The following is a 72,089-nucleotide window of genomic DNA, read 5'->3' as shown; positions in this document are numbered from 1 at the left end:
TTGGAGATTCGTTCTTCAAGACTGTACATCCATTTCTACCACAGAGGCAGAGTATGTTTCATTAAGTGAGGCATGCAAAAAAGCTATTTGGCTTGCTTGCCTAGTGAAAGTTCTTGGATTGGAGCAGTGCACACCAGCTCTTCATTGTGACAGTCAAAGTGCTATTGCCTTGGCTATAACAATCTAGTGTTGCATTCCAGAGCAAAACACATTGATGTGTGTTATCACTTTAGTCATGAATGCCTGGCAAACAAGAGCCTTTATTTAGTGAAGATTCCTACATCAGAGAACACAGCGGATGCACTCACTAAAAGTCTCTCCAGCCATCACTTTCAGCATTGTCATGAGTTGATGGGCATTGGTGAAGTGTGGTTCTCTTCCATTCTTATGGTCTCCCACATTGGCTATCAAGTGGAAGAATGTTAGGTTTAATGGTCATGTGGCCGACCGTCCATCACTAGCTACTAACCCTAAGTGTACAGTTATACACTTGTGTGAGCCACTAACACAAAGTAGAGTGTATTGTGCCTAAGTGCATAAGATAAGAAGAAAGAAAGGGGGCACACAGTGTGTGTCGGCTCTCCTCCACCAACCTGTGTGTGTGGCTATGGTGGTGTGTGTGTGAGTGTGTATGCGTATTCCTCTTCCCCTTCCGCTGTGCTCCTGGCTCCTCTCCTTAATTTTCTTTGCCTTGAGCGTCCATTTAGGAATTTTTTTCTAAGTACCTTTGGGAGGGTTTTTGCAAGCTAGCATATTTCCAAGAATTTTGAACACATGTTCTTGTATCTTGTGTGTATTCCCTAAATTTATGGCCACAAGATTTTTCACTTCAACCTCGATGAGGTCTTTTTTGCTATCAATTCATCTACGTAGCTTCACTCATATTCTTTCATTGTATTGTAGAGGCATAAATGAACATCAACAAAACTATCTATCAACATGATAGCTCAAATCACTTTAAATCTTTATTCTATCTAAAAGTCAAATCATTACCATTGCTACCTTATTCAAACATTAACAACCATTCATGATATCCACAAACATAATCATTAATAATTTTATCATTTTTTCTACATATTAGGATTTTGTTGTTGAGTTTCTTTTCATAATATTTTGTTATTTAAATCCTAAAAATTCATCTCCAGTGTGAGATTTCACTCTATAATGACCAGGAATGATCTAATTTACATCAATATAGCCTTCAAGTGTGAGTAAACTCTACACATAAAAAGCAATTTTAAATCTCTTAAACCTACTTGAATGACTTCCAAGCGTGAGTCAAACTCTACATGTGACATATAATTTCTATTTACTCTACCTAAATCACTTCTAAATATGAGTGTAACTCTACACAAGGCAAGAGATTACTATTTTACCTACCTAAATCACCTACAATGTGAGCATTGGTCTACACTTAACAGGCAACCGTGAAATAAATTCACCTAAGTTACTTTTAAGTGTGAGCATGGCTCTACACAAGAAGTAACTAGTAATTTAAGTTAGTTTAAATAAATTTCAAGTGTGAATTTTTTCTACACATAGTAAGCAATCACTGAACTTACTTTGACTAACTTACTTCCAAGTGTGAGTGAAACTCTACATAAGATCTGTTAATCATATTTTCTATTTGCTACAATGTTTCTATCTATCACAATTCAACTTGAACTTTAAACTTTTTATTTTTTACTAAAATAAAAATCTAGCTTCTAATTTAAAGTTCAATGGCTACAAAAGTTAACAATTTTTTTGTTTTTTTGTTCTAGAGTTCACCTTTGTAGTGAACTCAAGGCAAACCTTTCAAAAAAAATGCTCACAATGGTAAACGGCTCGTCAATGCCTCAAATATATAGAAGTACGTATTTTGATTAAAATATATTTCAATAAAAAAATAGTTTGATCGAACTAAATTTTGCTATAATTGTTAAAATTATACAAGACGATGTCTTTGTTGATGTGGCACCATATTTAAATTGTTGTATAATATATACGATCAAAGTATATTATATGTACATCGTATAACGTGCAATGCAACTTAGCTAAATATGTGAATCCTTTGCATTAAAAAATGATGTAAAGAATATAAATAACTATAGAACTATAATGATTGGGTCTCTTATGGGGGGGGGAAAGGTGGGTGCATGATGGAGATAAAATTGAGTGATTGGGCTAAAAAGAATGGCAAGTATGCAAAAGGACAAGCGGGTTTCCGTCAACATCATAGCACCGTTGACCATCTTGTCACTCTTTGTGTTCTCATGGGGGAAAGTTGGTTGAACGATGACAAGTGATTGTATTGTTGCTTTGTAGACTTTAAGAAAGACTTTAATATGATTCCACATAATAACTTATGGAAAAGGATGGAGGAACTCCAAGTACCAAGTAAGTTTATGCTTGCAGTTTTTCAAATCTATGAGAAGGTGATATGTCAATTGTGCATGGGAAGAAGATTTTTGGAATTTTTATAAGCACTTTTGGGGTTAAACAAGGATGTCTATTGTCACCAACTCTCTTTGAAGTTGATCAATTGGAACAAATAATACTTGACTTTATGCAACAAGAAGGCATTGAAGAGTTACTATTTGCAATTCGGTAATCATGATTTTGTTGTATGTGGATGATATAGTGCTTCTATCACACACTTTAGAGGATGCACAAAAGCTTATGGTTGTCCATAAGAACTTTTGCTTGCATAGTGGGCTGATTGTGGATAAATCCAAAACAAAGGTTATGCTTGTCAAAACCAACTATAAGGAGAAGCACTACATTATGTACAATAAAGAATGCGTCATTTGGAAGTTGGTGAGAACATGTGTCATGTGGGGGATGTCAAATGTTGGGTTCTCAAGGAGTACCTTTTCGATACATTGATTACAACGGTTCTTTGTTATGGAATTGAAGTGTGGAGCAGAGGATCTCAAATTTTACTTGGAAAGAGTTTAAGAATGTTCAAAAGCGTTTTCTTACAGATTTTCTCCAAGTTAAGACACAAAACACCATATATGCTCCTAGTTCTTGAGTCGAGATCTCTTCCAATTGAGGTTATGGTCAAAAGCTTAAGGAGTACATGAATAAAGATGCATCAAAATCCATCACATTGACTTCGTACAATTGCATGGGAAGCAAACATAAAAGTTCAAATGAAACATAAAAACAAGATCTTGAGCATGCGATGGTTTAGACATAAAGAAGTGGTTTGGCATATGGGATGCATTACAATTGCTACATGATTCCTCAATAGACTCCCAAGTCAATTGCCCCCAACTACAAAACCATGTTCTTTGCCAAAAGAGGAAACCATAGCCACCCTAAGATGCTTAAGCCTATCCCCTTGTCGATGATATGCACTACAACTATTTGGCTTAGCTTCCACTCCCTTCAATGTGACATAGTGCGTTGAGCAATGGAGAAGAGTCAAATCAATCATGAACATTATCCTCACTCTAAGTTCAAGAGTCTCAGTACTACCCACCACTAGAGTGCTCAGCTTTTGCTCACATCCGCCAACTTGCTTACCTCATTTTTTAAGTTATGACTTAGACCTACACACTTCCCCTCCTAGCCACATTGTGGGCTCTACATTGTGACTCTCATCATCACAATCTTAGAGCATCGTGAATTACTTATCAGCACCACACATACTACATTCCATGTATCTTTGGTCCCATTGGTCATATTTGACCTTCAAGGGTGATAATAGAATCCATCTCTCTCTCTCTCTCTCTCTCTCTCTCTCTCTCTCTCTCTCTCTCTCTCTCTCTCTCTCTCTCTCTCTCTCTCTCTCTCTCTCTCTCTCTCTCTCTCTCTCTCTCTCTCTCTCTCTCTCTCTCTCTCTAGCGAACCCTAAGCCTCCTAAGCCCTCCTCTGTGTCTCCCCCTGGGTGAGGGCGGCCCTGTGGGGAGGCGTTAGTGTATGAGCTTCGCCCTCAGCCGAGCCCAACTCTCTGCCGCTTTCGGCCTACTGTCGAACTCGCTCCACAGTTGGCCATTGAACTCATCAAACGCATCCCATTGGCCTAGTGTCGAACCCGTTCCACAGCTTATTGTCGAACCCGTTCCACAGGCCTAGTGTCGACTTCAACCCCGTGTCGATCTGCTACTGACTACACAGAAACTTCTTTTGCTACCGACTACACAAAGCCCTCAGGTTGTTTAATTAAACCAATAAACCCCTGTTCCCATAGAGCCCTAAGGTCTCAATACACAGAGCATCTTAAGGCCTAAATCATTGTCCGAGTGCCTACGATGGCGACTACTCGGGCTTCATCTCGAGAAAAACCCACATTCGCCGGGGTCGTAGCAACACCCCCAAAGGTGGACAGCATGGTGCATCTTCGAAGTGAAGTTGAAAGACTTCGCAAGGAAAATGAAGATTTGAAGGAAAGACTCGTAGCCATCGAGTCTCGACTTAGCGCAGTGGAGAGCTCCAAGAAGGAAGAGATGGAACAGATAGAAATCAAGCTCAACAAAACAAAAACGGAGGTAGAAACCAAGGTCAAGACTCAAGTGCAAGATGCCATCTTTCGCAAAGTCGAAGATCGTGTGGCGTCTACGCTACGGGAACGACAACGACAAGATGACATCGCTCTCAATGTTCGCATTGGCGGACTTCGAAGCGACTGGCAAGGAGAGGGGGACCCCAAGTTCCACGAATCTTTCGCTCGCATCCAAAGAACAACCCACATGGTACAATGGGATCTAGCAACAATCACCACTCTTGCTCACGAGCATCGTACCAACCATGCAATTCTCACCTTCAAAACCAAAGCGGATCGAGTCAAGATCCTTGAGCAATCGAGGCTTCTCAAGGACACAAAAATTTGGTTTGCTAAAGATCTCACACCCACCTAACTCAAACAGAAGAAGACCGAACTCCAAAAGATGCGAGAAGCGCGCATAGCAGGGAAATGGGCAGTTTATCGAGGAGGTAAAGCCATCATCCAAGAGTTTCGAACTCCCAAATCGGCTCCCTCCTCATCACCTACCCCAACTTAGGTCACTCCACCTTATCTTCAATTTTCCACCCTCGATGGACCCTCAGTCCATAACTCATATGTATCAGAAGGAATCTTTTGTAATGTTTTTTTTCTGGTCCCATAGGTCATATCTGACCTCCGTAGACGATAATTCAATCTATCTATCTCTCTCTCTCTCTCTCTCTCTCTCTCTCTCTCTCTCTCTCTCTCTCTCTCTCTCTCTCTTCCTTTGAGTACTCATTGGGTTAAGCCTTTGCATAAATGAGGGGATGTAAAGAATGTAAACAACTACCGGACTATAATGATTGGGTCTCTTATGGAAAAGTTGTTTAGGTGCATAATGGAGATGAAATTGAGTGATTGGGCTGAAGAGAATGACAAGCGTGCAAAAGGAAAAGCGGGATATTGTCGATGCCATAGCACCATTGATCATCTTGTCACTCTTTGTGTTCTCATGGAGGAAATTCGGTTGAAAGGCATGCGATTGTATTGTTGTTTTATGGACTTTTAGAAAGCCTTTGATATGATTCCACATAACAATTTGCGGAGAATGATGGAAGTACTCCAAGTGCCAAGTGAGTTTATGCTTGTGGTCTATGAGAAGGTGATATGTCAATTGCACATGGGAAGAGGAATTTCAAAAAAAAATATAAGCACTATTAGGGTTAAACAAGGATGTCCGTTGTCACCAACTCTCTTTGGTCTATGCATAGATCAATTGGAAAAAATGGTACTTGACTTTATGCAAGATGAAGGCATTGAAGAGGTCACTATTTGCAATGCGATAATCATGCTTTTGTTGTATGTGGATGATGTAGTGCTTTTAGCACACACTTTAGAAGATGCACAATTTAAGAACTTGTCCTTTAGAACTTTTGCTTGCATATTGGGCTGATTGTGAATGAATCCAAAACAAAGGTTATGTTTGTGAAAACTAACCATAAGGAGAAGCCATGCATTGTGTACAACAATGAGACACTTGAAGTTGTTGAGAGCTTTAAGTACCTTGGCCTTGAGGTTCCGTCCAATCACAAGTGGAATGAATGTGCTATCCGTCATTTGGAAGCGGAAAAGGGAGAATATTATGCATTTGAGAACATGTGTAATGCGGATTGAAACATCAAGTTTTGGGTTCTCAAGAAGTACCTTTTTGATGCATTGGTGAAACTGGTTTGTTAACCCTCACGGCTCACAGACACCCCATCACCTACGACGGACGTGTATTATGTATTTGGTAGAGTCAGGTACCGGGCTTGTCGGACCAATAGGAAAAGGGTAAGAGTGATCGCCGATGAGAGGCGCACTCTAACTGGGACATTGAAGGGATTAGTTGGCTAAGCATGGGCGCCCAAGTGTGAATGGGGTGAGCTCTTATAAAAGCCAACTAAATCTAAAATTCACTCATTCTCTCATTTGTGCAATAGAAGAGTGCTCTTGCTCCATCTCCATCTCCATCTTCTTCTTCTTCACCTCCTTGTGTGTGTGTGTGTGAGAGAGAGAGAGAGAGGGAGAGTGTGTGTGCGATCGAGCATTACGAAGACACGACGGCGGCGAAGCGATTGAGCGCGGCACGACTGCAGCTTCTTCTTCATCGCGGCGAGGAATCCACCACGAAGGCGAGCGTAGAGCGGTGAGTGACACACCCTTTGCTCTCTTGAGCTTGCTAGTTTAGGCTTGTTGTGTGCTTGGAGCCATTTGTGGTTCGCACACGGTGTATCGGCAAGTCCTTTGCTTCGACAGTACGGCAAGGAGCGCACATTTTTGGCACCGCTGCCGGGGAAATGCCCTACACTAAGCTCGGTTAAGCACTTTACGCTTTCTTGTGATGCAATTTCAATTGAAGGATTTGTGAAGAAGGAAGGTGTGTGGTTGTGTGGAAAAGATTTTTGTTACACTGTACTGTTTTTTTTGTTTTCTGTAAAGAAGCAGTTACAATTTCTTTGCAATGTATTGTTAGAATCAAGGTGTTAGCTATGGAATGTTAGTTCTGTAAAGTTCAATGTTAGTTCTATAAGGTTAGTTTTGTAGATCTGTTAGCTACTGTAGTACTGTGTAAACAGTGTTAGAGTGTGTGTGGCAGTATCTCTCTTAGCTGTAAGTAGATAAGTTAGGTGTAGGTTAAGTGTGTGTGCGCGCGCGCGCGGCGCGGTCGGGGCGACTTTTTTTTTTTCATCTTTTCAAAAAAATTATTTTAAAAGAAGGATCGGGCTGGGGATCATTCCCCAAGCTCAAGCCCAAACCCAGACCTCAGTCCTCAGTTTTAAAATATAGTTTATACACCTTTTTATATTTAAAAACTATTTTTAGGATTTCGAGGACTATAAAGACTATTTTTAGGATTTCGAGGGCTTCACGTAGCCGAATAGAGAGCTGTAAAGCACGGCACGTTCCTTTAGCCAAAACGCTCGTCTTGAGCTATTACACGCCATATTTTGTGGCTCGATTACCAAAAATAACGAAAAACTTGGGTTATAAACAACTATTAAAAAAAAAAAAAAAAAAACTAAGTGAGCGGCCTTCACGGGCACTCACCAACGCGCTTAGAGTGTGGAAGTCATATGAACCTAGAACTTGAACCCAAACGTATCCAGATGTCGGACACAGTGTTTCCCACACAAGTTCAACCTCACAAGAACTACAGGCCGTTAGCTATACCCAGTATCATTCGGGAAGAGAGTGAGGATAGGACATCCGAGAGTGGACACACACCTTTCCTACTAGAGAGAATGTTTGGTGAGGGAATGCCCGACCCCCTTGAGGAAGTGGAGATTCCATCTTCACCATTCTCTTGTCAGGGTCCTACGTCCCACAAGATGCCATTAAATGTTGCCAAATTGATGGATTTCATGTCTTCAGAAGTTAGAACCACCATCATGTCCAAACTATATAAAGACCCCGAGCTAGTCTCAACTTTTCGAGCCTTCCTCAATGGAGAATTACAGGCCGGATTACCACAGTTTGCACATATGAACAAACCTGACTCGGTAATGAATGATGAGGAACATTTAGCACCACCATCTGACCTAGCGAGACATGAATCTGTAATTGAAGTACCCGTTAACAAGTTGGGGCAATACTTTGAAGGTGATGAATCTAATGCTACTCTGCCAATCACTACTAAAGGATTAACTGTAAAGGGAGTCCTTGACGGTGGTGTGGGAGTCAGCATGGTGACAAAGAGTTGTTGGGAGTCTATGGGGCGAACTCACCTTGAAGCCACAAGCGTAGTGGTAAAAATGGCTAATGGATCTATTGTTACGCCTATTGGAATGCTAAAGGATCTCAGAATCAAGGTCTTGGGACACAAGGTAAGGCAGACTTTCATTGTTATGGATTTTTCCAAGCATCCTATGTCATTTGAGATGATCTTAGGGCGTCCATTCATGAGGGAAGCAAAAATGGTACATGACTAGTCAAAAAACCACGTCTACTTACAGTTCCAAGACTCTGTCATTCGAGTTGATCTTTTAAGTAGTCGAACGCATCCTCTAGGAAATAAATTCATCATTGATAATCGATCACACACAACAATTCACTCAGCTCCATTACAGTATTGTTACACGTGTAACAAAGGCACGGATATTGGGGAGAACTCTCCTTATATGGATATCCTACCCGGAATGGCTGAGTCGGACAATGTGGATTGGGTCCACCTAGCAGCAACCATAAACACTTGGGGAAATAGGGGGACGACCTGGGTAACACCTGAGGGGGATGAAATGCCTGTACCCTTAAATATGCTACAAGCAATGCATATCGCTTCTGAGAAGACTCATCCTAATGTAACGAAGAAAACATACAAGTGGGTCCCTAAAGCTTCTTTAGTGACCATGGCTAGTGCTAAAAAACAGAAGCCTTGTAAGAAACGTACCACTCGCTCCAAGAAAAGTAAAAAAATGTTGCGATGGATCCCTAAACGACTATTGGAAGCCCAAGGCTACTATCAAGGAAATGATCAAATCTGGGTGCCAAAACGTAGATTGTGCTCTTACCTATCACCTGACCCATGTGAGCCCAATCCCGTAGCTCCAAAACAAATCAATGATCGTGGAAAGAAAAAAATCACAGAATGCTACACACCCGCTCCCGAGCTACTTTGGGTACCAAAGAAAGAAGGATTTGTTCCACCTAGCTCAGGAAGGGGGGAGTCCCATGAAGCTTCTAGCTCCTCATGTAATGCATCCGTAGAGGTAAAAGCTTCTCCACAACCTCCACCTACAATAGTGGACCTCCATAAAGCTACAAAGGAATCCACACCTCCCAGTGTTCAAGAATCACCTGATGAACTACTTCAAGTTCGATCTTGGGAGAGTACCTTACCACCCTTGCAACTCGACGAGGCGCCTAAGGTAATAGAAAACTACTGGCAAAAATCTCCACCTATTACCAATTGGAACAATTGGTTTCAACGGGTGACAAGCTCATTTCAAACGGTATGATCTACCCAAGGAAGGGGGGAGTGTTTGCTAACAGTCATCATTCATTTGTTTCCCTCTCAACCTTCCTCCCTGACCTCTATATCTCCCAATCTTAGGGAATGTACATATAAAGCTTTATACTCACAAAAAACAAAATAATAATAAAGAGCAAGAGCAATTAGCAAACGAGTATGCACATTAAAAGTCAAAACATTGACTCGGACCTACACATTTACATCCGGTACACTGAAACAGAAACCTATGTCATGAATGATGGAGGGTAGGTAAGATTAGTACGATAGGAGTGTTTCTATTTTAGAGTTGAGTGATTAGCAAAGTTCTCTTTTCCCACTAATGTGCCTCCTGGAGGTATTCCTTTTGTTTCCTAGTGTGTACAGGAGCGTGTTGCTATTGGTAGGATTTGGACCTTCATGGAATCTTTATCTCAACTCACTCTTCAAATCAAGCGCAACCATCGACACAAAAAGGTGTTTCTTGTCCATTAGCATTGCCCCTTATCTTTTTTGCATCTATGATTGTCAGCTTTAATTGTGATTGGTAGCCTAATATTCACCGCATTTGCTTAGTATCAAACATTTAATTCAATGTAATTTTTTGTCATAATCACTTGTCTAGGTTTAAAAATCAAGCAGTCCGACAAACTTATTTGACCAAGTTAGGTGTTAGAAATCTTCTCTTAATACCATGGGGAATGCCTTCCTAATAATTAATGGTTACTTAGGTTCTTAATCTGATTTAGGCAGCATTGTGTGAAATGTACTAGGGCTTTCTAGTGGGCTTGACCCTATTGACCTTTAGCTTAAGTATTATAAAGGGAGTTTACTAGTGTGATGAGCCTGGGGAGGTGTATCAGTGTTATATGACCCCCCAAAGTTACAAAATTAAAATGTTGAAAATGAACAAACAAAAAATCAAAGTGCCACACTGTAAAATCTTAAGCTGGAAGAGAAATCTCAGCTTGATTTGGTACTTCACTCACATGTATTGCCTATGGTACTAGAGCCCTAGAGGTTCCCAGTATGGGCGCTTTTACTTGAAAAGCAAAAAACCCAAGGCATACAAAATAAGCACACACATCAAAATTGAATCACTGTGAAAAGACTTTGGGGGGTCAAAGAAAAAGTAATCAGTCAGGCGATGATTTCATGAGAAATTCCTTTTATGGTAGCTTAACTACAAGGTCTTCTAGATATAGCCTCTAGTCAGCCCTCGAACATGAATACTTGGCTCTCGCGATTAAACAACTTAATTGACCATAGAAAATTAAGAAGCTTACCCATGGTATTAATATTCGATCTCTAGTGCCTTTCCACCGTCAAATTAGCGACCCCAGACTTGTTTAATTTTTTACCTTTACATCTGTTTATGCATTTGATTACACTGCAATTTAATGTTCATTGCTGACAAATTGTTTGAAATTCTTTTACCAATCAATTTGTCTACCTAAAACTGCATATTCTTTTTAATCACTTATGAGAATGCAATTACTGTGCCAATGTTGTTTGATTTTGCAGTGACTGAAGAAGGCTAAGGACATTCATCTCAAATTCTCTTCCACCTCGACGAACGAGCTTCAACTCAATAGCTTCCGAGGACGGAATCTACATCAGGAAGGGGGGCATGTTAACCCTCACGGCTCACGGACACCCCATCACCTACGACGGACGTGTATTATGTATTTGGTAGAGTCAGTTACCGGGCTTGTCGGACCAATAGGAAAAGGGTAAGAGTGATTGCCGATGAGAGGCGCACTCTAACTGGGACATTGAAGGGATTAGTTGGCTAAGCATGGGTGCCCAAGTGTGAATGGGGTGAGCTCATATAAAAGCCAACTAAACCTAAAATTCACTCATTCTCTCATTTGTGCAATAGAAGAGTGCTCTTGCTCCATCTCCATCTCCATCTCCATCTTCTTCTTCTTCACCTCCTTGTGTGTGTGTGTATGTGAGAGAGAGAGAGAGAGAGAGAGGGAGAGTTTGTGTGCGATCGAGCATTACGAAGGCACGACGGCGGCGAAGCGGTTGAGCGCGGCACGTCTGCAGCTTCTTCTTCATCGCGGCGAGGAATCCACCACGAAGGCGAGCGTAGAGCGGTGAGTGACACACCCTTTGCTCTCTTGAGCTTGCTAGTTTAGGCTTGTTGTGTGCTTGGAGCCATTTGTGGCTCGCACACGGTGTATCGGCAAGTCCTTTGCTTCGACAGTGCGGCAAGGAGCGCACATGGTTCTTCTTTATGGAGTTGAAGTGTGGAGTGGAAGCATCTCAAAGTCTACATGGAAAGAGTTTGAGAATGCCTGAAAGTCTTTTCTTACAATCTTTCTCCAATTTAAGACACAAACACCATATATGCTCCTACTTCTTGAGTTGGGATCTCTTCCAATTGAGATTATGGGCATGGAAAGGGTTGTGGAGAGTACATGATAAAGATGTGTCAAAACCCCTCACATTGACTTCCTACAATTGCATGGGAAAAAGGCATCACATGTGACTTTGGTCCCATCGGCCATCTTTGACCTCACTGGACGATAATAAAATCTCTCTCTCTCTCTCTCTCTCTCTCTCTCTCTCTCTCTCTCTCTCTCTCTCAAATTACCCCCTCCTCTCTCTCTAAAAAGGTCCACAATCATTGTAATTTGTTTTTCAAAATCTCCTACCTATGGAGACAGCAACACAGCCACTTCACCACTAACATCGAAAACCATGATTATGCCATATTTGGTATCATTGGCAAGAGAGTGTAAACAGGCAAGGTGAAGATTTATGTGCAGTTGCAATTAAGAACGGCACATAAGGATTATTGTTGTTGAGAATGAGTATCTCAAGAGAACGGTTGAGATGCCAAAAACATGATTGATGCAATTTGAAGAGGAAGTCAAAGAATGTAAACGCTCTCTTGTGGACTTGAATGAGCATCTCAAGAGAATACTTGAGATGCAAACAACACATTTGATATGCAACTTAAAGAGAAGTCAAAAGAATGTACACTCTCTTGAGGATTTGAATGTTTTGAAGGAGAGCATGAGCAAAGTGGAGTATGACCATGTATTGAAAGAGGAGAAATTTGATGCCATGAGCCATGATGTATGTGACATGTATGCTAGACTGCCCTGTTCTTGTATAGTAGCAAACCAAACTGGAGGCTTAAATTGAAAATATGAACCAAAACATCTTACCAATGGTGAAGCAGTCACCTCTTAAATGCTCGACACCTTATCTGGCTTCATGGAACGATGCATCCCCTTTCTTGAGTCATAACTGTAATCCACAGGCTTTAGCAATCCCATTTCCAGCTTCCTCTTTTCCTTCCTACTCTTTATCTTTGCAGGTAAACCATTTGGGCATAGTTTTTTGCACCACCAAACTTGACCTTCTCTCTAACTTTTGGATGCAGGGAGGGTCTTGATTGAAAAGTTATGTGCTCCACAGGTTTGTAGCAACAACTATTTTTTCCCCATAATGAAGCAGTCACCTCTTTAACGCTTGACACCTATTGTGGCTTCATGATACAATGCATCCCCTTTCTCAATTTATAACCATAATCTATAGGCTTTAGCTAATTACATTTCTAGCTTTCCCTTTGCCTTCTTGCTCTTTCTCTTTGCCAGGTAGACCATTCAAGCATAGTTTTATGTACCACAAAACTCGACCTTTCTCTAATTCTTGGATGCAGATAGGATCTTGCTTTAAAAAAATTTCGTTCCACAAGCATGTAATAGTAGCTATTTTTTCCCAAATCGATTCAAATTGTTTAACACTAGTTTGGAACCAAAAAGGACACTTTAATGTCCTTTTTTCACGATTTTAAGTAAAAGGATACATGAAATCTAGAAAAGATCTCAAGAAATGCTTTTACAAACTTATAAATTGTTAGCCAAACTAATCATAAAAATTATAATCCCCCACTTTTGTACACAAACTCAATAGTAACTACACTCATGAAAAGCACCTATGCAAAGCAACGATTGATTTTTCATTAAAATGCGTACCCTAGTCTAAGAAAAAAATGAGCAGGTTGTATGCAATAATCCATGGTAGCTACTTATATATGTGCTTGACATGTTTGCAACTCTCATGTGAAAAAAAATATTTGTGACTATAATTAAATATAGAAAGTTGTGTGGGTCAAATGTGCAATAGTTGTGAATTCAATTAACGATCACATATAACATTTAGTTCATCTAAGTTTGCATATTTTTTATACGGCATATATACTAGATCTACCACTCCATTACTTAAGGTGATACTATTTGATGGTTATGCAAGTCACATATGGTGATTTATGTTATATCCCAAAAATTGTGCATGTTGAAATCCTTACATTTTATTTATCAAATATTAGGCTTAAACTAAAGTCCACTTTTAGATTTTTTCAGTCATCTTATTTATTTGTATACAAATCCCTCATATGGACACAATTGGGGGATTTATATGTACACTTTCATTGGTTTTTCATAGCAATGGTTGTTTTTCAAGAAATTGCACACTATAAACTTTCCTAAATGAGCGTAAATTACAAGATTCTTGTGAGTTTAAACCCTTTAAAAATGCTTAGACGATGGGTGTCGGCCTATAGATACATTATAGACCAAATGTTTTGCCCCATAATCTCATCATGTTATTGAAAGAGGCTTTGAAAGACCAAATTTTTTCTCTTTGTCAGCGTTTTCAAGATTTTGATTTATTTATTAGAATAAAAACTTGGTCTAAGAACTGTTGGGTATGCAAGCCCAATTATGGGAATATCCAAATGTCCGGTGTCTAGCTCGTGGGTACAGGCTCTATAGCATGCAGATCAACTTTAGTTGTAAGTCAAGTGGTGCATGGCTTTTTGCCTTTATATGTAAGGCTATACTTCAATAGAGAATACGTGTGTTTTTCAGGCCTAATCTCTGCTCTCTCTCTCTCTCTCTCTCTCTCTCTCTCTCTCTCTCTCTCTCTCTCTCTCTCTCTCTCTCTCTCTCTCTCTCTCTCTCGCATCTACTGCTCAGCACCACACCATGGCTTGCCTCAAGCTACACCCACCATAGCTAGCTCAGAGCACAACAACTGGTATCAGAGCCACTGCTCTCGGCTCGAGTCGGCGTGCGGGAACCAGTGCCTGCAGAAGGGAAAGCAATCTGTCGACCTGCTCAAATCCGACCAAAAATGGCATCAACCTGATCGCACTGCTGTTGTAAGGCTTTTTCGACACTACGAGCATATCCAATTCGGCCTCTGCTGATCGCTACAAGTAGAACTACCTTCCTCGTCGTCTGTTGCGCCATCTCTACACAGAGAAATTTCGCCCTTTTTGTTTTCATTTTCACACTATGATGTGTCATTCCTATTTTTTAGCCTTGATCAAGAAGCGCTTCACACACATCACCTCGATAAAAGACATACTCACTCACACCCTCATCAAGTAATCTGTGCTCATTTTGGTACGCAGCTTCAAGTTCGACAACTGCTGCCAATTTCAGTCTCGACAATTTCGACAATCAAATTCAATTGTCTGTCAAATATGGCATCAAAAGTCAACATGCACACAAATCAGCAAGATCCCATACTCGGAAAAGCTTCTCAAAACAATGAAGTGGTGCAAGAAAGCTTCAAGACAAGCTTTTCCCAGAGTATATCAAAACGCTTCAAAAGCTCAAGGTTGCAAGGAAGAGGCAAACAAGTTTTTTATACGCGGAGTTCCACTAAGGCCAAAGAAGATTTGCTTCGAGAACCAAGAGGTACATCAAAAGATGCTGAACATCCAGATCCGCTTCGAGACCACAGTACAAGTTTTTTCATCATCTGTTTTTTGCCAGTTTAGTGTCATAGTTTTTGTCAGCTTTTGTCTATTGTCAAAACCATCATAAACTTTCCAGTCAAAGCTTTTTCTTTTACATTGTCAGTTATTGTCATGCTTGTCAGTTGTCACATTGTACGAGTTATAGACACTGCCACAAAGATAAGTGGTAAGACCTCCCAATTTTTATCAGTTCTCAGGCCATTTTTGTTGCACTCTCATGAGGTTACTGGGTACACCTTAAACCCAAGGTTTGGCAGTGAACCAAAAGCTCCAATCATTTTTGGTAGATAACTATTTTGCCTACACCCTATCTGTTCAAGGGGGGGTTACTGACATAGCACCAGGTTATGGATAAACCAGAAATCCTTGGTTGTGAGAAAACCTAAAACTCACGGTTGACGAGTCACCAAAAACTCGAGGTATCATGAGTTGCTTGTCCAGTTCGGGCTTGAGGGGGGGATTGTTGGGTATGCAAGCCCAATTATGGGAATATCCAAATGTCCGGTGTCTAGCTCGTGGGTACACGCTCTATAGCATGCATATCAACTTTAGTTGTAAGTCAAGTGGTATATGGCTTTTTGCCTTTATATGTAAGGCTATACTTCAATAGAGAATACGTGTGTTTTTCAGGCCTAATCTCTGCTCTCTCTCTCTCTCTCTCTCTCTCTCTCTCTCTCTCTCGCATCTACTACTCAGCACCACACCATGGCTTGCCTCAAGCTACACCCACCATAGCTAGCTCAGAGCACAACAAGAACTAAGTTATGAAGCTTGAGTTCTTGTTATGTTAAGTTTTTTTCTATACATAAACCTTGAAATATTAAAAAAAATTCATTGTGATGAGAAGATATATACAATTTATGAAAATTTTGTTAAAATTGCACTAAATTTTTATGATTTTTCCATCTTAAAAGTTATCATCATAACCTAATATGGTACTAATTTTGGAAAAAATAAAAATCTGGCTATGTTCTTCACCTCATAATTGACTTAAGATATGAACATGACCTAAAAGTCTTACTTCTAGCTTCACCAAATAATTATGATAAGTTGTTGAAAAAACAGGACACTTTAGTGTCTCAGGACACTTGAGTGTCCAATTACAGAACTAGTGTTTGAAAACAAATCAATATCTTCACTTACATCTTACTTCAAGGTGCTCAATTGTGCATCCCTATCCAATGGAGAACCTCGATTCGGAAAAGCTTCAATAAACCATTGCCAAACTTTCGATAACGACCGTTGATAGGCAGACTTCAATCCTTCAAACCATACTTTGACTTTCCCTTGTAGTACCATTGGTACTTGTAGTATATTCAGTAATGCCTTCAACTTCCTTTCATCCTCATAGACCCCCAATGGCAACAAAGAGTGTTCTAGATCATCAAACCAATCTACAGCCACTTTCTTTCTAGTAAGCATTGTCTCAATATCGTGCATCATCATTACGCTTTAGAACTTCACCATGGAGTAATCAATGTGCTCCTCCATGAGGGAACTAGAAGGTGGAGAGGGGGAATGGGGAACACAGTCAAACCACACACAGTTGTCTCTATATAGCTCATGCAATCCAGAGCACCCCTAACATCTCATAAACATCTTCAAACATTACATTTTTGGATAGCAAACCATTGTTTACACACAAACCAATGCCCATATGCTTTGTAAGATCACGATTGAACGCACAAATACAAACACAATTTGCTTTCAAAACTGTTTGGCCATTTCAGCATACAAGCGTCCACCTAGCCAGACATGCATTTTTAATATATTTGTACTCTATCATCTTTCTGAGCTAGCGTAGCTATACTATGTGTAAATCCTGATTCTAGAATAACAAATCTATTCCATGAGATGTAATTCTTTGATGATATTTGTAAAGGTCCATGTGAGCCTGGTCACTGGCCATTTGAAAATCCCTAGGTGAAAAAGGTAGTAACCTTACTATGAAAGGGAGGCTTGTTTTTTGAGAATGAAAGGAGCTCTATGTAAGTGTACTCAACATTCAAGCGGCCAAGCAGCTCTAACTTGTAATCGACTTTTCAATTACCTATTTTGATTCCAAAACTTGCATTGTGTTCCTTGTCTCCTGTACTTTCATTTGAGTGTAAGCATTGTCAATTCTGTTAAAGTTTGTTGCAAAGTGTTTCTCTACATTTTCTTCAACTTTGAGTACTTAAAACTCCATGCTATGTTGGTTTGATGATAGGAGAGTGATATTAGACCTTTGGATGACCTATTTGAATGTTTTTGTTGCAATTTTTATGAACTGGTTCATGATGGATCGCGAATTTTATACTTTATCAGAATGCTAACACATTGTGTAGACTTGTCCCAACAACCTTGTATAGCTTCCGCTAAAGTTTCACGGCTATCCGAGTTCATTTAGTCAATGAAAACAGGTGATGGCTGAAAGCGATGAGATACGACATAGATAAATTTTTTTATCATTGAGGTGATGATTAGCTTGTAGAGGCTGATAGGTTTGCTTGTTAGGTTCACTTTTTGAAGATTGATACCTTCAAAGAATCTTTGTGTCCCATTCGAGTCACTTCCTTAAGTATTGATATGAGTATGTTAGTGCCAGAAAGCTTTGTTATGAAAATTAATCGCACCAACCCACTAACATTGGTGCCATTTTTGTCGGAGTATGTGTTGGGGTAAAGCTCCATGCGGCCTCTTAGGTCAAGTGTCCGCCCACTATACTTATTCATTATGTACATAATAGAATAAGGGGGCTCACATATTGAGAGTGAGTTTTAGCCCCCGCAAACACAAGGTCTCCTCTCTTCTCCATTGTTGCACACACTCACACACACTCTCGCTCCCGCACTTCAATCGGTATCAAAGCTCATGGCGATTGCGGGGCGAGCACGGTGACATTGTAGCAGAGATTGCGGTGAAGCTATGAAATTTTCATGCCTATTTTGCAACAAAATTTTGGTTGAGTAAAATGTCAATTTTCAGCTTGATTCCCTCCATTTATACCAAAAATGTTGTGGTCTACAACTTTCTAATTGAAAGCTTTTTTAAATTCATCACTCATTTTGCTATACGTTTGGTAGACACTCTGTACGTTTAGGATACACAGCTGCAGATTTTTACAACTTTGTTTTGACCTATAAAAAAAGCCCATTTCAAGTCCGTTCTCACTCATCCCAACCATTTTTTGAGATCTACAACTTTACAAAAGGAAGTTTCTGCAAATTCTGAACGGTTTGAGAGATATGGACTGACTAGCTGCTGCAGGGTGTTCGGAAAGTTGAAGATTATGTATGCAGTATTTTGGCGATTTACAGTATTGTGGCGATTTGCTACATTCAAAGAGCTCGGATTGAGCTTTGTCATTCTCTTGTTTTCGGCATTGATGTTTTTCTCTCGGTGAGAGAGTGTGGGTTGAGATTTTCATCAAATTTATGCGCATACGTTGAGAACACTTTGTGGATATATGCATTCTTGTGGACTCTCAGGATTCAAGAGTGGATTCATCACAGGTTATGTACATTAACTTGTGTGATTGAGCAGATTTCAGAAAGTGTGGTGCACAGATTTGCAAAGAGTTTTGCAAGAATTTCTAGCATGATTGTGACCTGAATTTTCAGATGATTCTAATGCATATTTGATACACATTTGGTGCATGCTTAATGCTCGTTAATATTGCCATGTGGATGCACATGATGTGCGCTTTTTGGCAGATGATATTCTTCGCCTTGCAATGACATATGTGGGTTGATTTTCAGTTGTTTTGAGCATCAATTTGTGCCATAGTTTGGGTTGCTTGCATCAAGTTTATGCTAGTATATGCCTTGCATGTAAAGTTCGATTAATGCACTTTGTGTTTTGGATTACACGATTTTTTTCCAGGTTTAGAGAGTTGAGACTTTGGGGCAGCTCATGTATGCTTGAGTGAAAATTTTGTGCATGATTTGCTCAAGGTTTTGAGCATGTTTATGGCATGTATGGTTATTATGGTTAGATAGCCAAATACTACCGAAACACTATCGGATTTTTTTTTGGAAAGTTATTTATTTATGCGCATGGTTTGCAATCGTGTTTTGATTGCATTTGGCACTCAGTGGTTTCTTTGCCATAGTGTTTTGGCATCACATTGTGAGAGTGTTTGCTCGTTTGACATATATGTGGTAATCTCTTCAGGAGGGAAATTGTTGATGATAGATTCATCGGTTACCACATAGTGCTCTTGGATTAGAGCATGTTTTTGGCATCATTTGAGCGGTTTTGCTCACTTGTTTTGTTACATTAATCACCATATTTGTTGACAGTCCTCTTAGACAGCTAATGAAAAATTATGTTGTATTTTGATTGTACTTGGTGTGTGAGTTAAGCGGGCTTTGGCTATTGTCAATTGATCGATTTGTGCTTGATCTTGTCTCGGATTATCTCCAAGGATTTGGCATGTATATCATTGTCAGGTTTTATGGTTTTCCATACAAAGTTTGATGGTTCAAACTTTGAGCATTGAAAAGCAGGTATGCATGATGCATTGACTCAGTTGGGCCAAGTGTTGCCACTACAGGGCATGGATGCTAGGCCAGAGTCTATGAATGATGATGAGTGGAAGGACTTGGATGATCTTGCACGTTCGATGATCATGTTACACCTTGGTGAGTCTGTTTATTGCATTGGTTTGGTTGCATGTACAGCTAGAGATTTATGGCAAAGATTTTGCAATGCTTTTGACACAAATGAGTCTAGAGAGATACCTACAGCCAAAGGACGATCTTGCATACATAGAAATGTTGCGCGTTGGCATTGTGGTCATATAGGGCATGTATGTAGGCATTGTTTTCGATGGATGAGACAGCACCAGAGGGATGTTATCACTTTGGATGATGTGGAAGCAGATGTAGCATATGTGGCTACGCATGACAGAGATGTCGACTTTGCTTCCATATTTACTCATGACTTTCTTATGTCTGTTTTTTATGACACATTATCTTCGCATTGGATACTAGATGTGAGTGATAAATTTCATGTCACACCAAATCGTGACTGGTTTAGCACATATACTAGTGGTATGCTTGGACGTGTGTGTCTTGTTGATGGCTTAGTGCATGACATAGTTGGTGCAGGAGATGTCAGACTATTGTTGAGGAGTGGTGCATCATACGTGTTGCGAGATGTACGCCATGTGCCAGGTTTGATGCAGAGCTTGATCTCAGTGAGTCACTTACGAGACAGCGGATGCCAGGTAGTGTTGGACAAGCATAGTTTTAGATTGCATCGTGGATAGCTAGTCATAGTGAGAGGTGCTAGTGTTGGCACATTCATGCGATGCGAGTATGCCACGTACGGGATGGCATTGTCTTTGTGAGTACGCAACCATGTAGAGAGACGAGGCATGTCTCCTTTGCGGATAGGTTGCATGATGCTCCAAATTCAGAGCATGTTGAGCCAGTTGTGCACACAGTTGTACAGCAAGGCATGTCATTCATGGATACAAAGACATATATGGATGGCTTGAGTGCCGAGGATTCAACCGTGATTAAGCCATTCATGGACATGCTTAGGCCAGAGGCTGATGCGTGTGAGTTGGAGCTAGGCATTGCTCTTGCCTCACAGGGTTTAGGACAGACAGATGCTCTTGGTGCGCATGTGACATGCGATGGACACGAGAGTGGATTTCAAGGATCGAAGTTCGAGTGTCATAGTGATTGCCATGAGTGGATTTCTAAGCCAGATTTGACTGAGATGGTCAGATTGGCAGAGATTGCCAGGGTTGCATCAGCATTCAAGAGTTTCATGTATGAGATACTAATCTCGAGACCCGAGATTGAATTTGCAATAGGTGCATTTGCAGTGGGAGCAACCAGCCATGCAATGGCTGATATTGGCCCTAAGCGTAGGGACACTTTACAACGTATGGTGAGATACCTGTAGGATGTGTGCGGCTTTGTGAGGAGTATGTGGTCGATCGCTCTATACTTCCTCTACGATTAGAGATGGATGCACACAGATTCAGTGAGCCAGTGGGCATTGGCTGAGGTCATACTTGTGATGGCCATGTTCAGGTTTTGTACCATTTTATTCGATTTTATTTTCTCTCTCACGGACACATTGGCCTTTACGTGGAAGGTTGTTGGGGTGAAGCCCCATGTGGCCAGTTAGGTCACGTGTCCACCCACTATACTTATACATTATGTACATAATAGAATGAGGGTGCTCACATATTAAGAGTGAGTTTTAGCCCCTATAAACACAAGGTCTCCTCTTCTCCTCTCTTCTCCATTGTTGCACACACTCACATACGCTCTCGCTTGCGCACTTCAGAATGATCCTTAGGTGGTGAGTGACCTAGTGCATATTTTGAGTTTTGTTGTTCAGAGATTAGTCTTTCCATTACACTTATACTAGCAGTAAAGTAGCTAAACAGGGTTTTAGTACTTGATAAAGTCTAGAAGTTGGGAACTTGCTGGATCTATTCTCGACAGGTAAAGAGAGTTGTGAGTGAGATGGCCAAAATCATTTCATTCTTCGATTTTCTCATTACTTTAAGACTGTTGTACCGTTTTCCGTTACGACTTTTATTTGCATTTTGTTTTTGTTTTCATGTTTCTTTTCAACACATAGGAGTAAGTAAGTAGAAACCATCACCATCAAACTGGGCTGCAAAGATCATGGGCAAAGGGAATCAAAACCATATTTTGGGCAAAGAAAATCATAACTCTGAAATTCTAAAGTCTTGACAGTAGAGACCTGAAATCTGATTCAAAATCAAAAAGAGGGTGCCAAAGGACCTTAGAAAACTCACCATAAGCAAACTGGAATTTCTAGTAGATATTTTGTGGTGAAACATGGATCGTGATCCATGTACGTCTGAGAGAGAACTAGGCATAGCAGAGACCAATTGATAGACAATGACTTCATTTCACTAAAACCAAAGCCTGGGATCGAATTGAGCTCAAAAGATACTCCAAATCAATAAATTGGTGGAAAAAATCTCGTAACTAGTCAACTAGAAAAAATTTGAGAGTTTTTTAACTTTTCTGATCCAAATCAAAAAAGATTTTGGGAATAGCTTCGAGATACGAGAGACTACAAGCTGACAAAGTTTTATGTCAAAAGGAGGTGGAACATGGATCGCTATCCATGTACCTCGTTTTTTGGCTGAAAATTGAGCAGTGAGTAGCAGAGACATATAGAAATATATTCCCAAAGTCAAATTTGCAAAAAGAGTTTTAAAAAAGTGATCAAACGAGCCTAAAATAGAAGATAGTCAAAATCATTGAAATGGACATAAAATTTCACTTTTGGCTAACTTTTTCCCAAAAGATTTTGTGGATAGCTTAGAAATACCATATAGAAGTGATTCAATTTTGGGATCAAAAGCTCTCCAAACATGGATCGCGATCCATGTCCCCATGGTGACAGCTTGGCGTGAAATTTTACCAGACTATTGTGCATATATAAGGAAACATATTCCCAAGTCCAATTTTGGAGAAAAAAAATGAGCAAATTGGGATCAAAAGGCATCCAAACAGAAAAAATACTCAAAATCGTAGATCAAACCTAAGGTTTGGCATTTGACCTATCAAAACAATTTCAAATTCAAAAAGATTTGAGATATAGCTTGTAGGCCTATGAGTTAAGAAGCTCTCTAGAGATCGAGTCCACATGTGGTGGATCATGGATGCAATCCATGTTAGGGAATATGACGTAGCTAAGTAGATATTTAAGTAGTTTACTTAATAGAGAGAGATAAATTTTAACACAAGATAGATTATAAAATAGAGAGGACTGAAGAGGTGAAGCATTGTGGTGTTGATGCAACAAGGTGGACCTGAGGTAGTGAGAGTGAAGCAAGGCGGGAGCTCCAAAAGGGTATAATCTCTTTGTAATCTACTTCTTGTTTTGAACTACTAAAGCCATTGAGTGGCTACTTTCCCATGGACGTAGCCCACATTGGGTGAACTACGTATATCATGCTCTCTCTCTCTCTCTCTCTCTCTCTCTCTCTCTCTCTCTCTCTATTCTGCTCTATAATCTCTCTTGTGTTAAAATTTATCTCTCTTCTTTAAGTAAACTAACTACTCAAATATCTACTTAGCTTACGTAGCTAAGTAGATATTTGAGTAGTTAGTTTACTTAATGGAGAGAGATAAATTTTAACACAAGAGAGATTATAGAGTAGAGAGAAAGAGAGAGAACACACACGATATACATGGTTCACCCAATGTGGGCTACGTCCATAGAAAAGCAGTCACTCAATTGCAGTGCCCGCTTACCTTTAGGCAACTCAACCAACTCAACCAGATCGAGACTGCTGGCCATGAAAATTTTGATTTTTGGCGAGTGATTTTTCTTCACGCACAATGGCTTCTCCTCATAACATGGGGCCTTACAAATGTGTGTTTTGGGTAAATCGGGCTCCATACTTAACAATCCATGTTTCCCAACCTCAAAAATTGGTGAAAATTGGTTTACATCCTATAAATGACTTTATCTAGCTATTGTCAAAATTTGATAGGGGATCATGGATTGTGATCCACCTCTTCTGGTGGGTTACAATAAACTAAGGAGGACTTGAGTATTGAGTGAGCCTTAACCATGATAAATCATCCACCACCAGGGTTTTCTAATCAACTCAGAGATATGAAAACCGCAAGAAATATTGCAACACCTTCAATAGTGGGATTGAGAGAAAATCTGGAGGGGATTGATATCAAGCAAGCTCCAGAGTGAGCTTTTTCTAAGTATACCCTGAATGATAGATTTCACTGGAAAAGCTCACTCATACAGTGACTGGAGTCATTATAGCAAATTTTTTGAAGTGATCTTTTTCTAATTGTTGTCCAGCTCTCTCTCTCTCTCTCTCTCTCTCTCTCTCTCTCTCTCTCTCTCTCTCTCTCTCTCTCTTCAGTGTCCAACACTCGCTATTTGTATCTCTTTCTCGTCTTATCTCTCTCTCCCATCCTTTCTCCCTTCATCTATTTCCTCCCTTCTCTATCTAATAGAGCACATTTCTTTGGCTCTCACCCTTCACTCTCTCATTCTCTCTATCCCCCTCTCTTTCCATCTCTAGCACACTCTCTCATCCCCCCTCTCCCTCTCTCTCTCTCTCTCTCTCTCTCTCTCTCTCTCTCTCTCTCTCTCTCTCTCTCTCTCTCTCTCTCTCCCCTTCCCACCCCTCTCTCTCCCTCCTTCCATGCAATTAACTCTCTCATTTTGGTGCATCGTATTGGACAATGAATCCAAGCACAGCCAATTGAACATTGACACATGAAGACAATGAATCCAAGCACAGCCAATTGAACATTGACACATGAAGACAATGAATGAAAGAAAATATCTGAATTATCCAATGCACTATTACAAGATGCAATTCAGAGCATGGACTGACTACATCTGCAATATTACAAGATACGATTGAGAACATGGCAGCACGCGATACTCGACTATCCTATCCAACGGCACATGAACACTCAAAGAAAATCCTCATTAGTGGGCTTTCTCTGATGGATAAACATGCTATGGTTCACATCGAGTCCAAAGTAGAAAAGTCAGAGTGCTTGCAAGCCATGTATGGTTTGTTTTGTGCTATGAGATCTGTGAAGTCTCCACAGAGTTGAGATCCCAAGCATCTAAAACCATTGGCTGAGACGTTCTTGCTTGAGGGGTACTACAGGCTGAAAGGATCCATAATTTGTTATATTGATGCTCTTGGATATTCATCGATCGAAGTCGACAACAAGATCACTTGTGGAAAAAATTGAATAACGAGTTCGAAGAAGATATTAAGGACAATTGCTGGTTAGATCTATGTGGAAAAATGCTATATACTTGGGATGGAAATCACAGATTGGCTGCCTAGACAAAGGTCTTGGAAGAAAGTAAGTTTTATGGTCCTGTTGCTTGCGTAGATTGAAATTGTCATCTAAGATACATTACACTATCCTGTTTAAGGTAATCTTACACTACCGACATAAATCTACACCCTCCAGTTTGAGGTGAGTTGGTGTCAGTTGACTCCACAAACGAGGCAAATATGCTATCTATCGTCATGTGCATAAACAAGTGGGTGATGTTGGATTAGTTGCTTACCACTTTAGGTTTGAGATAGTGTGTTTTGTTTGATGTGTAATGTTGTCCATCCATTCGCAGATTGAATGGCACATGCTACGTGGTGACATCATACACAGACATGATATGGATGGTGCATGCAATAGGTTTGTCTTCCAAGGAAGCCATCATGGCTAAGCTCCTGTGCGTTGTCTACAGTTGGATGCAAGCAGACAGTGACAGAAGAGTTAAAAAAAGGCATGGTACAATGTGTCTCTGTTCTTTAATGTCGTGAATATTACACGCGGTAAGTGTCTAAATCTAGAAACATCATGGAAGTTGAGAAAACACATAAAGTAATGTAGCGTTTTAAATGTTGATGTAGGACAAGTACACGCTAGCGTTGAAAAACATTATGGCTTAAAAGGAATCAATGCTACCATCAGAATTCCAATCCCATTACAAAAAATCATTCTTTGAAACTGGTGGTCCTTCCAGAAAGAGGACAAAGCACACATTGGCCATAGTCAATCCAGTATTGGGGGAAGATTGGTGACGGTAAGTCTCGTTTCTTATATTTAGGATTTGTGCAGATTACGATGGTATGTAGGTATGAGCATAAAACACACAAAATATATGTAGGACTCTACACACGATCAAGTGGAACGCACGTGAAAAGTGGGTCTAGGAAGAGTATAAGGTCTCTGGCACCTTTGGAGAGGGCATTCCCATGCAAAGGAATAAATATCGGACCATTTTGGTCATACACAAAAAGTTTTTATTTTTAGCAATTTTTCCACATCTGATGAGCTAATGATAAATATATTGATGTAAGATTTTCAAAATTGAATTTTTTACTTTCTTATCATTTTTGTCCAAGAATAGTAAGTTTTGAGATGCTTGCACCCACCTATATGTGACCATCTCGTCTAAATCTACCCCGTCTTGAATTTCCATAAAAATAGTTGCCTGCTCTTAAAACAACTAAATATAGCAGGTATGTGAATCTGACACCTTAGCTTGTCTTTTAATAGCAACTTTCAAAATTAAATTTTGATAAGCTAAGCTCACTCTAGACAATTAACTTTCATCCTAGTGTTAATAAATTTATTCATAAGTCTAAGGTATGTATGTGTATGCATGTGCATGTGCATGTGCATGGGCATGTGTGTGCATGTGTATGTATGTCCATGGATGCCCATAAATGATCCATAGCCATGGACCCATCTCTTATGGTATGATTGACTATAAGCATGGGTAAGTACATGAGGTGTATCACCCAAAAGGGTAAAGAGGGACACCTCTAATGACTAAGTGGGAGCTTGTGACACCTACACACACTCATTTAGCAAGAGGGGGCGAGCTAGGGAGGTATGGGACTAATCAGGGCAACAAGATTACATCAATTCACTTCTACATCTCTATTCTCTTCTCTTCTCGAGAATTCCCAATCTACAACTACCATTCTTATTCTTATCTATCTAAAGCTCACTGGGATACAGTAGCGGAAACTCTACTATAATCTATGATTCTTCAAGATGTTTCAAGATGGAAACAATATAAAGCATGTGTTTTGCTTGCAAATTCATGATTATGATGCTTGTTATGCACTCAATTGTGTCGACATACACAAGTCTTTTGTTCAAATTTTCACTAAAAATTGAGAGGAAGGAAGTTAAAAATCAATCATCATTTACTCGTGGTAAGTGAAGTGCTTAGCCTAAACTTAGTATGCATTAAGCTTGCCGATATTGTATTATGGTCATCCACAAATGCAAGGGAGTGAGAATATTGTGTGGGTTAAAGTGTATGTGTATCATAAGACTATGACAAAATCAATCAAAGCATATGCTGTAGTACTGAAGTACTGTATAAATTGTTGGTATTGAAGCATTTAAAATCAATTACCTTACTTCCATTGGGTTCTTTACACTTTAGCTTACAAACTTCTCAAGTTAAGTTAAGTATGTAGTAGTAGGGATGGCACCCAAGAGAACTCGCTATGGTGGATCACACGATCACGAAACCGGAACCAGTGATGGTAAAGCCAAAGGAAAGACCCTGATGAATGAGGATGTGCCAGTTATCTCATAAAGTGATGTTATTGCTCAAGATTAGGTAAGAAACTTACTTTTTATTCAATGCATCATGAGTAATTAGGAAAGAGAAAACTACCTAAACATTGGGTCAACCCCAATTCGACACCGCATCAATTGAACTTGTTAAATTCCTTTAAGTTGTATTAATATGGAAGGACTGTTTGAGGATATAATGTTTGAATTAGGAAAGACATGCTTTCTCAGAAAGAACTCTCTCAACCTTATTTCATTTTATTCCAATGTTGATTTAGTCCGAACTCCCCTTTGATCACAGCTGGGAGATAGCTCGTGTTTCTATGTAGAAGCCATGCATTTTTATGCAAGAAGTTGATCCTATGAGACAACTTCTTTTATTTCAATAAAAGATGGCACAATGGAGAGTTATTCTAGGGGGTGCGATCCACTATTAGTTCGGATAGAGTGAACATCCCTCGGTGCCAATTTGATGGTAGTGATTAGAAAATAAGCAAAAAAAAGTGTGAGTGTGGGGTGGAAAGTGGGGACTGGCCCAAGTTGCCAGTCAAGGATAAGAGTATTTAGGGTCGAGTTTGCTTTAGGATTAGGTTATCTAATTAGCCATTAAGCTACCCTAAGTGTGGCTATGTTCTTTTGAGCCAATAGTCTCCTTAGGGTTTACTAATGGCTAGTTAGAGGTGTGATTATCATTTTCTTGCTTATTGTGCTGCTCTTATCCTCCTCCATTCTTTTGAGCCAATAGTCTCCTTAGGGTTTGCTAATGGCTAGTTAGAGGTGTGATTATCATTATCTTGCTTATTGTGCTTCTCTTATCCTCCTCCATCTCTTTTATCAAGCCCTCTTCAAGCTTCTCTTTCCTCGTATTTCAAGCAACCAAAATCATGGGAGTATGCGATGGCAATGGTGGTGAGAAAAGTGACCATTAGAGCTTCTTAGCCCAAAGGGGGAGAGAAGGTGTAGCTACCTAGTAGGTTGGAATAGCGTTTTGGATTAGCTAGTAGTATGGAATATGGATGATGGAGGTATAGATATGAAACATTATAGGAGGAGAACAAACAATGAAGTGTGAAATAGTAGATGTTGGCAAGAAGTATGCGCTCCACAAAGGAAACACCCCTTGATTAGTAGAATCTTCTAGATTCAAGAATTGCATAGGAAGCAAGTAAAATATTTCAAAAGTCACACATTCGAAGTGTGGGATGGGTGCAAGACATCAAGAAGTGGTTTGAAAGATGGAATACATTACACTTGGTACATGATGCCTCAATAGACTCCAAAGTGAATGAGCCAATGTCAATGGCTTGGAAGAAATTTGAAGATTCACACTTCATAATTATACCACATATGTAGCACCTAACTACTTCAAAACCATCTTCTCCTCTAAACAAAGAACACCCCTTGGGCCCATCCGCACTATTGACTCTATCCAACTTAGTCCTCATTTTGCCACAAGACACAGAGTTGGGCACTGGCAAGGAATCTCATAGACTAGTAATTTATGCCCCCATAAACATGAATTTGAGCATCACACCCTACTTGAGTGCTCAGCTTTTGATTACATTAAAGCTTGCTTTTCCCACATTTTCAACCATGTGCTCCCTCTACACACATTCCTCTACCAACGACAATGTGGACTCTCTATTATGACACTAATTTTCACAATTCTTGGTGTTTCTTTTGGTCCCATAGGAGACTTCCGAAGACAATTGTTTTACAAGTTGAAGAGCATTATAGCCATGATGATAGCGACCAAGATTGCCTTGAAGTTCTCCCCCTCTTAAGTTTGATGCCAAGTAAACGTGCAGAGCTAATGCTTGTCCAGTGCACCGTTTGGCCTTGGAAACCTGGAGTAGATATAGGAGATTCTTTGGTGGAGTTTTCAGCTTTCTCATCGAAGTCTAACTGCCATGTTTCTACCTTAGCTCTCTAATACAATTGTCCATATCTCCTTTGTTATTAGCCTTTGATGTAACACCCATCTTATGTACCCCTGCTCTGTAACACTATGGTTTTTCCCCCATGGCTTGTTGTAATTGTTGTATTGGATATTTCACTACCAGTTCCATTTATGTAGTGATGCCTACAGGCCTGTCACTTGGTTACATAAGCATGTTTCAATGTGTACTTACACGTGGTAAACATGTGGCACAACTTGATCAAATCAATGTACACAATGTTGTCTGAAACATGTACAAGTGTGAAAATGCCTTGCTGACCACTTATGACATACAAAAGGGAAAATGGCTCGATGACCGCTTGAAAATGGATGATCTCTGCAAGAGCCCTTGCTGACCACTTATGACATACAAATGGGAAAATGGCTCGATGACCGCTTGAAAATGGATGATCACTGCAAGATCCCTTTCCCGTGAAAAGAAAGAAGCCTCGAGGCCTACAACAATGTTCTCCATAATGGAATAATCCGAAGCAAAATATAAAACAACCTTTACGCCGAATAGACCTCTTTCGATTTCTATGGTACAATGACATCTGTGCCTCATCTATATCTGAAAATCCCTAAAATCAGAAATCAGATGACTATGATTTGTGTCATGTTTCTGCCAGCAAAGATGTAGCTGCCAAATGGCAGTCTACCTTGTCTTGCTTTCGATCCAGGTCGATGGAAAACTGCCTTTTCTTGCTGAGAATGGGGAGGATAACACAGTACCTTTAATGCTCCCCCAGTCCAGGCAAACAAATCCTTTTAGTGCATGTCGAAGAATTGCCAATCTCAACCATAGAGTACATTATGATTTCCTTCGTGAAGCTGCTGCTGCCGTTGTGCAGAGAATGCAGCGCAGACCTGAACGGTCATTTTCATGTGTGTGTTTGTCTCCATTCTCTTGGTACGCCCTCACCGGGACACCATTGGGCAGGGAATTAGCCTTCGCATTGAAAACATCCGCTTGTGAGTTGTCCGAAGACTCAGCTAAGCAGGTGACATGATATACATGCGTACAGAAAAAAGCCACTACTGAGACATTCTGCAGTGCCACTGGATCGAAACAAATGCAACACTTCCCACTGCCTCCCGTCATTGCTGTCGTCGTGCCCCCTTGACTTGGAAGCTTGCTCAGTCCCATTGATTGAGCTCTTTTGTTAGTCCCTCCTTCATCCCTACTTCCCACGAATATTGCCTGACGGGCCTCAAACAAGTACCTCACTGACAAATTCACACAATCTGCCTGCAAACGTAATGACAAGAAAAAGTAAAACATTGGCAAGAAAGCGAACTGGACAAACAAACAAACAAAGAGTCCGTTGTGTCAAAGTTTTCTTTATATATGTACACTTCAGCTACATACAATGCAACAGCACCTTCAGGATGTTGTTGCACCCATGGCGTAGAGAAGTCTCTGTTCTGTAATCAGTAACAATCTTCACCAGACGATCCCGGAGCCTACAAATACACGTTAGAGACTTTAAATACTTGGTGCTACTACCAGCTGAGCCCAAACCTCACACTCTACTTACCGTGGAATTTGCATTCCATTAGGCACTTTGCTGACCAAGTGTAGTGGATCGATGTTTCCAACAGTTAGCTCAAGAAGGGCACCTATCTGCATGGCTTCCAACTACGCATTAGTCTACCATTCTTTATGCCCTGCTCAACTAGCATAAACTGACTTCCTTATACCAGAGAGAAGGCCAGGAAATACCATCTGAGGGTTTGACACGCTTTGGTTGATCAACTCCTCCCACAAGTCATCATCATGTTGTGCAGCCACGAACTCAACAGCCTGAATGGAAACATCACATGCAGTAGATATGTACAGTGTAAGCATAGCATACAAATGTTCAAAAAGCTCTATGTAACTTAAGATGAGCTTTTCTATTAAGCAAGAGGCCATTTCCATGTACGTTGAGTGATCTCCTTGTAACATAGATAACTGACATAAATAGCATCACTACTCACACAGAAATTTAGTAACAAAATGAAGCTACTGATTAAGCAAGAGGCCATTTCCATCTACGTTGAGTGATCTCCTTGTAACATACATAACTGACATAAATGACCGTTCTATTAAGCAAGAGGCCATTTCCATCTACGTTGAGTGATCTCCTTGTAGCATACATAACGGACATAAATAGCATTACAGAAATTTTGAGCAAAAAAATGAAGCCACTGATGAATCAAACGTTACATACCTCTTCCATGTCTTTTAACTGTTTGATGATCAAAGAGAGAGCTTCTCGACTATTTCCCATTCTTCCAAGAATAAAGACACGTTCCCTAGTCAATGAACGGCGTGTACAAACATCATACGCCTGCATGAAATGGTAATATTTATTGGACCCTAAACCCACGGGGCTTTTAAGCCCTCAAGAAGAACTGATCAAGAATTTTAAGGCTTTTAAGCCCTCAAGGCAGGCCAAAAATCATTTCAAGAATTTATGTATAAATGCAAACTTGGCCTCCAATTTAAACAAAAATAAACATCTTCATGCACAACAAAATGAGAGTGTCATTAAGCCTTCACTTCTATACTTGTAGCTCACAATTGACAGTAATTTGTACCTTATCAAGAGAGTAATAGTGGCTGCTACGCAAAAAAGGCAGCAATAAGCGAGGTTCATAATCAGCATATAACTCTACCTGACAAGATTACATAACCCGTTCAGACATAATGGACTTCAACGAAAAGGCATAAAATTGCCTCCCACAATTTCCTCATAAAGAACCTGCAGTCCATGAAAGTCTTTCCCAGCATTCGGGTCCTTTTCAAACAACTCATGCAGATAAAGATGCAGAAGGTGCCGGTATTTGTTGTCTGCCCCAGCTCTCTGCAATTGTGAAACAACTTCGACCGGTGGTATACCACTTAAGTGTTGTACAAGTAATGTCACTGCTCTTTTTCCATCTAGTTGCATTAATGGCAATACCTGAAAGAGGGTAAAATCCTACCTTGTTATTTCACTATATTAACACAAGCTCTGCTCGTGAATACAAATCATGTACTTCATCAAGTGAGACCTGGAACCATGCAAACATCCTGTTCAAGGGGACAGACACTTATATGGCAGCCATAGAACTTCATAGGATTATATTTGAGAGAGGGCATAGAGCATCGACAGGATTAGGACAAAGCTCTAATAGGCTGGTACCATCGTGCCATATAGAGCAGATGTGCGCATGGAGCCGTACCAGCAAACACAGTATAAGAAATAAAAACCCTAGAATGGACAAATTAGACACTTTATTTTCAGAAACAACATTTTTTGAACCAAACATCAACTAAAACTGCCTGCCACCATAGCCTCATGACGTCCTTGTGGCTACCAATGGCCTCGGGGGGGTCACTAATAGCTTTAGTATTAGTAGCCTCCTCCAAGAGTAAGAAGCTCCTTGCACACATACTGGAAACTTGTAAGACCATTCACAGATATATTTGAATGTGATAAAGCTCACAAATATAATTTGAAGCCTTAAAGTGACCTACAGCGGTAGGCGTAAATAGTTTAGAATATACCTTGTCATGCAAAGAATCATAAAGATTGTGCTCTTCAATGAAATCAAAGACCTTTGGCTGCATTAGCTGCAAATGGACCCGAACAAGTTACTTTAGCCAAAGATCGTTCAAGTCTAGCACTGTACCTGACCAGCACTCCAGCATCACATTTGAAGTAAATGCCCTTCCTACCTCCACAAAGATTGATAAGGCTTTCTCATATTGATTGTTGAGAAGGTACAACTCAGCAAGGGCCTGCATAATATCTTCCTTACATATAAGTAAGCATATTGAAAGCATAATCCTTCCAAGTAACAATTTATTCCCACCTCTTGCAGGGGAGGAGAGTTTGCGCTTGTGCTCAGTTGCAACTCTATTGCAGTTGTAATAGCAGGAACTGAATAGATTGTCGATGGCCATGATTTTATGATTGACAGGGCCTGCTTGTGGAAAGCAGGATTTGTAATGAGGGCATTCAATACTACCTGCAGATGCTCAAACAAGATCAAGGGCAAAGCTTAAAAATTCAAGTTAGTGAAAGTATACAAAGCTACAAAACTGTGACTACAGCCCAGGGTTGACATGTGCGATCAGTGTGCAGTACTAATTGAACCAAAAAAATTGTAAAATACAGTCGATAAAAAAACAGAAGACGTGTTTTTTAGCCTAGAGTCTAGTCTTTAAAGAAGAAAACAGCTTAAAAGAATATAGAGCTAAAAATGCTAAGAGCCCAAACGCAAGGAAAAATAGCCAGTCACTTTGACCGGTCAACATAGGCCCGAGTGTTGACCTGAAAACTGTCAAACGAGTCAAGCCACCTTCTTCTTATTTCTGTCAGCGAAGACGGGTGCAGGGCATCAATATACTACCATTCAGGATCACACACCCCCTTCAAAGACACAAAGCGAGTGTGCTTACAAGGAAGCAGCAGGAGGCATCCTCCTCTCCATCATCTCCACTTCAAGCCACGACAGCACTGTATACAGTGCACATCACTATTGTGTCTGACCCCCAAAGCATATTACACCTAGGTAAGCACCTGATGAGTTTGGTACTTGGTTGTTCTTTCGCACTATGGAACAATCACTAATTTTTCAACATTCTTATTAACCAACTTTTGAGACCAGTAACAAAAGTGCATTGATGCGGCATGCCTATGAGTAGCGCTCACAAACTCCCCCCTAAGATGCTCAAATATTTGTCCAAGTGCTGATGGGTATGCATAAAGCAATGGCATCGCATGAAGTAAAACGAGAAGCTTACTTCATAAGCTGTATCACGTAGCTGTGGGTTGCTTGTTGGGATGTGTGGGGCTAGAGCTGGCAGTTGTCTCAATTGTGCGAACTGGAACACGCATCTATTTTATCAACTGAACCAATGTTAGTCAACTAGAAATATCACATGCATTTTGACTAGTAAAACTAACCTTTCCCATGCCGCTGCAGAACCTCGTAACAATTTTGGGCATAAAGCAGCAGCTTGTGCATATTGCCGCTCCAATATTAAATGGTCCAAGTACCTTGAGCCTACCTATGGCAATTACACTGAAACGCTTAACTCCAGTTCTGTGATTTGGTGCTTTCAATAATCCGTTGCACAACACATATACATAAACAAGTATGCAAATGTGTAGATAGTGTGTGTGTGTGTGTGTGTGTGTGTGTGTGTGTGTGCACGCGCGTGTGTGTACATTTATATGCATGAACATGTATGTATTTGGCTACATAGCACATATACATACATGTATTTGCATATGTAAGTATGTACATACATATAAATATGCACATACACACTTTTTATAAATGTTACAAAATGTGTGTGTGTGTGTGTGTGTGTGTGTGTTTTTGTGTGTGTGTCTGCGTCGCCTTTATGGCAGCTCCAAAGCACAGTATTCTTTACTTTTGGCTAATGCCGCTGGCTCTATGGTAGCGGCCTTATTTGTTCAGTAATATCCTGGTGTTTTTACCTTCAATTTATAACCATTGAAAACCCCAGGAGATTTTATTCCGGTTTTCACAAGCTTTCTAGTAATATGAAGGGATACCAAGCACGCGCACACGCACACGTGTCACGCACAACCCAATTTTGAGGTTAGAAATTATACTCACAACGTGAGAACCAAATTAGATACCGCACATGTGCAGCCTCCCTACACATTGGAGCCTCGACACCCCTATTGTACCTGTAAGTCTTGGGCTTGGAGCTGAGTGTGCTGCCAGCCAGAATCTGTATGGTTCTATGAGTTTGTCGAGTTCTATTGAGTTCTAAGTCTGTTGTTGTGCTTTGAGTTGTTTGTTCCATTGCTATGTGGTGTTCACGCATATCGCACTAGAGCAACCACAGGAGAGAGCACGACACACTTTTCTTGCTATAGGTGCTCTCCTTTTTGGCACGCCCGGTGGGACCTCAACTGAAGTCTCACTCCGCTGAGCGCACAGATCGAGGAGCTAAGCTGGTTTAAGACCCTCGCCTGTGCCAATCTACTGGTCTGGTCCAGCTTGGTCTAGTCCAACTTCGCCTCGCCGAGACCAGCTTGGTCTAGCTAGTCTAGTCTAGCTTAGCCCTTGACCAGCTGGTCTAGTCTCTCATCCTGGTCTAGCTGAGTGGCCTAGTGAAACGAACACTCAGAGAGGATCTTTCGGCTACACGGACCACCTATAGGCGTCGGACGACCCACCCGACCATAGCCACCATTCAATAGCACCCCCGTGTTGGGCCAGCGTCCGAGGACGTAGGCGCGCACCTGTAAGACCGAGTGTCCCATACCACCCGGCCTCACCTCCTCGAGGTGACCTTCCACACTCCTAGCCTCACGGGCTAACCACTGGCACTCTGCCACTGGAGGTCAATTACAATAACTACAAATGAGGCCTCGGCCTCCCTTTTATAAAAGTGGCTGAAACCTTTGGCTGGGTTCACACTACATCTACGAGGACACCGGACGCCCATCCCGACGGTGTCTTAGACTAGATCCCCTCTCTTGTGAGTGGGACATAACATACTTCCCCCCTTAAGAACCATTGATATCCTCTTCATCAATGAAGTCAGGATACTTATCTTTCAAAGCTCTAATTGATTCCCAAGTAGCAAACCTTTCATATTAACCCTTTCGTTTAATGAAGTACTCATCATAAGGTTTTTGGCGCGAATGACAGGTACAATGATCTAGAGCAGCCTCTGGTTCTCGAGGAATATACTCAGTTTGCATATCTTGCCATACATTTTCCTCGATAGGCACAACAACGTCGGCTTCGCCTAATTTTTCTTTAAGGCAGCTGACATGAAACACTGGATGTACACTAACATCCGAAGGAAGAGCCAATTTATAGGCGACTTGGACAATTTTCTTTGTGATCAAGAATGGACCACAACATCTAGTTGAAAGCTTACAGTGCTTTCCAGTTCGCATAGTCCTGGAATCCTTGGGTATCTTCAGATAGACCCATTATCCCACCTATAGAGCCCTTGGAGATCTCTTTCAATTAGCATAAGTAGTAACTCGCACCCCCCCCCCCCCCCCCTTCCTGCGCGCAAAACTCCCTCGCCATAGCTCCCGTCTCCCCCTTCCTCCTTCGCGCTATGCGCTCCCCTGCCCGCCGCTGTCCAGCCCTCCAGCGCGCTGCTGCGCTGGTACAGCCAGCCCCCGCGCCCCCATTTGCCGCCGATACAACCACCCGCCACCTGGCCTCAGCCCTCTTACTCCCCCCCGGCCCCCTTTTCCATCCCTTTTTCGCCTTCTACGTGCCTGTAGGCTGTTTTTTCAGCTTGCTGGCATTCGCCTCGACACCAACGACCCTATCCTTTCAGCAGCAGACACAGAATGGCGGCCTCTGCTCCACTTCATAAGGGACTCCACAGAAGCACCCTCGCCCGACACCGCGGAGCCGACCTTTCGACTTGCTCTTTCGCCAGAAGAGCAAGCGATCTTGATGGCCGAAATGGAGCACTTGCAGGCCACTTCGGTTATCTGTAAAATCATTGGCACTCGGCCCAGTCGGGGCGAAGTTCAGGATTTACTGCAGGCCCGTCTTCTTTCCGATGTGGGCAAGATCACAGATGTCTAGATCCTCGGGAAAGGGTACTACCAGGTCGAGTTCGAGTCTGCAAATATGGCGACCAAAGTGATTTCGATGAACCCGCTCGGCATCAGAGCAGCTTGAGCTTACTTCCGACGTTGGCATCACGGTTTCGACCCTACTACAGATGTGCTCGAGGAGGAGGGAGACTTGCCGATTTCGGTTTGCTTTCCAGACCTGAGGCAAGAGTATCATCCCCTCCTACCCAGGATTGGTTCCATGTTCGGGACAGTTTTGAAGTCTCCACGCACGGCAGCTTCAGTGATGGCCAAGGCTGCATGTCTACCTACTGTGCGGGTTCTTGTTCGTGACACACACTCCCTCCCCAAGGTGGTATTGCTGCCTAGGGTGAGTGGGGGATGGATTAGATAGAGTGTGGAGTATTCGGGTCTCCCGAACCAGTGTTTCACTTGCAGACAGATGGGCCATATGGCAAAGGCCTGTCCTCGCAGGAGACCTCGACCCACAGCGCATGCGTAGCCGCCCAAGGCTAAGCATGCCAAGCAGCCAGGTACACAGGATACACAGGCTGATACTTCGACAGAGACCAGCGACCAGCCAGCTGATGGTTGGCAGCAAGTCCCTGGCCGCCACCGTCAGGAGAGAACTCACCCCACTGCTCCTCCTAGTGGCCAACCTGTTGCAGCTCAGCAGCACTGGGTTCCGACTGGAAACCGTTTCGACCCCCTTCAACAGGACCTGCCTGAGGAGGCCCCATCCACTTCTGCTCCTCCACCACCGCCTCCTCCTCCCTCAACCGTTGTCGCCCCGCTATGAGCCGTGTGGCTCGTGAGGGACAGCCCCACTTGAGGCCGCCTTTTTTGCTGCTCACTTCTCTCTTTGTAGCGATCCCCAAAGGTCTGACCAGCTTCGACATTCGCGGACGTTGAGATTTCTTCAATTACAGCTTCACTCGGTTTCTGGGTGATTCCTCTTCCGACTTGGAGGAGGCCAGCTTTCGAGTCCACGTCCTCTTTCTTGCAGCTAGAGGCAGTGAAGCCCTGGACACAGCGGTGGGTTTCTCCTTTCCGTTGTGTGGTCGGGATACCACGGAGTGGACCCAGCACACAGTCCTGGACTGGCTCCAGACTCAGGCTATTTAGTTCTCACATCACACAGGGGACTTAGCAGTGATAGATCTGGTGCAGACACTTTGGCCTCTTGCCAAGTTTAGCGTGACCCCTCCAGATGCAGCGGGTTGCACGCACATTGTGGTGCACTTGTTTGTTGACACTCAGTGCCCTCCGTGTTATGTTTTTGTGCATGAGGATTCTTGGACAGAGGATGTAGCCCTTCGGACTGCACGCTCGGCTTGGGCCTGGGCGGGACAGTCACTTCTTGCGCGCTTGTCTAGAGGTTGTTCGGATGCGGATTACTCCCCATCCAAACCAACCTCAAAGATAGCGAGGTTGGCTGCTGTTGCAGCATCTGTTTTCTCTCACTGACTCCATGAGGATCATCTCATGGAATGTGCACGGATTAGGAGAGCCCCAGTTTCAGCGACAGAGGGGTCGGCTGCGTCAGGAGCTGCAGAGATGCCTTGTGGGTGGTGAGATTGACATTCTTATGCTACAGGAGCATCATCTTTGTGAGAGCCGCATTCGGCATTGTGGTCAGATTTTGCGTGGTCCCTATGAGACTTTTTGGTCAGCTGCTTTTGGACCTGGAGGCATCTAGGGTGAGGTATGTATGACTATTTGCGGAGTCTCTACAGCAGGCCATTGTGGGCAGAGGGATTATTCTGCCAGGTAGGGCTCAGTGGATCACTATGCAGGTTCAGGGTTGCCTTGTGGGCTTCCTGAACATATATGCGCCCAATGTGGCGAGTGCACGAGCAGAGTTTTGGTCACAGATTGTTAAGTCTCTGTCGTAAGTAGAGCAGTGGTGCATTGGGGGTGACTTCAACACGCCGGAGGACCCTTCTGACAGGATTGGTGGTAGCCACGCTATTGTGCAGGGAGTTGAGCTTGCAGCTTGGGAGAGGTTTTGTATAACTCTGAGGGTTTCGGATGTGTGGCAGCACTCTAGCTTTGTGAGGCCCCCAGACAGCGCCTTCTCTCGTTCGGACCGCAAAGTGGGAGGAGTGAATCTATCGCGGATAGATCGCTTGTACACTAGTGACTTTTTCTGTGACTCGGGTGGGACAGTTGGCATCCTGGCAGGGACTTCCTTCTCGGACCATACACCAGTGATCCTCACAGTGACAAATAGGCAGAGGCGGGGGAGCACGATGCTATGCATCCCTGAGAGGGTCTTGCTGGACTCTACACTCAGAGAGCGAGTAGAGGCTCTTTGGACAAAGAGCTTAGACATGCAGGATTCTCCTGACAGAGTGGCCTCAGGACTAGCTCAGCTTAGTCGTTTCTTTCTCCAGGAGTCCTTGACTCACCTGACTGCAGCGAGAGAGGAGGACTAGCGTCTCAGGCGGGGCGTTGCTTCCTTGCAAAGGATGCAGGAGCAGCATCCAGACAGTCCTTGGTTGGAGGAGCAATTACAGCAGGCTCGCCAGGAGCTTGTTAGCACAGAGGAGCGGCGCCATGAGTTTGCTTTTCATCGACAGGCATCTTAGTGGACGCAGGTGGGTGACAGAGTGACTGGTGCTTTCTTTGAGGCAGTGAGACCTCGGCATACGCATGCCAAGGTCAGTCAGTTGAGGAGGCCCAACGGTTCAGTTGCTTCTGAGCCAGAGGACATGCGTGCAGTTGCTACTGACTTTTACCATGAGTTACTATCTGCATCTCCTCAGTCAGAGAGTCAAGATGCATGCAGGGAGCAGGTGTGGGCACAGATGCCTTGCCTTGTGATTGAGGAGATGCGCCAGAGACTTGAGCTTCCACTTCAGCTTGAGGAGCTGCACACGGCTCTTAGTGCACTCCCCTGTGGTAGCTGTCCAAGTGAGGATGGCTTGACTCTGAGTTTTTTCTTAGAGTACTGGGACTTGCTTGGCCCTGATCTCTCTAGTGCTTTCCAGTACTTCTTCCACACAGAAGAGATGCCTGACAGCATGAGTGATGGTTTGATCTACCTCATTCCCAAGGAGGGTGGCTCCTTGGATGAGATTCGACAGTGGCCCCATCACCAATCCTCAACTCAGCCTACAAAATTCTTGCCAAGGCTCTGAGTTTGAGGATCCAGCCACTCTAGAGAACCTTATACATGGGACCCAGACTGGTTTTGTCAAGTAGGGTAGTATCCTTGACAACATCTTTACTTTTTGGGAGGCTTCTGCCCTAGCGAGGCTCCGTGGTGAGGATCTGGTGATTCTTCTTCTCGATTTTGAGAAGGCCTACGACAGAGTTGACTTAGACTTTCTGGAGGGCACTCTACGCAAGATGGGCTTCTCAGATGCTTGGATCAGATGGGTGTCAGCTTTGTACAGACGAGCACATAGTCAGGTACTTTTGTTAGGAGGTAGAGACGATCGTGACGCTGAGTTTGCTGACGACTCACCCTTGTACTTGGATGGCCAGGAGGCCAACCTTCACAGGTGTGAGCAGGCTCTTGAGACCTTCTGTTGTGCATCTGGCACACTGATCAACTGGAGAAAGACAGAGGCTTTCTCGGTTGGTAGTGCTCATGTGCCCGATTGGATGCCAGGTGAGGGTTTCAGGTGGATTCCCCCAAGGACTACAGTTCGGTATTTGGGCTGTCACGTTGGCCTGGACTTGTCTCCCGAGCAGCAGATTGCACCCCTCCTCCTGTCTATCAGGAGGAAGTTGTTACACTGGAGCTCAGCACGCCTTTCTTTGGCTGGCAGAGTAGTAGTGGCCAACCAGGTGTTGTTGGCGACTATGTGGTACATCACTTCTTGCTGCATCTTCTCGAGTTCTTGTATCAGCCAGGTAGAGAGGCTGATCAGGAACTTCCTTTGGTCAAGACGTGACACTCAGATAGCCCGAGCCAAAGTGGCTTGGCAGGTCATCACTCTTCCTTGTTCACAGAGAGGGCTTGGGATCATTGACCCGCACAGCAGAGCAGAGCCCTTCTTGGGAAGTTCATAGCCAGAGGACTTCTTCCAGTTGAGGAGCCTTGGAAGGAGTTCTTGCTACAGCGGCTTCGTGCTAGGGTGCCTCAGGCTGGAGGCCCCTGGAGACCTTCAACCAGATGGATCTTCACAGAGATGCGCAGAGTTGGTTTGAGCAAGAGACTGGAGGACCGCTTCACTGTGAGTTTGCTTCGATCTTGGGAGCACTTGCGGCGAGGCCTGGAGCAAGGACAGCCTACTTGCACGGAGGAGCGCCTACGACAGCCCCTTGTTTGGAACCCCATGGTTAGCACTCAGAGAGGCCACTTGGTTGGTAGTCGGCCTCATGTTCCCTGGGGTCCCATGGCAGCGGGTCCAGTGCGCTCTTTAGGTGATTGGTTAGAGTTTTCAGCCTTGTCAGAGGAGTTGCACGGTTTCCAGCTACAGGGCATGAGAGGGGTGCAGAGCATGTGCTACGACATCTCAGAGGCAGTTCCAGCTAAGTGGCTCACACCTCTCGAGCCAGTAGCACCGAGGTGGATGGGAGCCTTCACACGACTGGAGGTTCTCATCTCAGTCCGGGCCTGCTCAAAGACTGTTCCCTCCCTTTTTTTCGAGTTACACGGTGAGGGATGCTTACAACGAGTTGCAGTAGAGGCCCCGCAAGTGGCAGAGTGCTGTTTTCAGAGGATCCGAGTGGTGGGCATCTGTGGGAGGACGTGTCATCGATCCTGACCCAGCAGCTCCTGAGACTGGACACTGGAAATTGTGGGCTTGGGAGTGTTGTCCACTGGCACAAGTACAATGGGTACCTGGAGAGTGGCTTTAGAGGAACCCTTTCTCTTCTGCAGACCATCCAGGTGTCCCATTCGTTTAGTACACTGTTCGATTGGGACGTCGCATACTAGCAGCACACAGAGAGGCTCGCCTTGCTGCAGCACCTCATTGGCAAGAGGAGGGTCTCACAGTTGAGTTCTTGGCAGCCTTTTGGGAGAGGTTGAGGGACTCCAGACAGCTGAGGCGAGTCACCTTGTTTCAGTGGCTGGTCGCACACAGAGCTACAGCAGATGGGAGTTGGCTAGTGCATAGTGGTCTCTCGGCCGCATATGCAGCTTGTGACCATCTTGTGGAGAGTCAACGTCACTGTCTTTGGCACAACACGTGTGGCTTCGTGTTCTTTGGCTGATGCCTGCCCTTTCCACGGCCTCGACAGTACACTTGGGGGGCAGCTTCTTGGTCCACCCTCACGGGCCCAGCACTTCAGTTTGAGCTATCTTCCACCAGCAGGATGATAGTGATGCAAGGGGGGCGGCCTACACTCCAGCCTGCCACAGAGCTTGCTCCACAGGAGTGGTGCAGTGAGAGAGAGGAGTGTTGGGAGCTCATCAGTGGCCTAACACTATGGTTCATCTGGCGGGCCCGTTGCTTTCGCATCTTTGAGGCTCACCCTGTGCCACCAGCAGAGGCTGTTCGCGATCTTTGGCTAGAGCTGATCCACACTCTCAGAGGACAGCTCGAGAGACTACAAGGCAACTCCGACGCATGCGGAGCACAAAGAGGCTTTCCTTCGACTCTGGCGTCCTGGGCCTTTCTACACCATGGTCCAGGGTGTACTCAGATGGCACTACCGACCACCTATGTGGCTTTTCCCTCCTCCCATTTCTTGATTTAGCCTCTTTGTACAGTTGACGTTTTTTCATTGGGAGAGTCTCCCCATCATGCTTGTTTTAGCCGTCTCTTGTAGAGGTGGTTGTGTCCCTATGGACGGTTTCATTAACTAATAGAAGGATCTTTTTCTCAGAAAAAAAAAGAGCACATCCTTGGCCAATAGAAATATCGTTTGACCAATGCTAAAGTTCTCGGGATGCCTGGGTACCCAGCATTAGGAACATCATGGCATTCAAACAAAAATCCTTTGTCGAACCTAATCGATTTTTGGCACGAAAACTTTTCCATTTCAAAACAATAGTCAACCTCTAATGGAATATTTTCGTTATCTCCTCTCTCCAACACGACTCACTTGGGTCTTCAAATCATCCCAACCTGTACGTGAGTCATGCCCTCCTTCGGCCTCGTTCCATATCTTGTCAAAATAGCTATCGGAACAACATAGCCCTCAGAGAGAGAGAGAGAGAGAGAGAGAGAGAGAGAGAGAGAGAGAGAGAGAGAGAGAAATGAAATGAAATGTAATATTAACGTCTTCAAAAGGCCAAAGTGACCTATGAGACCAGAAAGTTACAATGCGGTGTATCTAATACAAAGTCAGATTAACAAAATAAATTAAACTAGGATAACAAAATATAAATACTGCGGAATCCTAAACTAAGCTAATAGGTGTGAAAGGTGAAAGGCGTGAAATGTGTGAACTAAGCAGTACAATGTGTAGACAATATGGAAGGGAAGTAGAGATCCATCTTCATCTGCGCTCTGGATGACGAAAAGGTATGGCTCGAATCCTTTGCTGTAGCCTCCTTCAAAACTGTGTAGCTCCTCTTCTCCATCGGGGTCGTCTAGATCTCCCTAGCCCCAATGCTCGGTCTATGAGAATGCCAGTACTGCGGGCAGACCTCTCCACTGTTGACTGCTCCTCTGTCTGTTCTTCTGGGTGTACAATATCTAGTGTAAAGAAATCTGTGATCTGTCTCTGGGGTTGTCTCTCTATGCCTGTGTAACTCAAGTAGATATAGCCCAAGACATCTCTGATCCTCATCACTCATGACCCTAGATAGAGGCCCAAAACCTCCTTTGAATAGACAATGAAAACGGCCTACGTCTTCAAAAGGCCAAAATGACCTATGAGACCAAATTTTTACAAAATTGTGAATCTGATACCATGTTTGGGTACAAAAAGACTGGAACAAAAATACTACTACTACTACTAGAATCCATCCTCATCTGCACTCTGGATGTCGAGAGAGTATGGCTCGAATCCTCTGCTCTAGTCTCTGTCAATGTTGTGTAGCCCCCTCTCCTCAATCGTGGCCGTTTGCTCAAGTGCTCGATCGATGAGAGTGCCGGTACTGGTTGAATGAGTGTGGGCTGAGCTCTACAGTGATGCTTCTCCTCTGGCTGTCCCATATCTAGTGAAAAGAAATTTATAATCCGTCTCTGGGATTGTCTCTCTCTAGCTCTCCCCAGAAAAGTGTCTATATCTCTGTAAATCAAGTAGATATAGCCCAAGACATCTCTGATCCTCATAACTCATGACCCTAGAGAAAGGACCGAAACCCTCTCTGAATAAGCAGTGGAAACGGCCCCGAATCGCATAGTACACTGTGCAATGACATACGTAATCTGGCTTTGTCTCTGGCTCTAGCTGGCATAAGCGGCATATCCTGTTGTCTGCTCGTATCCCTCTGAATCTACCAGTCTCAATCTCCAGCTGATGTGAGGATGTGTGTATCTGACCAATGGCACACCGCAAACCATGAGACATATGTGTATCCATGTAGCTGGGTCAAATCACAAACCCATCTCCTGTGAGGTGGAGAAGATGTGTGTGTGTGTGTGTGTGTGTGCGTGTGTGTGTGTGAGAGAGAGAGAGAGAGAGAGAGAGAGAGAGAAATCCGTCGAGATTTCAATCATAGACAAGGCATTAACTTCAAGAATCCGGCCGAGTGCGTCAGTAACTCGATTGCTGGATCCTTTCCTGAAACGGATCTTAAAGTCAAACTCTTGCATAAGCTCAACCCATCTGGCCTTCCAGCCTCTGAGATCACCCTGAACACAAACATAGCGCTAACACCTAGGAAGTGTTATGGCACCTTTGTGAGCCTGTACGCAAGACGTGCTGTCACGTGCACATCTAACCCTATGTGCTTGTGGACAAGCTACTTCAGGTCCACGGTTCAGGTCAGCTTAGAAAGTGTTCTGGCACCTTTGTGAGCCTGTGCACAGGTCGTGCATGTCCAGGCACTTAGAGTAGTTGCATATCCTCTGGTTGCACACAGCATGATCATCAGCATGATAGTCAGTACCCATCATGAGCATTTTACAGTGCACAGAACCCATTTTCCCTATTTATCCATTTTTCACTTATTATTAATAAGTGACTTTGTTGGGAAACTAGGTAGGGCAAATTTGCTAAGTTCTATAAAAAAAACCTAGCGCTAGCACTATCTGGCAGAAGAGGCAACAGAAGTCCACCAACTGACAATGCACCTTCTCAGCAATATCGGCAGGAGTTTTCAGCCACAAGACAGCCAAGCGTTTTGGACTTCCAAGATCAGCCAGCGTTTTCCAAATCCCAGTCCTAGCGTTAGCAGTTTGCACCATAGTTACCAGGAACAGGAAACCGGAAAGGGAACGGGAAAGGGAACGGGAACGGGGAACGGGAACGCGGAACAAAATGCCATTCCCTGTTACGGGTACTCACGTCAGCATAGCGTTTTCTACAGCAGATCAGGACCAAGGTTTTTGCTACAAATACCTTGGCGTTTTTGGTTGCAGATCAGCATCAGCATTTTGCAGTTTTCCAGTGTCAGATCAGCCCTAGCATCAGCGTTTTCAGTTTTCAGCACTTAGACACAGCAGATCCCGTCCCTAGCCTCGCAGACCTCACCTACCCACAGCAGATCCTTGCCGCACCGCAAGATCAGCCAACATTTTCATTTCAGCATCTACATTTTGAGCGCATCGTCGTCGTGTCGTTGCCATCGCCATCCTCGCCGACACAGTGTCAGAATTCAGGAGTTAGCAGATTTGCAGATTTCAGTCCCTAGCGTTTTCAGATTTCAGCCTGTCTCGTCGTCAACATCGTCGGCAAGTCCATTGCATCTAGACCATTGTACCAGATTTGTGCAATCAATAGCATAGACCTCTCTCGCCATAGAGAGGGGGCCCCTTGGAGGAGGGTTTGAGAACCGTCTGGTGTCGTCTCTCTCTCCTGCGCGCTGCTGCAACACACTGCACCTGCGCCAGCAGGTGTATGTGAGTGTGTGTGTGCGTGCGTGTGTGTGGGCAAGAGATTCCTGCACGTTCCTCAGCTTTTGGGCGCCCCTCAGACTGTGTGGTCTGTTCGTCCGTGACCTGCTGTAGCAGTTAGTACTCAGCCCTGCACAGCTTAACCCTACTGTGGGCTCGCCCCCTGTCAGTCATTCAACGACCTGCTGCATCCTCAGCGCCACTACAGTCAAGGCAGTCAGTACAGAACATAACAGTTAAGATTTTGCAGGCTTTAAAATTTGTTCTCTTCCCCTCTTCTTCACAATATGAAGAGAGGGTAGCTACGAAGCCAACCATGTCTTCCCCCATCATCAAGACGCCGACACCGACAAAGAAGACAACGTCCTTCATGCTCACGAATAAGAGGCTTGCACAATTGGAGAAGGACATGAAGGAATGGCGGATGGAGAGAGAAATATGGAAGGAGGAGAAAGCCAACTTCATCAAGCTATGGAACGAAGAGAAGGAGGACATGAGAGCGGAAATCCAAAATCTCAAAGAGGAGAAGGAGAGAAGGGAACGGGAGAACGAGAAGGAGAGGGAGAGATGGAGGAAAGAGCAAGAAGAGATGAAGGCACAAATCGATCTCCTTCATGCTTCCCTCACATCCCTCACCCCCGAGGAAGGAGAGATTAAAGGGGAGGCTAAGGAAGCCCTCAAGGAGGAGATCACCAAAGCCCTCACCGCAAGCATTGAGGACAAATTAGAGGCCACCAAAGAAGGATGGGTCGAAGTAGTCAAAAAGAACATCAAGAAGGTAGCAAGAGAGGAAGCCCAAAAAGATGAAGTACTCATCGTACACACAACCATCGAAGAGGAGAAGATGCGACAAGCTCGCCGTCTCAATGTGCGAGTGACCGGCATCAAAGAAGAAGAAGGGTCTACACCCGAAAGCGATGGGAAAGCTTTATGCAAGAAAGTGGGATACAAGGAAGAAGAGATCCCTTTCTCCAAAGTTTGGAGAGCCGGCAAAGATCCAAAGAAAAGAGCTCTCATCCTCCAATTCGCCTCCGAGGAGTCTCGAACTTCCTTCCTCCGAAAGAGGGTCATCCTGAGAGGGATCGACGGCCCACCGATTTATCTAGATGATGACCTCACAAAGATGCAACAAGATCACCGTCGCGCGTGCATGCCTCGAGTCCACCAAGCCCGCAAAGAAGGGAAGAAGGCAGTATATCGGGATGGTAGGGTTATCATTGATGGCAAGACCATCGCATAGGGACTCGCGGCCTGTGGGACACACGAGGAGATTCATGTCACGGTTTGGAATTGCAATGGAGACTTATGGACACACCCAGAGAGACTTGAGGAGGTGATGAGAGGTCGAGACATCATTCTACTTACAGAGACACACGAGAGCCCGGAGAGAGGGTTACCACGGATACATGGATTTCAGTGGGAGTCTCTACATCGAGGATGTATGCGCCAGCACACCACTCGCGGCTCAGGAGGAGTGGCCATACTCTTTAGACAGGGGCTTCACAGCAGACTACAGATTGTTGCCCGGGACCCACAGGCCCGCTACATGTGGATTCGCCTCGAGCTCTCACGAGACAGGATCGTCTACATTGCCCTTTGCTATTTTGCTCCCACAGGCTCCAGATTCGCCCCTATTGAGCAGGAGTCACCGTACGCATGCCTCACGGAGGAGATTATGGAGTACTCCCCACTGGGTGAAGTCTTCCTTATGGGAGACTTCAATGCTCGTACACGCAGTGAGCAGTGTGAGACATATGACCATGAGGACCCAGAGACACTACACACTCTAGATGAGGAGGCTACTAGGAGAGACACAGCAGACAGAGCTCCAGTCACAGCTTATGGACGACATCTACTTCGACTTGGCTCCCAGCACCGTCTCGTTATTTATAACGGGATGGTCCAGTGGCCCACCTCAGGGGGCCTGACTTGTATGCCACATGGAGTTGCAGAAGGAGGGGGGAGTACAGTCCACTATATTCTGGGACCCAGGGAGGCTACACACCTTATCACATCCTTCACCATTCCACCCATACCCATCGGAGCCGACCACACATACCTCTCTTTCTCTATCACCGGAGATACCATCACACACAGCTCCACAACACGCACTCCACACACCACCATCCATTTCACACATGAGTTAGCCTCTATTTACTCGGCCAAGGTCGAACATGGCCTATGTCTCCTCCACCCATCCACACCACTCTCAGTTCTCACATCACATATCTCTTCCGTTCTCCACACTTCAGCTATTAGCTCTTTTCCACACACCACTCACACAGGACGCACTCCCCCCCCCGGGGCTATGCCTCAGAACCGCTGGTATGATGATGAGTGCAGAGAGCTATACCGACGCCTCCAGGCACGACAAGCCTTAGGAGAGATCACAGAGAGAGAGGCCAGACGGCATATGAAGACGCTGACACGCCAAAAGCGGCGAGCATTCGAAGAGGCACAGGAGCTTGAGCTATACCGCCTATTCATGAGCATGGATAGCGCGACGGCATGGCGCACCCTACGCGAGCCACGTCCGACTACAGCTATTGAGGATCCACAGATATGGCATGATTATGCAGAGCGACTTTATGAAGTGCCAGGGCAGCCTCCTATTCCACAACCACACGAGCCTCGCCCCACGTGCTCCTCCTTCTTTACGGCAGAGATGGTAGAGAGGGCCATACGCCGCATGCAGCACAGACGATCAGTTGACCATACTGGATTACAGAGTGAGCACATCATTTATGCGGCCTCCACTACAGCCCCGTTGATTGCACATGTCTTCAACCGGGCTATAGGGGAGGGCTTCCCAGAGGAGTGGACACAGCACACCATAGTGCCTATCCACAAATCTGGCGACACCCTGGACCTAGGGAACTACAGGACTATCATGATTGGCCACACGATGGCCAAGCTATATGGAGCAGTACTTGAGGCACAGCTCAGCTGCTACGCAGAGATCGAGGGTTTACGAGCTCCAGGCCAAGCAGGTTTCAGACGAGCTTTCTCCACCATTGACCACATCTTCGTTCTGCGCTGCCTCATTGATGGGGCAAAGGCGCGGAAGAAGAGGCTTTACTGCTGCTTTGTGGACTTCCGCAAGGCCTTTGACACAGTCCCACGCGAGAGACTCTTCCAGCGCCTTCACAGCATTGGGGTACCAACAGAGATGATTTGGGCCATATATGCTCTATATGAGAGGGTGGCGGGTCGGGTTCGTTGCCCAGGCGGTTTTTCAGAGACCATTGCTAGCACCATTGGTGTTAAGCAAGGATGCCCACTCTCCCCGACACTCTTTGGGCTATACATCGACGAGATCTCCGACTACATACTACGAGCAGGGGGAGAGGGGAGCGACTTAGCAGGTACTCCGGTCCACATCATGTTATATGCTGATGATATTGTGTTGATTTCAGAGTCACCCGAGGGCTTGCAACGCCATCTTGAGGCCTTGGACGAATTCAGCACAAACAAGGGGTTGACTGTGAACCTTGGCAAAACCAAGGTTATGATCTTTCACACATCCAGTGCAGTGAGGAGCGCCGCCACCTTCACAGCAGCAGGAGGACAGGTTGATGTAGTCACCTCCTATGTCTACCTTGGCATCACATTCACCAGCCTACCAGGACCCTTCACTATGAGGCAGGCTGCTGTTGACAGGCTCACCCGAGGATATGCAGCTCTGGCCATGCTAGAGCGGAGGTGCCACCAGACACACTTTCAGGAGCCCCGCACGAAGGGGTGGCTTTTCGACACCTTAGTCACCCCGGCCTTGATGTACTCGGCGGCAGTATGGGCACCAGGATTGACAGCTGACCAGTGGACACAACTTGAGAGACCACAGGTATATATGATCTCACGCTTGCTCCGCAGCAAGAAGACAGTGCCACACGACATTATTAGAGCCGAGCTCGCCACACCACCTATGGTTGTAGAGGCACTATTCCAGACAGTTTGCTTCATCCAGAGGATGAGAGAGCTACCTCCTGACAGACTTACCCGTAGAGCATTTGAGGCAGCTATACAGCTATCAGAGAGTGGACATGAGAGAGCATGGTACTCACAGGTCAGAGCATGGTTTGAGGGACACGGTCTTGACATGGAGAGCCTACCACCATTCCAGTACGACCCCCACTCACCATATGTTCACCTCTCTCGCAGTGAGAGGAACTTGGTATTGAGACAGGATCTGTGGCAGCTATACACTAGGAGAGTCTGGGCGGCACCTAGCTTGGGGACGAGGATGTCAGATTACAGAGACCAGTTTCTCACCATATTATCTGGGGGGTTCATACAGAGACCACGCTACATGGACACATATATGCCACATAGCTCACGGGTGGCGATTGGTCAGCTGAGAGTGGCTTCACACAGGTTAGAGATTGAGATCGGGAGACATACTGGTGTTCCGAGGGGGGAGCGAATCTGCAGAGCCTGCACAGAGGAGGTGGAGAGTGAGGAGCACTTTGTATGTAGATGCAGAGCATACACTGAGATCAGAGGCAGGTATGAGGCCCTATTTAGAGGACAGCCCACTCTCCGAGAGATCATGGAATCTCGAGATCAGAGACAGCTCGGACGTTTCTTACTAGAGATACAGAGCCATCGGGACACACTACTACAGCCACACACAGCTACACAGACAGAGGGGAGACAATCGCAGCTCACAGACTTCTTTCAGAGGATTTCCGCCCCCCCCTCACCAGACACTCAGAGGGGAGTGACACTCCCACAGGCGGAGGTGAACCGAGCTAGACGACGACCACGAGTCACAGGCTACAGGGGCGCGAGCTCCCACCACCGACAGATCGAGGAGATCCGAGCCCGGGAGCGCCGTGCCACTGAGGAGCGAGTGGCTCAGATGAGGGCTGACCCGACAGCTTTCATCCGGGTAGCCTTGGCACCAGACCCACCCATGTACCACATCTTACACCCCCCCATTAGTACAGGATGGAGCTAGATAGCTTGATGCATTCTCATGATTGTACTACCTTGAGCATACAGACATGCATATACCCCTAGAGATAGAGCTCCATCCCTCCTCAGATACTCCACTACCTACTTTCAGCTCAGTTTTGTATCAATTTTGTTTCATTCATTTGTCTTTCCGATAGACGGATGACATACACACAATGTACATTTGATTTGTCTCATAGGCCGATTTCGGCCTGACATAGACGTTAAAAATCTTTCTTTCTTTCTTTTTTCTCTCTCTCTCTCTCTCTCTCTCTCTCTCTCTCTCTCTCTCTCTCTCTCTCTGCCCGTCAACAGCAGCAGCAGCAGGTTCAACCTCTGGTGCTTCTCCTCCTCTCAGCGTCAGCCCATCGCCTCAGCTTCAGGCCCGTCAGCAGGTTCAGCTCGTCGCCCACAGTCAGCCAGCAGTCCTTCGTCGTCGACCACAGTCAGCCAGCAGCCCCCTTTCGGTAGCAGCCCAGTTCGTCAATTTTCTAGCAGCCGGGGAGACTTACCTTTCCCTTTAGTGTACCCCCCAAGGGGGGGGGGGGGGACCCTAATTTCTTAGGGTTTGATACAGCACCCCCCCTTGCTCAGGAATATGGCCCCAAAACCAAAAACATTTGCAGTAATGGTCTCGAACCCAACCCCCGTCCCACCCCTAATTAAGCACCAAAACCCGTGGGAGATTTTCATCATGGGAGAATTGAAGACATTGCAGCAGGAGGTCTCAACCCTTGGGACGGAATCGACACACAAGGAAACAAAGATTGCTAGTCCAGAAACAAGGATTGCGAGCCTTGAAGTTCAATTGCAGGACATCAAGAACAAGCAGGAGATTCAAGAAGCGGCCCAAGAAGCAACTCAGAAATTACAGGAAACACAACAAGAAAGCACGAAAACTCGGGTAAAATCTCAGAATTTTGTCGGCTAAGTTTTATCAGTTCTGAAAGAAAATGAAAGAGCCAAAAGCCTGGAAAATTATGTTCGAATTGGGGGTTTGCCAGAAGGTTGGTCAGTAGGTACCAACTCAGACGAGCAGCTTGAGGGATACATCTTGGATGTAGACATTATTAAGGGAAGACTTGAAAAAGTGGTACCTTTTATCGACCTTGGTGATCCCACTGACATCCAAATTAAGGGAAAACAGGCCAGAGTTCGATATTATGACATGGATGATAAGATCAAGGTAATGAAGCAAGCTAAATCAATACAAGGCACATCTGTATGGATTTTTGATGAGTTGACACCACTACAATTAAAGAACAGAGCCGGGGAACTGGCAAAGGTTAGAGAAGCAAGGAAGCAAGGCAAGTGGGCGGTCTATAGAGGAGGAAAAGCTATCATCAAAGCTTTCAAGGGCCCACCCTGTCCTTCAAAGACATGAACTTGATACTTATGCACATCTAGTCACGTTTATGCACATGGTCTCTCTCTCTCTCTCTCTCTCTCTCTCTCTCTCTCTCTCTCTCTCTCTCTCATGCACTTGCAGTCACAGTTTTCCACTCTTTGTTTTGGTCATTACACATTATCTCTCTAAGTAAGGAAGGCACTCCCTTCCGCCAAGTAAAAGGAGCCTTGAGCATTCACTGATCACTCATCCTGAGCTTACACCATCATTCACTTCCGTTGCACATTACTGCTTTAGTGTTTTGAAGCTCTAATCAAGATGCTCATTCCAGACAATAGGGGAATTACCTTAAAGGTGAGGACCTGAAGTGTTCGGTCCTTTAACCCCCCCTTTTAAAAGGTTGTGTAAGCGCAGTAGCAACTTTGGAGTAATCCTTGATAAATTTGCCGAAGAAACCTGCAAAGCCTAGAAAGAACTTTATTTGGCGCACATTCTTCAGAATGGACCAATTTCGCACTTTATCCAACTTTTCAGGGTCAACACGAATTCCATCGCGAGTAATAATATGACCCAAACACAAAAGCTCTTTCTTAAAGAATTCGCACTTAGATGCTTTAGCATAAAGCTCTCAGCCTTTGAGAACAGCATGTATATACGACAGATGCTCAGGTAAACTCTGGCTGTAAATCAAGATGTCATCGAGAAATACAACAACAAAGTTGCATAGAAACGGCCTCAACAAATCATTCAACATCTGCTGAAACATAGTTGGAGCGTTGGTCAAGTCAAAAGGCAAGACCAAAAATTCGTAGTGACCATAACGCGTATAAAAACCTGATTTAGGAACATCTTCGAGTTTGATTTGTATCTGGTGATAGCCTAATCCCAGGTCTATCTTCGTAAAATACAAAGCTCCATGGAGTCGATCTATCATATTGTCCATACACGTACGCAGATACTTATTCTTGACAGTGAGCTTATTCAAGCCCTTCTGTCCACGCAAGAGCGCATAGTGTTATCCTTCTTTTGAGAAAGCAACACAGGCACTCCCCACAAGGATTTACTTGGCCGAACAAAACCTCTGTCGAGATAATCTTTCAGCTGCCGCTGAATCTCGTCCTCTTCGGTTTTACTAAACCGATAGGGTTGCTTCGGAAAAGACTGACTAACAGTCACCAATTCAATGGCACGACTACTCCTCTCAAAAGCGGCAAGCCAGGAGGTAGATCATCAGGGAAAACACCCTTGAAATCAGTCATGATTTCTTGGATAAGAGTGGATTCGTCGGAATCCCGAAGTTCAAAAGAACATGAAACATTTTTCCGAAATTCAGTGACAGAAGTACCAAGTACTAATGAATCAAACCAAGCAGATGGTATACACTGATAAAAGTCAACATCAAAAGACTTTGTATCCTTAAATATTTTCAAAGCAATAACAATTGGTATTGCAAAACCATTATTTACAGAAATCTGATTACAAAGCGAAACAGATATATGAGGCATGTCTTGTTTAACAAAAATAAGAGAGTGATGTACGTAGTCTATATACAACGTGTCTTGTTTATCATAAAACCATGGAATTCCTGAAATAACATCTGTTATGTCCAGGCGCATGATGTGAAAATCTAGGTTCTCTTTGTAATCAGCTAACTCGAGCGTCAAATCAGGAACCATCTGATTCCATACATCTATATCCTCACCACGAGCCATCTTCACGCGATACTCATTGTCATTGTTCCACGTCTACACGCGCAGTTTCTACACCAATTTTGCATCCACAAAATTGTGTGAGCTTCCATTATCAAGGAGTACGGTCACGTCGTCTTCCCGAGGAAACAAAGAAAATCCTGCTTAAACACTTTGGTGCTAAAAGTACAATTAGTGCATGAACTATGCGCTAAGAGATGGATTTCAACTTGAATAACATCAAAGTTACCTGAGATCTCGTGCATTTGAACCGAAGGCCGCCCCTGCAGTTTCTTTGACTTCTTCTTGGGACAGTCTTTAATTCGGTGGCCCGTCTAGCCACACCCGAAGCAAGCCCCTTTTTCACTGCATCAACGATGCCCGCATTACTTTCTTTCTTCTTCTCTTGAGAAGGTCTCAATGGTCATTTAGACCTTTGCACGAATCGACGTCACTTTCTTGAAGTGCCCTCACCGAATTGGTGATCTAAACTTCTTTTCTTCTCATAATTTGTCCCATTTATTAAATGGAATGGAACGTCCTCGCCTTTGCCACAGCATCCTCGACGTCATTCGGGGCTTTATCTTTGATCAAGGCCCAACAATAGTCTTCATGCAAACCTAGCAGGTACGTGTGCATAGCATGCGTGGAATCCATCTTGCAGAAGGTGAGCGCTTCTTTGAAAGTTGTTGTATATTTATCAAAAGATAGAGTTTTCATCGAAAGACACTGCAATTTTGTGTAACCTTTCAAAGGATCCATCTTTGTGAGATCCTTCTTGAACTTCAGACAAAAATGAGGACCGTTGGGAGAGAAGTAGGAGACCCAAAAGTGAGTTCTCCGCAAACTTTTAAAGTCTCTGTAAGTGACTTTCTTATAAAATACACGTTTCATACCTGGTTTAAAAAAGGTCCTGGCCATTTGATTTAAATAAAATCACTTGAGACTTAAGAGGTCTCAGCATAAAAAAACCGCTTGTGTAAAAATCTATCGAAGAGAAATCTGCCGCTATGCCACGTGGAGGCCGAGAGAGAACGCATGCGTGAGTTTGGGGGGAAAGGGCTCGCTTGCGCACGCTCGAGCCGCACACACGATGAACTGTTAATTGAGCGCCCACTTCGGGGGAAAAAACCTCCAAGCTAGCTCTTCCTCTGCAAACCCTCACTTCAACTCCTCTGCAGACTCACACGCAAGTCCCCTTCAAGAGACAAAGAGCACGCGAGTCCCCTTCGAGAGACAGAGAGAGGTAACTAACTCTCTCTCTCTCTCTCTCTCTCTCTCTCTCTCTCTCTCTCTCTCTCTCTCTCTCTCTCTCTCTCTCTCTCTCTCTCTAAACTAGAGCTTTGCATATAAGAGTAACCGGTCTAAAAGACCGAGATGATGAGGCAGGGGAAGTCAAAGAACTTCTCCGCATGATGGGTAGTGAGGCTACTCATACAAAGGCATGGACGGGAGGGAAGAAGACACAAGGAAATGGGGAAACTTCAAAAGAGAGAGATTTAATCATCCATTTCCCATCCATAGAGGCAAAAAAGGACTTCTTGAAGAGGCATCCTACACGAAAGAAAACGGGCATATTCCTTGGAGATGACCTCACTCTCACACAGCTTGCACATATGAGAGAGGTAATGCCAGAGATTCAAGCGGCAAGGGAGAAGGGAAAGACGGCCTTCTACAGAGATGGTAGGGTGGTGATTGTAGAGCGGCTCTCCACATGACGGTGCAAGACCTATGGGACCACACTCAAAGTGCCACTTGGAATTGTAATGGATCTATGCGCCTTGATGTGGGTGCTTTTGAGGATAGTTTTACGGAAAGAGACATCGTCTTCTACTCTAAGCAATCTATGCCTCACATTAGTGGATATAAATGGGAGTCAGCCTGTAGACAGGAGACGCGATCAGAGCACAGAGGGCGGGGCTCAGGAGGAGTGGCAGTGTTATTCAGGGAGGAGTTGCAGCCATTGATACATATAGCCCGCAAGGATGAGCAAGCTAGGTACATGTGAGTGAGATTGAGAGCAGAGACTGGCAATGAGTGAGATTGAGAGCAGAGATTGGCAATATCTTTACATTGCTATTTTGCTACTTTCCCCCGAGTGCGTCAGTTTATGCACCACCCAGAGAACAGTCCCCCTTTTCTATTTTGGATGATGACGTATGGGAGTTCTCTAGAGATGGTGACATCATCATTCTAGGGGATTTCAATGCTAGGACTGCCCATCATCAGACAGTATTTTATGATACTTCACAGGAGATGCTGAGAGAGTTGGATGTTGCAAAGACGGGCCTATCCAGACTATCACAAGACGGGGAACACACTGAGTATGGACGACACTTGATAGACATGGGGACTGCACATGGATTGGCCATCTTGAATGGCCTACAAAGATTTCCCGTTGCGGGGGGTTTTACATGCTTTCCACACAGACATGGAGCCAGCACAGTGGATTATGTCATGGAACAGCCAAGCCTCATCTCTAGTATCCAGGATCTCACAGTTGGACCCACACCTATCGGTGTGGCAATGGATCATGCTCTTGTGTCATTGACCATCAATTTTCAGTTTAGTGTAGCACACATGCCACGGACAGCAGCCCCTACTCGCTACATCTTCACGCGGGAGACGGATACATAGATGGGATCTACAGACGCCTGTGCACACAGGAGCCAAGGCGACCTCTGGAGGAGCTTACTATTATACCAACACAGACACTACATGATGCAGCAGTAGAGGCATACCCACATACCCAGCCTAAGCAGAGACGCCGTTCGAGGAGCATGCCCCAAAACAGTTGGTATGATGAGGAATGCCGGGACACTAGAGCTAGACTTCAGAGGGAGGTGCTTTTGGGGCACATCACTCACAGACAGTCACAGATTGACGTCCGACGCCTAGTGCGGCAGAAGAAGAGGGCATTTTAGGCTCGCCTAGAGTAGGATCTATACCAACTATTCTTGAGTCAAGACTCACATGAGGCATGACGGCTCTTTCATGAGCACCCCCCCCCCTTGCCGTCATCACTTCTATAGAGGCCTGGGGCCAGTACGCATCATCCCTTCCCCACCCCACCCGATCCATGCCCACACACGTGCTTTTTTCACCGCTGAGATGGTGAGGAAGGCCATTGACAGGACGAGGACTAGGAGAGCATATGATCATGATGGCTTAGTGGTTGAGCATTTCACGCATTCCAAAGATCTACTAGCAGAGCTTCTAGCAGTTATGTTTAATCGTGCCATGTGTGAGGGCTTGCCTGATACTTGGAGCCTGTCTACTTTTGTACCTATCTTCAAGTCGGGAGACCCTACGGAGCCTGGGAATTATCGCACTATCATGATTGGACACACATTGGCACAGTTGTACGTGTCTATTGAATATTCTTGAGCAACAGCTGAGTAGATGGGCAGAGAGGGAGGGGATACGTGCCACCGGGCAGGCAAGGTTCAAGAGGGGTTTTTCTACTCTTGACCATATCTTGACAATACCCAGAGCTAGATTGATGCGCAGATTACATCAGATGGGAGTATCCACAGAGCTCATTTGGGGGGTCATGGCATTATACAGGTCAATGGTGGGGCATGTACACACCTCAGAGGGTCTATCCACACCGGTTCACTCAACAATTGGGGTGAAGCAGGGTTACCCGCTCTCTCCTACTCTATTTGGTATGTATGTAGATGAGGTTTCTGACTACATTGAGAGAGATGGTGATAGAGGTACACAGCTGGCAGGGACATGGATTCCACTATTGTTATATGCTGATGATATTGTTTTCATCTCCAACTCTCCGAAGGGGATGCAACGTCAATTGGATGCTTTGCATAGGTTTGCCCAGGAAAGTGGTTTGTCCGTCAACCTTGGTAAAACCAAGGTCGTGGTATTTAATACCACCCCACAGTGGATCAGGAGGTCAGCGCCCGCATTCACATACGGCCAGGAGATAGTGGAGTATACAGATGCTTACACTTACCTTGGAGTGGTTTTTAGTGGGCTAGCATTTTCATTGAGGAGGCCAGCAGAGACTAAATTGACCAGAGCCCATGCAACATTGGGTAGATTGGAAAGGATGTGTCCACAGGTTCACTTTTAGGAGCCTCGGACGAAGCTCTAGCTCTTTGACACTTTGGTGGCTTCTGCATTGCTTTATGGAGCTGAGATTTGGGGACCTTCATTGGATCATCACGGGAGGACAGGCCGCACTGTGGATAGGGGGACATGGAGAAGCCTCTGGTCTCTATGATCTCGCGGCTCATTAGAGCTAAGGCTTCAGTACCACGTGCTATTGTCCGAGCAGAGCTAGCTGCCCCCCCACTAGTAGTTGAGGCGCTCACCAAATCTATCTCCTTCATACACCGCATGTGGAAACTTCCCAGAGACAGATATGCCCGCCTTGCACTTGAGTCCTCTCGACAGTTAGCCATGCAGGGAGATACAGCATGCTAGTATTGGGAGATGACATCATGGTTTCAGGTGCATGGGTTCAGCATAGACAGATTGCCTCCCTTCCAGTACTCACTGGATGCACCCTCCCACTCTTACACAGTCCGAGATCACCAGACTCATCCGCCAAGACCTCACTCAGCTAGACACCAGGAGGACATGGATACAGCCAGCACAGGAGTTGGGCACGAAGATGGCTTTCTACAGAGAGTATCTTCTCCAGCTTACGGAGGACGGTTTTGTGACGAGGCCCAGATACATGGACACCCACTTGTCTCATGGGATACGATGTGTTATTGGCCAGATACGCACATCTTCACACCAGCTGCGGATCGAGACTGGGAGATACAGCGGAGTACAAGCAGAGGCCAAGACATCCCCCCCGTGTGACATCAGACAGAGTTACACTACACAGGCCACTGCCCCGTCTACTACGAGATACGCGGCCGCTTCCATTGCTTGTTCACAGAGGGCTTTAGACCACTCTTCAAAGTCATGCGGTACGAGGATTAGAGATGCCTAGGTTTGTTTTTGCTCGAGCTGCACAGACATAGAGAGAGCTTGATGAGAGGAGAGGCTAGCCAGTCTCAGAGACAGATCACAGACTTCTTTAGAGCTGCCACTGGACACCCGAAGGAGCTACTACCACAACAGAGCTCGTCGCCTCACACCAGAGGCACACTGATCGACCGAGCGACCGAGCTGGGGAGATCCAGACGCCCACGACTACGGAGGACTACACAGCATCGACGGAGGCTGCATCAGAGGATTTGGATTACTTTGGCCCGACATGCATGACGCCCGGTCAGACTACTGACCATGGAGGAGATTGATGAGATCGGCCAGCCACCGATGCTAGATCTCTTGTGATCTAGCTATCCCAGCTAGCTGCTTAGTTCACACATAGCAGTTTAGGATTCCATAGTATTTTATTTTGTCACTTTGTCATTTTGTCATCGTGTTACTCTGACTTTGTACCAGATCCACCACATTGTAACTTTCCGGTCTCATAGGTCACTTTGGCCTTTTGAAGACGTTAATATAACATTTCATTTCATTTCTTCTCTGTGTGTGTGTGTATGTGTGAGCACGCTTCGCACAGAGAGAGAGCAAAGAAAGATCAAATAGAATATTGTATGCTGAATTTACTGCAAAATAAGAAAATTAATGAATAATTCACTAATTTTTATCGAAAAACAGTGAAATCAATAAAATCCAAGTGCTGCTGCATACCCTTCGGGGAGTCAAAGATCAACACAGTATCATCAGCATACAACAGCAATGGAATCCATGTCTCTGCTAGTTGGAAACCTCTGTCACCCCCTGTCAATATAATATGAAACCTATGTCACCCTCTTTGTCAATGTAATCCGAAACCTCATCTATATACATACCAAATAGAGTAGGGGATAGTGGACAACCTTGTTTCACAGTTCACTCCAATAGTGGAGTGAACTAAGTCAAATATCCCCTCTGGAGTATGTACATGTCCCATCATTGATCTATATAGAGCCATGATCCCCCAAATCAACATTGGGCACTCCCATCTCCTGTAGTCTGCGCATCAATCTGGCTATGGGCACCATGTCAAATGCTTTGCAAAAATCCACAAAGCTACAATAGATCCGTTTTCCACGTGCCCTACCCTCCTTTATGATGGCTCTGAGTGTTAGAATATGGTAGAGAGAGAGAGAGAGAGAGAGAGAGAGAGAGAGAGAGAGAGAGAGAGAAATGGAATGAAATGATCAAGAGGCCAAAATGACCTATGAGACCAAACCATTACTAACTGGTGAATCTGATACCATGTCTGGGTACAAAATGGAGATGCTAAAATGAATCTAGGAGTGCTACTAGCTTGAACTATGTGGGGTATGTGTGATCACTAATACGATGGGTGCCCAGTACAAGAGCGTGATATGATGAGTCATGAGTCTATCCTCATTTTTACTCTGGATGTAGAGATAGTATGGTTCAAATCCTTTGCTGCAATCTTCGTCAATATTGTGAAGCTCCTCTCCTTAGTCACGGGCGCCTCGATCTCCCTGGCTCCAATGCTCGGTCAACGAGAGTACCACGGGTGTGAGTATGAGTTGAGCTTTGCAGTGGTGGTTGCTTCTCTATCTGTCGAGTGTCTAGTGTGAAGAAATCGGTAATCTATCTTTGGGATTGTCTCTCTTCAGATCTCCTCAGTAAACTCTCTCTGTATCTGTATAACTCAAGTAGATATAGTCCGGGCATCTTTGGTCCTGATAGCTCATGACTCTAGAGAAGGGTCCGAAGCCGTCTCTGAACAGACGGTGGAAGCAACCCCATATATCGTAGTACATTGTGCACTGACATATATAATGCATCTCCATCTCTAGCTCTGTATGGCATGGGCGGCATATCTTGCTAGCTGATGGTATCCCTCTGAATCTACCATTCGCAATCTCAAGCTTGTGGGAAGATGTCAATATTTGACCAATGGCACACCATAACCCATGAGATAGATGTGTTCGTACCCAACTCCTGTGTCGGCTCTATCCATGTCCTCCTAGTGTCCAGCTGGGTCAGGTCCTAGCGAATGAGTAGTAATCTCCACAGACAACGATGGTGCATCAAGGGAGTACTAGAAGGGGGCCACGTTGAAGCCATGTATCTGGAACAATGACAACATTGGTGCATACCAACATGATGTGTCCCCTTGTAAAACTAACTGTTTGGAGGACTCGAGGGCCAAACTGGCATATCTATCTATGGTAGTATCCCATAAGCTATGCATAAAGGAGACTGATCTAGTAAGTGCCTCTATCTCCATGGGGGGACTCTCATGTGGCATGGAGACCTTGGCTCTAATCAGTTGAGAGATCATAGATACCAAGGGCCTCTCCATACCTCTCCACCCATCCTGAGCTATAGAGGGTCCCCAAACCTGAACCCCATAGAGCATAGCTGAAGCTACCAAGGTATCAAAGAGCCAGAGCTTCGTTCGGGACTCCTGGAATTAAACCTGCAAACACATCCTCTCCAATCCTCCCAAGGCCGCATACGCTCGGGTCAATCTAGCCTTTGTTGCTCTCTTCAAAGAAAACCTTGGCCCAGTGAAGACTACTCCAAGATAGTCGTATGCATCTGTCTACTCCACAATCTCCTGACCATAAGAGAAAATAGGTGTTGTTCTCCTGATCCACTACGGTGAGGTGTTAAACACCATAACCTTGGTTTTAACAAGGTTTACAAACAGTCCACTATCCTCTGCAAAGCTGTGTAATGCATCCAAACGTCATTGCATACCCTCCAGTGAGTCAGATATCAACATAATATCATCGGCATTAAGCAACAATGGAATCCATGTCCCTGTCAGTTGGGCACCTCTGTCATCCTCTGTCAATGTGATAGGAAACTTCATCTACATACATACGAAATAGAGTAGGGGACAATCAACAACCTTGTTTCACTCCAATAGTGGAGTGCACTAAATCAGATATCCCCTTTGGAGTGTGTACATGTCCCACCACTAATTTGTATAGAGCCACAATCCCCCAAATCAACTCATTGGGCACTCCCATCTCTTGTAGTCTTCACATCAATCTGGCTCTAGGCACCATGTCAAATGCTTTTCGGAAATCCACAAAGCTACAATAAATCCATCTCCCATGTGCCCTACCCGGCTCGATGATGGCTTTGAGTGTCAGAATATGGTCAAGAATGGAGAAGCCTCTCCTGTAACCGGCCTGTCCCGCTGCCGTACGCCCTCCCTCTCTGCCCATCTGCTCAACTACTGCTCAAGGATAGACGCATACAATACAACCATGCCAATATGTGTCTAATCATAATGGTACGGTAGTTTCTAGACTTCGTAGGATCACCTGCCTTGAAGATAGGCACAATAGAAGGCAGTCTCCAAGCCTCAGGTAGACCCTCACACATGACACGATTGAACAGAACTGCAAGAACCTCTACCAACATATCTCCTGCATGTATAAAGTGCTCTGTTACTAGACCATCATGATCATATGCCCTCCTGGTCCTCATCCTCTAAATGGCCGTCTGAGAGAAAGAGAGAGAGACTTCTAAACCAACCAACCTTGGCAATGAATTAATATTTTACAATGGGGGCCTGGTGTTGCTTATATACTAGGTTTGGGCCCTTAAGGCTTAAGTACCCATCTCAATAAACTGCCCTACCCAAGACTTTGACAAATTAGTAAAATAAACACCTAAAGCTAAAATAAATATTAGGATCACATTGGGCCATTTACTTGAGATGCTATAACTTTAACAATACAAACATACAAAATGCCAATTTTCCACTTTTAAAAAGGCCCTCTTAACAAATGATGATCTTCACCATTCAAATGATCATATATATTAACTTTACTGATGCAAGTTTACAGTTTTGGAGTTTCATCCTTGCAACAATCCCATTATGGTCTGTTTCCTGATCTTCTTTTTTAACAAACATTCCACCACATGACCATACGAATGAAATGTAGCACATAAACTTCAGGCTACTATATCCTGTAGTTAAGTAAATTGAATGTATTCACAAGTGCTGTTCTATAATCTGACCAATTTCTTTCATGTTTCTCACCAAAACCACTTTTATGATGCGAATACGCATGGAAGCCTTTTCAATATAAATACACCAACTATAATGAGTTCTTGTCTGCATTCTTGTTCTGAAACCAAATTATTGTTAAGGCGGCCTATTTAAAGCATGCTTACGCAGCAGTTACGGTCTGTAGCTTGAAGCTTGCTAAAGCTACTGAATACTTATCTGAAATACCTCATCCAAGAGCTCCTTTCGAGCTTTTCCTGCCTGCACAGCTGCTAAAGCCTTCTCATGCCAATTATGTTCAAGAAGCCAGTTCACATGATCATCTGCATCTCTGGGCCAACATACAAAGCTCCAAGTGAATCAAAACATTGCATCTATCATTGCATGACAATTACGATCCACATTTAAGAGACCCACCTCGGTCTAGCTATAACAACATCCTTCGGTGAAACAATGTAATACAAAGGCTCATCTCCATCTGTCCACTGACCACCAGCGGAGCTACTACCTATTTTTGGTAGTGTAAGCCTCTAGCTAATAAGCAATTTTCTTTCAACTAGAATAAAACAATACACTGTACAATGTGTTTATAATTCACCTGAGAATGGTGCATGCGCAAGAACGTAATCCTTTGCCTTATAATGCTCATACCCATGGATGGGCAAAGCATCTCTGGTAAGCTCCTCGTTTTGCCAGGATACGATGCGTACTTCTGGTCGCTGAGCATGTACCTGTATGCATAAAAAAAACATTGCGCCTGAACAACAGAACATTCATGGACATTGAGCAACAAGTGTCTTGATTAATGATAGATTAGTTGGGATTGTTCGAGCAAGTTGGTAACAAGCTTTTCATGCGCTGCACAAGAAATGAGAACCCCTTCCATGCATATATGGCAGAGGACATTCACCTGATTCAATGTAGACGATTGGCTTCAAAATGACAGCTTCTAAAACTACAAGCACAACCTCAGTAGAGTGATCACCTGTCTAGATGGTACTCCATCTGGTGAGTCAGGTAGCTTTGCCTCCCTTTCTGGAAGATAAGCTAGGATCACCAAAGCATCTTCATATGGAGCAATTCCTGAAATGTGGTATTGTGTCTCAAAAGCAGCAACAATTTCCACATATTTGCTGCCAGAATTTCTATTAGGCACCAGCTTATCAAAGTCGCGAGTTCGAATAGCAGCAACTTTCACAGAGTCCCCCCAGCCAATGACGAGATACGTATCATCCTGATGGTTCACATGTCATATGTTGGACAAAATTTGTGCTTTCCATCTTGAATTTGACAGAGCAAGAGCAGTATGACACAAACCTGCCAGACTAAGTTCGGACGTATAAGTTCAGCACGTGGACTACCTCGAGGGCGCCCTATGTATGTTAGTCGTTGATTGCTAGCTGTGTCGTAAACCTTCACACCAACATCATTGGCCCATGCAATTAAACTTGTCCGCCATTTTACTGCATGAATTGGGCCCTCTTGGGAATGCAGAATCTGTTCATGTTAAATGATATGGACAAAGGGAGGAAGTTACAATTATCATCATCCTGCTATGGACCTCCAGCAATGACAGTCAAACTGTGTACTTTCTATCATTCAAGCAAACCATTGTGTTACTAAAAAGCAGCTTAAAAAAATTATAACCTGTTCCCTATTGCCAAACCAAGTCTTCCCATGCAGCACAAGCTGCCCAGCAAGGCCACCAGCCACAAATCTTCTTGACGGCTTTTGTGCGTAATCTGGATCCAAAGCTACAGCCTTCATAGGTCGATGGAAATCAAATCTCTCTTTTTCGTCGCTGTAGAGGCTGTTGACAACAACTGATCCATCATCTGAGCAGCTTCCAATGAACTCACCAATCGCATCAAAACTCAGCTCATTCACAGTTGCTGTATGTGCAGCAAACTCCTTGACCTGCAAAAAGGCATGCTCACTTCAGTCTGTCCAAGCAGAAACACTAAACTTTCTTCAAGATTAGAAGCCACATGTACCTCAAATGAAGCAACAATTGCAATACATGCAAAGAACAGGAAACAGGCCAAAATTGCCGGTACTAATCCTCCTAGGATTCTAGACACTCCTATCTAGGAAGAAGGAGAAAACTGGCTCTGGAAGTCGATGAAGCATGTCCACGTGGCACACAGTGCCATGTGCACGTGACCATTTATGGTTGCACGTCATGAGGCAACACACATGATTACAGATCCAAAAACCGGACATAGACATAAGCTTGCCGATGAATACTCCCCCTAAGAACCGAGGTTCCAAGCCATGAGAAATTCAAAGGCCACACTTCCCACATGAACACTCCCCTCGAGAACCAAAGTCTTGGCCATGAGATTCAAAGGCCTAATACGACCAAACGCTCCCCATACCGCAACTTGCGTTGTTTAGAGGTTTTCAACTCCCCCCATAACCGAATTCTCGGCCCTGAGTTACTCACACAACTAAAGGATCCGGGTAGACCGCAGCCTGTACCATTCAGAGGCTTGTCAAACTTCAAACAGATTCAAACAAGTCAAAGCAAGTTCAAACAATTTCTATACAGTATTCTCAAACAATTTCTCCTTGTTACAAAAGAGTAAATGTCCAGCTCCATGCTCCCAAATGCTTCTAGATGCATCTTCCTTGCTCCTGTTACATGTTATATGCACACACATAACAAGAGCTTCCGACACATGCTGAAATTTCTACAAAAACCCTAAGTTTTTAAAGCTTTTTAGGGCAACAACGAACAACCCCTCCTACATCTCTTCTTTCTATTGGCCTTTCTTCTTCCTCCAAGTCCATAGCTTGCACTTGTAGGTTGACCTTTCTTCCTCCAAGTCCATTGCTTGCACTTGTAGGTTGATGTAGGACCGGTTTGTTCATCAGAACGGCAAATGACTGAAGCTCTCATACCACTGTAACAGAAGGGCATCACGTGCCAACTGAAAAGAACAGACCGGAACATACTTTTAGCACTTCAAAGCAACTGAAGACAAAAAGAGAGAGAATCCACGCGAGGACACAGAGTGGTGAAGTTCCACTCCCAGACGGCACTGCCCCAAACCCTGGAGCCCCTTTCCAAAGCGAGAGCCCTACACACAATTTTTAAGGCCCTTGGCCTATCCAAAAGCATCTCTCATGAAAAGCATCTGGTCCAAAAGCATGCATCCAAAGGGCTATCCGTACAGCGCTACCACGTCATCATCCACCCAAATCTGGACTCTGCTTTGGATCTTTTAGGATTTAGGCCCCTCGGCCACCGGGATCTACAAATTGCTCGGTCATCTTCAATAAGTAGTTGTTCTTCTTTTGCTAGGGTTTAGGCCCCTCGGCCATCGTCACCAAGTTGGTGAGATCTTCAGACATTGCCATGTCACCAGATTGTGACACTCTCCTCTCTTGCTAGTAGCATCCCATACCACCCTATGCAAGAGTTTAGAGAGCATGTTAGGCTAAGCTATCACAGCCTCATGAGCTCTAGTATATTTTTGCGCATTGCCATGTCATATGCACGAGCAGGAAGAAGCTATGATACCATTGTTAATCCCTTGCCAGATCAATCATGCACACAAGACATAACACAAGCCATATTCACGCATAACGAACATAGAGAGTGGACATCAAGCTCATCTTCCAGCCATAGAGTCAATACGGGCTCACTCCTGAGCCTGGGAGCCAACAGCCAACAGGCTAGCCTAGGCTAAATGCACTGGAAAATTCCCCTCTATAATTCTGATGGATTCTAATGGTTCTGATGGGAATGCTTATGATCATGCTGTGTGCAACCAAAGGATATGCATCTACACTAAGTCTTCTACAAAGGGCTAGTGTCCCATACCACCAAGCCCAACCAATACAGGTGTGCGGCTAGAGTTACCAAGGTCCTAGAGTCCGTGTGTGGTGATCACACAAGATAGCCCACTAATGAGCCTAAGGTCCTATTTATAGGGCCATGTTCACACTTGGTTAGACATAGCTCAGTCACTCATCCCGATGTTTGGGGACGTAAATGCCACCTCATCAAAAATGGGCAACTTGACCGAGAGGGGGTCAAATTGACTAATAAAAGGTCCAAGACAATTAAAATAGACCAAAATGGACTAAAATGCATATGCAGGGCCGTTGTTGCCTTACATACATTATGTACAACCTAGGATGCCATCATCTAGTGATGACATATCTCCAACATCATCCTCAACCAATTCATCCAAACCTAAAATTATCATCTAGTGATGACATTTCTCCAACATCATCCTCAACCGATTCATCCAAGCCTAAAAGTAACGGTAAAGGAAGCATGAGATTGAGAAACATTTGTGTTTAGAGATACGGATAAGAAGAAAAAAGGGAACAATGAATATGTGACATGGCAGTAGAAATTGCGGCCATCAAACATGATATCAATATTGCAACGCGGCTGCCCGCAAAATCCACTGCTTTTTTCGCCGCAATTCACTGGCTGATGGCGTGGCAGCTTTACAAAAATGTGATGATATGGCACCTTGACATAAAGCTATTTTTTGGGTGCCATTTAGAAAAGTGCTTTTATGCACACTATTTTTCGGGAATTTACTTTTGTAAGACCAAGTGCCTTAAATATGAGGGTTGGTCCTCAAGTGTAATCTTGAATTGAGAGCTAGCGGTCACCCTGTTGTAGAATTCTTTTGATCAATTAATAATGAAATAGCGATAAGGCCACTCTCTTACTCTCTAGAGTGAAACTCCAAGGCTTTCATGTTGTAAACAAAGTGAAATATGATAATCTCAATTCTTTCGTTGCAATTTACATGTTAAGATAAGTCATCCATCTAGCGGATGATTACTTGGTAAGCCTAATGTGATTTTTCCCTTTGTTGAGCGGCCGCTTGGCATGATCCAAGCCATTGCCCTCTGATCAAATCGCACAACTAGGAGGAGTACCATGTAACTAGTGATCTTAAGCAATCTTTTAATGCTTTTCAGCACGTAGAAGGGTGACCACGTTGAAAGCTTACTTGTCCCTCGTTTCGAAGGTTTGCAAATGGCTCAAGGGACACTTTCTTTTGATCATGAATATTTGGTAGACCTTATTCAAGAATTGCAAGCGGCTGAGAATCTGTATGAGACTTTGAGATGCACTTTACCTCGTTCAGCACCTACTCCCTTCCAAATCCAAAATTTTTCTTCCTCAATTTTCTACTTCTATTGCTCCTTCTCCACGATTCTCTTTAATGGAAGGAACTTTTTGCACAATGGCTGATGAAAACCCTATTCTATTTCTCCATAGTGACTTCATCTTTTCTCCCACCACCACTTGCACCCTTTCATCTTTCATCCTCTGATGCCCGCAACCGATCCAAAGTATCCCATCTATTTTCCCTATTATCCTCCATTCATGTTACCACGTCCTAAACCGCGGTTCCATAGTGTTACTCACCTACATCCATCTATTGTTCGGGTTTGGATCACGAGAATGATCGAAATAAAATGCAGTTTCTTGTTTGACACTATCCGAGGTATTCAAGATCGACCAAAAGCTTTGCAATTTATCCAGCTGTTTGATGTGGTCTTCAATAACCACAGTTTTCTTTAAAAAAATGCTTTGCAATGATGGAGTGTCATTATAGCCAAACCTTCTGCTCCAAAGACTTGAGCAAAGTATATCAAATCATCTTATATGTAGCCTATAGAATCTTTTACTCAAGAGCGCTAGTGTGGTAATCCTTGGCAAAAGCACATTTGATTGTAAAGGCCCCGTCTCATCCATCCGTACCAAACGGAAAAGAGGTGCTTCCCCAACTTATGCAGAATAAGACCTCGCTAGTATCATTGATTCATGTCTCAACATGGTGTGCACTTGCAAATCTGTTTTGAAGGAACTTTGTAAGAGGGCCGACGGGTGGTAGTTTACAATCGAGATTTACTGTGCATTGAAAAGACTCATTTTGAAACTTGCTTAACACTTTCTTTGCATTACGGTATAGTAGCAAGTACCTGATTGCCTTGATAATCAAGGAGATGCACGGTGCCATCGTGGGTTCCTAGCGCAATCATTCGCTCCGAGACAGTGATACATGATGCAGCATCATTGGAAAGCAAAGAGGGCATGCTACCTGCCATCCGCTGGTACTTCAGCCGGGGCTCCTCCTCGTCTGAAGAGGATTGTCCCTCACCATCTTCAATCTCAGATCGTGCATCATCTTCATCCTCATCGTATTCATCATCTCCCTCCACGCCATCTGCAGGCGTCAGAGACTGTGCAGGGGACTCCATGTAGCTCCAGCAAAAGCTCTGCTCTGTGGACGACACCTGGCGAGAGAGAGAGAGAGAGAGAGAGAGAGAGAGAGAGAGAGAGTGTGTGTGTGTGTGTGTGTGTGTTCCTCGGCGGGGCGGGGCGTGTGGTTCTGTCTGAAAGATGTGCAAGCACGTAGCTTTCGTTGCCTGCGTGAAAAGCTTATTGATATTTTTAATACTCCATAGAAGATTACGAAAGCATAAGAAGTTCACATTATTGATACTAGTTGCCTCCAAAATTCGATATATATACATATGGATTGATGGGGAGAGAGAGAGATACATAAATAGATAGATAGTTTTATTATCGTTCTGGGAGGTCAAATATGATCTATGGGACCAAATGAATATGTCACGTGGTGTGAGTGGAGTTCATAAGTGACTCTCGATGCTCAAAAATGGCTGAAATGAGCGTCGCAATAGAGATTCCACATCGTGGTTGGGAGAGGAAAGTATGTAGGGAGAGATCATGGTTGAATATATGGGGAAAAGAGGACCTAATGTGGTAAAAAGCTGAGCACTCAAGTAGTGTGTGGTACTCACTCTCTCGCACTTGACGAGGACATAAGGTGCAAAGTCGATGACACTCCTCGCCAGTGCTCCAACGTCCTGTCTCGCAGCGTAGAGAATGGGAGCTAAGACGAATGGAGGCAATGGTGCGGATCGCACTCAACGGGATGGGCTCAAGGATGTAGGAATGGGTTCGGTTACCTCGTTCCGAGAAGAAGAGAGATTTGTAGTTTGAGGCAACGTGTGTGGTGTAATGGCTGAAGCGAGAACCTCCGGATTTCTCCCAAGCCGTGATACATTGGCGTTGTAAGAAGGCCTCATTCACTTGGGAGTCGATCGACGCATCCTTGACCAAGTGACATGCATCCCATCTTTCAAACCATTTTTTGATATCAAGCATCCACCCCGAACTTAGTATTTTGCTCTTGCATGTCTTTTGAACCATTTGACTTGCTTCATATGCGATTCTAGGAAGTCGATGCAAAGGGCTACGTTGTGTCTTATGCATGTACTCCACAATCCTTTGCATGCCCAAGACCTCAATGGGAAGCAATCCGGACTCAAGAAGTAAGAGCATGTAGGGTGTTTGTGTCTTGACTTGGAGAAAGTTGGTGAGAAAACGCTTTTGGACATTCTCAAACTCTTTCCAAGTAGACTTCCCGATGCTTCCACCCCACACCTCCACTCCATAAAGAAGCACCGGTGTCACCAATGTGTCAAAGAGGTACTTTTTGAGAGCCCAACACTTGATCTCTCCTGAATTGCACATGTTCTCAAATGCATAATAGGCCCTCTTTCTGGCTTCCAAGCGACGCATTGCACAATCCTTCCATTTATGATTGGATGGAACCTCAAGGCTAAGGTACTTGAAGTGATCTACCACTTCAAGTTTCTCATTGTTATATACAATGCATGGATTTTCCTCATTGAGGGTCTTTACAAGCATAACCTTGGTTTTGGATCCATTCACGATCAGCCCGCTATGTAGGCAAAAGCATTCCAAGACGCTCATAAGCTTTTGTGCATCTTCTAAGGTATGTGCCAAGAGCACTACATCATCGGCATAAAGCAAAAGCATGATCACCGCATTTTCAATCTTAACCTCTTCTATGCCTTCTTGCTGCATAAAGTCAAGAACCATGCATTCCAATTCATCAATGAGTAGCCCAAAGAGGGTTGGGGAAAGTGTGCATCCTTGTTTGACACCAATAGTGCTTGCAAAAAATTTTGAAATTCCATCTCCCATACGTAATCGACATATCACTTTTTGGTAGATGCGAAAGACTGCATGCATAAATTCTCTCGGCACTTGAAGGCTTTGCATACGTCTCCAAAGATTTCCTCGCGGTACCATGTCAAAAGCTTTCTTGAAATCCACAAAGCAACAATACAACTTTTTTCCTTTCAATCGAGACGCTTCCATAAGAACTCGAAGAGTGACAAGGTGATCAATAGTGCTATGATGCTTTCGAAAACCTGCTTGGCCAAGTGCACGTTTGCCATTCTTTTCAGCCCATTCACTTATCTTCATCTCCATGATACATCCAAACTTTGCCATTAAAGAACCAACCATTATAGTACGATAGTTGTTCACATTGTTTACATCTCCTCCTTTGTGCAAAGGTTTGATCCAATTTGCACTCCAATCATGAGGCATGCCATACTGAAGTGCAAGGTTAAACATATCGCATATCCAATATCGTGTTTTCTTGCTTGTCCATTTAATCATTTCAGCCTTGACACCTTGAAGGTCACCTGCCTTGCAAGTAGCAAGTTTCTCAAGCGCGCGGCATACATCTTCAATGGTAAAGAAGGGAGACATAAACGGAAGGGAGCTACAACACTCCATCTTATCAACATTGGGTTGCTCATAGAGGTTCTTACAATGCATATACATATCCTCAAGAGTCAAGTCACCAAAGCTCTCAATGCGCTTACCTTTTAGATTTTGCCAAAACTTGCCACATGCATGTGCTTTCTCTTGTGCTAAAAGAAGTTGTTTTTCGACTTCCCACCTTCTCCTCTTCTTTTGAACAAGTGCTTTGTATGTGTGTGAACATTCCAAGTAAACTTCCTTGTCTTTGATTACATCCAATCTTAGCAAGTGTTTTCAGGCTTGACTACATTCCATGTCAAACCATTTCTTTTTGGTGCTACCCTTCTTGGACCTTTTGCAAGACATGTGTTTCACCGAAAAGCATTCCTTCGCACAAGAGAAAATTACTTCTTTGAAAACTTTCCACTTGCATTCTAATGTTGGGCTCTCTTGATGCTCTATCATGCTTAACATTTGGTCCACCATATCAGCATATATAAGTGCTCGTTTGAAGTCTAGACGTAGGTACAAATGATTCACATCATGATTGGAGGCTACATGCTCGGGCCGTGTACCACACTTGAGGTCAATACATAACATCCCATGATCCGATTCCGGATTCCATTCACCAAGTGTAAAGCTTTGTATGCATTCTAGAGTGGCTTCCGAGAACAACATATAGTCAATCACGCTAGCACCGTTGTGCTTTCTACATGTAAAGTCATTGGTGCCTTGCCATAGAGATACACCATTTGCAATGAGCATTCCAGTACTATTGCACATATGTAGAAGTGACTTTCCATAGTGATCCACTTCTTTTGCATCAT

General features: G+C 44.1%; 1 protein-coding gene across 3 annotated transcripts; it reads right to left on the bottom strand.

The window, feature by feature from the left end:
• Positions 1-29,414: 29,414 nt before the first annotated feature.
• On the bottom strand, positions 29,415-69,125 carry VPS41 (vacuolar protein sorting 41). 3 transcript variants are annotated; one of them, XM_086513902.1, is made up of 19 exons: positions 68,637-69,123; positions 64,320-64,589; positions 63,990-64,169; positions 63,658-63,906; positions 63,271-63,403; positions 63,090-63,180; positions 62,901-63,003; positions 34,161-34,264; positions 33,998-34,091; positions 33,064-33,219; positions 32,927-32,989; positions 32,756-32,821; positions 31,968-32,168; positions 31,804-31,881; positions 31,434-31,553; positions 30,944-31,024; positions 30,759-30,844; positions 30,603-30,684; positions 29,415-30,469 (listed from the first exon to the last, which is right to left on the bottom strand). In XM_086513902.1, the coding sequence occupies exons 1-19, from the start codon at positions 68,913-68,915 to the stop codon at positions 30,032-30,034; spliced, it is 2,874 nt and encodes a 957-aa protein (XP_086370028.1). In that variant the 5' UTR covers positions 68,916-69,123; the 3' UTR covers positions 29,415-30,031. The 3 variants fall into 3 exon arrangements, with proteins under 3 accessions (XP_086370028.1, XP_086370029.1, XP_086370030.1); XM_086513904.1 differs by having other exon boundaries at positions 30,300-30,469; positions 30,590-30,684; positions 68,637-69,125; XM_086513903.1 differs by lacking the exons at positions 33,998-34,091; positions 34,161-34,264 and having other exon boundaries at positions 68,637-69,124.
• Between the last annotated feature and the right edge of the window lie 2,964 nt (positions 69,126-72,089).

This window comes from Adiantum capillus-veneris, chromosome 6, assembly GCF_014529385.1.
Source record: "Adiantum capillus-veneris isolate H3 chromosome 6, ASM1452938v2, whole genome shotgun sequence".
Taxonomy (NCBI): domain Eukaryota; kingdom Viridiplantae; phylum Streptophyta; class Polypodiopsida; order Polypodiales; family Pteridaceae; genus Adiantum; species Adiantum capillus-veneris.
This window is presented reverse-complemented; position numbering and strand designations above follow the sequence as displayed.

What these genes read in the sequence shown, in the direction of transcription:
- VPS41 (XM_086513902.1), bottom strand. Translation starts at nt 68,915, where the DNA reads ATGGAGTCCCCTGCACAGTCTCTGACGCCTGCAGATGGCGTGGAGGGA. An exon ending in GTTGTTATAGCTAGACCGAG is followed by an intron (nt 63,004 to 63,089) that starts GTGGGTCTCTTA and finishes ATGTTGGCCCAG; the next exon opens with AGATGCAGATGATCATGTGA. An exon ending in AGTTAAAAGACATGGAAGAG is followed by an intron (nt 31,025 to 31,433) that starts GTATGTAACGTT and finishes GTTTCCATTCAG; the next exon opens with GCTGTTGAGTTCGTGGCTGC.